Below are 72,089 nucleotides of genomic sequence, written 5' to 3'. Positions count from 1 at the left end.
AAAAATTGGGTTTTATGACAGTATACTGTCACACTCAATATGACAGTATAACTGCCATACTAAATCCATCCATTTTCTTCCGCTTATCCGAGGTCGGGTTGCGGGGGCAGCAGCCTAAGCAGAGAGCCCAGACTTCCCTCTCCCCAGCCACTTCGTCCAGCTCTTCTCGGGGGATCCCGAGGCGTTCCCAGGCCATACTCTTTCCAATGTATCCTAGGTCTTCCCCATGGCCTCCTGCCGTTCGGACCTAGGGAGGCGTTCGGGTGGCATCCTGAGCAGATGCCCGAACCACCTCATCTGGCTCCTCTCAATGTGGAGGAGCAGCGGCTTTACACTGAGTTCCTCCCAGATGACAGAGCTTCTCACCCTATCTCTAAGGGAGAGACCCACCACCCGGCGGAGGAAACTCATTTCGGCCGCTTGTACCCGTGACCTTGTCCTTTCGGTCATAACCCAAAGCTCATGACCATAGGTGAGGATGGGAACGTTGATCGACCGGTAAATTGAAAGCTTTTCCTTCTGGCTCAGCTCCTTCTTCACCACAACGGATCGATATAGCGGCCTCATTACTGAAGACGCCGCACCGATCCGCCTGTAGATCTCACAATCCACTCTATCCTCACTCGTGAACAAGACTCCTAGGTACTTGAACTCCTTCACTTGGGGCAAGATCTCTTTCCCAACCTCGAGATGGCACTCCACCCTTTCCCGGGCGAGAACCATGGACTCGGACTTGGAGGTGCTGATTCTCATCCCAGTCGCTTCACTGCGAACCGATCCAATGAAAGCTGAAGATCTTGGCCAGTTGAAGCCATCAGGACCACATCATCTGCAAAAAGCAGATACCTAATCCTGCAGCCACCAAACCAGGCGCAGTCATGGCGTTGAGGGGATCCTCAAAGCCATGACTGTGCCTAGATATTCTGTCCATTAAAGTTATGAACAGAATCGGTGACAAAGGGCAGCCTTGGCGGAGTCCAACCCTCACTGGAAAGGGGTCCGACATACTGCCGGCAATGCGGACCAAGCTCTGACACTGATCATACAGGGAGACACCCGCCACAATCACACATGCCGATACTGCATACTCTCTGAGCACTCCCCACAGGATTTACCGGGGGCCAAGGTCGAATGTCTTCTCCAAGTCCACAAAACTTATGTAGACTGGTTGGGCAAACTCCCATGCACACTCAAGGACCCTGCCGAGAGTATAGAGCTGGTCTACCGTTCCACGACCAGGACGAAAACCACACTGTTCGTCCTGGATCCGAGGTTCCTCCTCTCCATTACACATGAATAGACCTTACCGGGAAGGCTTAGGAGTGTGATCTACGATAGTTGGAACACACCCTCCGGTTCCCCTTCTTAAAGAAAGGAACCACCACCCCGGTCTGCCAATCCAGAGGTACCGCCCCCGATGTAGACGCAATGTTGCAGAGTCTTGTCAACCAAGACTGCCCCATAGCATCCAGAGCCTTAAGGAACTCCGGACGGAGCTCATACCCCCGGGGCCTTGCCACCGAGGAGCTTTTTAACTACCTTGGCAACCTCAGCCCCAGAAATAGGAGAGCCCACCACAGACTTCCCAGGCACTGTTTCTTCATAGGAAGACGTGTTGGTGGGACTGAGGAGGTCTCGCTTGGCCTGTCGGTATGCCCACTGCCTCTGGAGTCCCATGAGCCAAAAGGACCCGGTGGCTCTTTCTTCAGCTTGACAGCATCCCTCACTGCTGGTGGATTACCACCACGACAGGCACCAAACACCTTGCGGCCACCAGCAGAACAAGGGAATCACCCGAGGGAGCACTCTCCAGTACTCCCTCAAGGGAATCCAAAAAGAGTTGGTACTCTGAGCTGCTGTTTGGTGTGTAAACACAAACATCAGTCAGGACCCGTCACCCAACCCGAAGGCTGAAGGAAGCTACCATCTCGTCTATTGGGTTTAAAGTCCAACGTGCAGGCTTTGAGCCGGGGGGCAACAAGAATTGCCACCCCAGCCTCTCATTAGTTGCAACGCCAGTGTGGAATCTCTTCCACTCTGGCGTTGCAAGTAATGAAAGTTCAGCTCAGTCCAGCCCCTCTAGAGAACAGGTTCCAGAGCCCTTGCTGTGAGTCCAACTATATCTAGCCGGGAACGTCTCCACCTCAAGCACCAGCTCAGGCTCCTTCCCTCCCAGCGAGGTGACGTTCCATGTCCCAAGAGCGAGCTTATGTAGCCGATAATCGGACCACCAAGTGCCCTGCCTTCGGCTGCCGCCCAGCTCACACTGCACCCTCTATGACCCAGCCCATGAGTGGTGAGCCCTGGAGGGGGGATCCACGTTGCCTCTTCGAGCTGAGCACGGCTGGGCCCCATGGGGACAGGCCCGTCAATCGCCATCGTGCCACACCTCTGGGCCTGGCTCCACAGGGGAGCCACGGTGACCTGCGTCCGGGCGAGAAAAAATCTAGGTCCTCAATTGTACTTTTAATAAAGGTCTTTGAGCTGCTCTTTGTCTGATCCCTCACCTAGGACCTGTTTGTCTTGGGAGACCATAGAAGCCCCCGGACAACATAGTTCCTGGATCAGTGGGACACGCAAACCACAAAGGTGGCGGCTCAGAAAGCAGGTTATATAAATATAACTCAAAAACCAAACATGCAATATGTCTAAACATGCCTGTAATATTGTATCAATGTGAGTTTTCCTAGAATCGGTTGTTTTTGTAAGGTTTGCAAATACAAAAATTAGGTTTTACTCAAAATGACAAAATCACACTCAATATGACAGTTATTTAAACATAACTCATAAACCACACAAAAAAATGGCTAATAATGCCTGAAATAATGAATCATTGGGAGTTTTACTGAGTTTTACATTTTGCAAACACAAAAAGTAGTTTTTACTTGACTGTAATGTTCTTAGAACCCTGAGATAATGGGAAAAAAGCAATAAAAATGTATTTAAACCTAACTCCTAAACAACACATGCAAAATGGCTAATAATGCCTAGGGAGACATGTAACGTTGTTAGTTTAAAAAAATGATCTTTTGTAAAGATATCAAAGACACAAGCTAGTTTTTTTTTAATTCAATATGACAGTATAACAGTCATACTAAATATGAAAGTTATATAAACATAACTCCAAAACCAAACATGTGTCATGTCTAAAAATGTATGTAATAATGTATTTATGTGAGTTTGTAAGGGTTGCAAAAACAAAAAGTAGTTTTTTTACTCAATATGAAAGTAATGATCTTAGAATCCTGAGATAATGCGAAAAAAGCAATAAAAATGTATTTAAACATAACTCCTAAACAACCCAGGTAAAATGGGTAATAATGCCTGGAGACATGTATCTTTGTTAGTTTTACTAGGAAATGTATATTTTGTAAAGTTTGCAAAGACACAAGCTAGTTGTTTTTATTCAAAAAGACAGTAAAACAGTCATACTAAATATGAAAGTTATATAAACATAACTCCAGAACCAAACGTGTGTCATGTCTAAAATTGCCTATAGTAATGTATATATGTGAGTTTGTAAGGTTTGCAAAAACAAAAAGTAGTTTTTTCCTCAATATGAAAGTAAGGATTTTAGAATCCTGAGATAATGCGAAAAAAGCAATAAAAATGTATCTAAACATAATTCCTAAACAACCCATGCAAAATGGATAATAATGCCTGGAGACATGTATCTTTGTTAGTTTTACTAGAAAAATGATCTTTTGTAAAGTTTGCAAAGACACAAGCTAGTTTTTTTTAATTCAATATGACAGTATAACAGTCATATTAAATATAAAAGTTATATAAACATAACTCCAAAACCAAACATGTGTCATGTCTAAAAATGTCTGTAATAATGTATTTATGTGAGTTTGTAAGGTTTGCAAAAACAAAAAGTAGTTTTTTACTCAATATGAAAGTAATGATCTTAGACTCCTGAGATAATGCGAAAAAAGCAATAAAAATGTATTTAAACATAACTCCTAAACAACCCAGGCAAAATGGGTAATAATGCCTGGAGACATGTATCTTTGTTAGTTTTACTAGGAAATCTATATTTTGTAAAGTTTGCAAAGACACAAGCTAGTTGTTTTTATTCAATAAGACAGTATAACAGTCATATTAAATATAAAAGTTATATAAACATAACTCCAAAACCAAACATGTGTCATGTCTAAAAATGCCTGTAATAATGTATTTATGTAAGTTTGTAAGGTTTGCAAAAACAAAAAGTAGTTTTTTACTCAATATGAAAGTAATGATCTAAGAATCCTGAGATAATGCGAAAAAAGCAATAAAAATGTCTTTAAACATAATTCCTAAAAAACCCATGGAAAATGGGTAATAATGCCTGGAGACATGTATCTTTGTTAGTTTTACTAGAAAAATGATATTTTGTAAAGTTTGCAAAGACATAAGCTAGTTTTTTTTATTCAATATGACAGTATAACAGTCATACTAAATATAAAAGTTATATAAACATAACTCCAAAACCAAACATGTGTCATGTCTAAAAATGTCTGTAATAATGTATTTAGGTGAGTTTGTAAGGTTTGCAAAAACAAAAAGTAGTTTTATACTTAATATCAAAGTAATGATCTTAGAATCCTGAGATAATGCGAAAAAAGCAATAAAAATGTATTTAAACATAATTCTTAAACAACCCATGCAAAATGGGTAATAATGCCTGGAGACATGTATCTTTGTTAGTTTTACTAGAAAAATGATATTTTGTAAAGTTTGCAAAGACACAAGCTAGTTTTTTTTATTCAATATGACAGTATAACAGTCATACTAAATATAGAAGTTATATAAACATAACTCCAAAACCAAACATGTGTCATGTCTAAAAATGTCTGTAATAATGTATTTATGTGAGTTTGTAAGGTTTGCAAAAACAAAAAGTAGTTTTTTCTTCAATATGAAAGTAATGATCTTAGAATCCTGAGATAATGCGAAAAAAGCAATAAAAATGGATTTAAACATATTTCCTAAACACCCCATGCAAAATGGGTAATAATGCCTGGAGACATGTATCTCTTTTAGTTTTACTAGAAAAATTATCTTTTGTAAAGTTTGCAAAGACACAAGCTAGTTTTTTTTTTTATTCAATATGACAGTATAACAGTCATACTAAATATAAAAGTTATATAAACACAACTCCAAAACCAAACATGTGTCATGTCTAAAAATGTCTGTAATAATGTATTTATGTGAGTTTGTAAGGTTTGCAAAAACAAAAAGTAGTTTTTTCCTCAATATGAAAGTAAGGATTTTAGAATCCTGAGATAATGCGAAAAAAGCAATAAAAACGTATTTAAACATAATTCCTAAACAACCCATGCAAAATGGGTAATAATGCCTGGAGACATGTATCTTTGTTAGTTTTAATAGAAAAATGATCTTTTGTAAAGTTTGCAAAGACACAAGCTAGTTTTTTTTTTATTCAATATGACAGTATAACAGTCATACTAAATATAAAAGTTATATAAACATATCTCCAAAACCAAACATGTGTCATGTCTAAAAATGTCTGTAATAATGTATTTATGTGAGTTTGTAAGGTTTGCAAAAACAAAAAGTAGTTTTTTCCTCAATATGAAAGTAATGATCTTAGAATCCTGAGATAATGCTAAAAAAGCAATAAAAATGTATTTAAACATATTTCCTAAACACTCCATGCAAAATGGGTAATAATGCCTGGAGACATGTATCTTTGTTAGTTTTACTAGAAAAATGATATTTTGTATTGTTTGCAAAGACACAAGCTAGTTTTTTTATTCAATATGACAGTATAACAGTCATACTAAATATAAAAGTTATATAAATATAACTCCAAAACCAAACATGTGTCTTGTCTAAAAATGTCTGTAATAATGTATTTAGGTGAGTTTGTAAGGTTTGCAAAAACAAAAAGTAGTTTTTTACTCAATATGAAAGTAATGATCTTAGATTCCTGAGATAATGCGAAAAAAGCAATAAAAATGTATTTAAACATAACTCCTAAACAACCCAGGCAAAATGGGTAATAATGCCTGGAGACATGTATCTTTGTTAGTTTTACTAGGAAATGTATATTTTGTAAAGTTTGCAAAGACACAAGCTAGTTTTTTTTATTCAATATGACAGTATAACAGTCATACTAAATATGAAAGTTATATAAACATAACTCATAAACCAAACATGTGTCATGTCTAAAAATGTCTGTAATAATGTATTTATGTGAGTTTGTAAGGTTTGCAAAAACAAAAAGTAGTTTTTTACTCAACATGAAAGTAATGATCTTAAAATCCTGAGATAATGCGAAAAAAGCAATAAAAATGTATTTCAACATAATTCCTAAACAACCCATGCAAAATAGCTAATAATGCCTGGAGACATTTATCTTTGTTAGTTTTACTAGAAAAATGATCTTTTTTAAAGTTTGCAAAGACACAAGCTAGTTGTTTTTATTCAATAAGACAGTATAACAGTCATACTAAATATGAAAGTTATTTAAACATAACTCCAGAACCAAACGTGTGTCATGTCTAAAATTGCCTATAATAATGTATTTATGTGAGTTTGTAAGGTTTGCAAAAACAAAAAGTAGTTTTTTCCTCAATATGAAAGTAATGATCTAAGAATCCTAAGATAATGCGAAAAAAGCAATAAAAATGTATTTAAACATAATTCCTAAACAGCCCATGCAAAATGGCTAATAATGCCTGGAGACATGTATCTTTGTTAGTTTTACTAGAAAAATGATATTTTGTAAAGTTTGCAAAGACACAAGCTAGTTTTTTTTTTATTCAATATGACAGTATAACAGTCATACTAAATATAAAAGTTATATAAACATAACTCCAAAACCAAACATGTGGCATGTCTAAAATTGCATATAATAATGTATTCATGTGAGTTGTAAGGTTTGCAAAAACAAAAAGTAGTGTTTTACTCAATATGAAAGTAATGATCTTAGAATATTGAGATAATGCGAAAAAAGCAATACAAATGTATTCAAACAACTTTTAAACAAAAAATGCCTGTAATATTGAATCTATGTAAGTTTTACTAGAATCAATTGTTTTTGTAAGGTTTGCAAATACAAAAATTAAGTTTTACACATAATGACATTATAACTTTAACACTCAATATGAAAGTTATTTAATTATAACTCCTAAATACACATGAAACATGTCTAATAGCGTTAAAAAAATTATCTTTGTGAGTGTTGCTAGAAACATTTTCTTTTGTAAGGTTTGCAAAGACACAAGTTATTTTTTTTTTTAACTCAATATGACAGTATAACGCCACACTCAATATGACAGTTATTTAAACATAACTCCTAAACCACACCTGAACAATGGCTAATAATGCCTGAAATAATGCATCTTTGGGAGTTTTAATGGAAACATATGCTTTTTTTAAGGCTTGCAAACACAAAAATTATTTTTTTACTCAATATGACAGTAATGTTCTAAAAATCCTGAGATAATGTGAAAAAAGCAATACAAATGTATTACAACATAATTCCTAAACCAAACATGCAACATGTCTGAAAATGCCTGTAATATTGAATCAATGTGAGTTTTATTTGAATCAGTTGTATGGTTTGCTAATACAAAAATTGGGTTTTATGACAAACACAAGTTAGTTTTTTTACTCAATATAACAGTTTAGCTGTCTTACTATATATGAAAGTTATATAAACATAACTCCAAAACCAAACATGCATTATGTCCAAAACTGCCTGTAATATTGTATATATGTGAGTTTTACTAGAATCAGGGTTGCAAATACAAAAATTGGGTTTTATGACAGTATACTGTCACACTCAATATGACAGTTATTTAAACATAACTCAAACAACACATGCAAAATGTCTAATAATGCCTGGAGCATGTATCTTAGTTAGTTTTACAAGTTAGTTGTTTTTTTTATTCAATATGACAGTATAACTGTCATACTAAATATGAAAGTTATATAAACATTACTCTAAAACCAAACATGCATTATGTCTAAAAATGTCTGTAATATTGTATCTGTGTGAGTTTAACTAGATTTAGTTGTTTTTGTAAGGTTTGCAAATACAAAATAAGGGTTTTACTCACTATGACAGTTTACTGTCACACTCAATCTGACAGTTATTTATTTAAACATAACTCCTAAACCACACATGCAAAATGGCTAATAATGCCTGGAGATATGTATCTTTGTGAGTTTTACTAGAAACATTATATTGTGTAAGGTTTAGTTAGTTTTTGTACTCAATCTGACAGTATAACTGTCATTCTAAATCCATCCATTTTCTTCCGCTTATCCGAGGTCGGGTTGCGGGGGCAGCAGCCTGAGCAGAAAATCCCAGACTTCCCTCTCCCCAGCCACTTCGTCCAGCTCTTCTCGGGGTATTCCGAGGCGTTCCCAGGCCAGCCGGGGACATAGTCTTTCCAATGTGTCCTAGGTCTTCCCCGTGGCCTCCTGCCACACCTCCCTAGAGGCGTTCGGGTGGCATCCTGAGCAGATGCCCGAACCACCTCATGGCTCCTCTCAATGTGGAGGAGCAACGGCTTTACTTTGAGTTCCTCCCGGATGACAGAGCTTCTCACCCTGTTTCTAAGGGAGAGACCCACCACCCGGCAGAGGAAACGCATTTCGGCCGCTTGTCCTTTCGGTCATAACCCAAAGCTGGTAACGTAGATCGACGGTAAATTGAGAGCTTTTCCTTCTGGCTCAGCTCCTTCTTCACCACAACGGATCGATATAGCGTCCTCAATACTGAAGACGCCGCACCAATCCGCCTGTGGATCTCTCGATCCACTCTATCCTCACTCGTGAACAAGACTCCTAGGTACTTGAACTCCTCCACTTGGGGCAAGATCTCCTCCCCAACCTGGAGATGGCACTCGACCCTTTCCTGCGTGGACTTGGACTTGGAGGTGCTGATTCTCATCCCAGTCGCTTCACACTCAAGGACCCTGCCGAGAGTATAGACCTGGTCTACCATTCCACGACCAGGACGAAAACCACACTGTTCGTCCTGGATCCGAGTTTCCTCCTCTCCAGTACACATGAATAGACCTTACCGGGAAGGCTGAGGAGTGTGTTTCACGATAGTTGGAACACACCCTCCGGTTCCCCTTCTTAAAGAGAAGAACCACCACCCCGGTCTGCCAATCCAGAGGTACCGCCCCCAATGTTCACGCGATGTTGCAGAGTCTTGTCAACCAAGACAGCCCCACAGTATCCAGAGCCTTAAGGAACTCATCCACCACCGGGGCCTTGCCACAGAGGAGCTTTTTAACTACCTAGGCAACCTAAGCCCCAGAAATAGGAGAGTCCACCACAGATTCCCCAGGCACTGCTTGGCCTGTCGGTATGCCCGCTGCCTCTGGAGTCCCATGAGCCAAAAGGACCCGATAGGCTCTTTCTTCAGCTTGACGGCATCCCTCACTGCTGGTGGCCACCAGCGAGTTCTAGGATTACCGCCACGACAGGCACCAAACACCTTGCGGCCACAGCTCCAATCAGCAGGCTCGACAAGAGAGGCACGGAACAAGGTCCACTCAGACTCAATGTCCAGCACCTCCCTCGTGACATGTTCAAAGTTCTTCCTTATGTTTGAACATTGTGTTTGTTATGGACAATCCGTGACGAGCACAAAAGTCCAATAACAAAGCACCACTTGGGTTCAGATCCGGGTGGCCATTTTTCCCAATCACGACTCTCCAGGTTTCACTGTCCTTGCCAACATGAGCATTAAAGTCCCCCAACAGAACAAGGGAATCACCCGAGGGAGCACTCTCCAGTACTCCCTCAAGGGAATCCAAAAAGAGTTGCTGTTTGGTGCGTAAACACAAACAACAGTCAGGACCCGTCACCCAACCCGAAGGCGGAGGGAAGCTACCATCTCGTCTACTGGGTTAAAGTCCAACGTGCAGGCTTTGAGCAACAACAATTGCCACCCCAGCCTCTCATTGCTTGCAACGCCAGAGTGGAAGAGAGTCCAGCCCCTCTTGAGAGAACAGGTTCCAGAGCCCTTGCTGTGCGTCGAAGTGAGTCCAACTATATCTAGCCGGAACTTCTTCACCTGGCGCACCAGCTCAGGCTCTTTCCCTCCCAGCGAGGTGACGTTCCACGTCCCAAGAGCGAGCTTATGTAGCCGATAATCGGACCGCCAAGTGCCCTGCCTTCGGCTGCCGCCCAGTTCACACTGCATCCGACCTCTATGACCTCAATGGGCCCATGAGTGGTGAGCCCATTGGAGGGTTGACCCACGTTGCCTCTTCGAGCTGAGCCCGGCAGGGCCCCATGGAGACAGGCCCGGCCACCAGTCGCTCGCCATCGTGCCCCACCTCTGCGCCTGGCTCCACAGGGGAGCCACGGTGACCTGCGCCTAGGCGAGAAAAAATCTAGGTCCTCGATTTGTACTTTTCATAAAGGTCTTTGAGCTGCTCTTTGTCTGATCCCTCACCTAGGACCTTTTCTCAGGGGATCCCGAGGCGTTCCCAGGCCAGCCGGGAGACATAGTGTTCCCAATGTGTCCTGGGTCTTCCCCGTGGCCTCCAGGATGACAGAGCTTCACCTTCACCAGGGGTGTCAAACTCAAATACAGAGTGGGCCAAAGTTTAAAACTGAACAAAGGTTGAACAAATTAACCTTTTAATAGGGACCCAAACAAGTTTTGCATTGAATATTGAACAAGCAAGGCTTATATAACTTTATAGTGTCATGCAAAATGGAGTTTCAAATAATAATAATAATAATTAAAAAATATCAATTGCATATCAAATATAATTTAAATAAAAATTGAATGCCTCTTTTCTATTTGCAGCCTTCTGAGGTAAATATCAACATTAACTTTTTCCACAGGCCAATAAATTTGAAAATAAAATAACAATGAATAAAACAACCATTCAGGACTTTAAACTGCTCAGTTTGCAATACACTGATCTAATTTGATGTGCCCAAGCCAGATACCTGGCATCTTTTTTTAGATGCTAGTTATTTAATGTCGGGGCTCAGGCTTTGGGCTGAGGCAACTTTCATTATCGGAAAGGTGTTCAACAGTCATATCTCGTACACCCGATTCTAACATCATTCAGACCCAGTCACAAGATATGTGCAGCTTCAGCACGCATACACAAATGAATGCAACGCATACTTCATCAACAGCGATACAGGTTACACTGAGGGTGCCAGTATAAAAAACTTTAACACTGTTAGAAATATACGCCACACTGTGAACCCACACCAAACAAAAATAAAAAACACTTTTCGGGAGAACATCCGCACCGTAACACAACATAAACACAAAAGAACAAATACCCAGAATCTTTTGCAGCACTAACTCTTTCGGGACGCTACAAAATACACCCCCGCTACCACACACACACACACCTTGTAGCGTCTCGGAAGATTTAGTGCTACAAAGGGTTCTGGGTATTTGTTGTGTTGTGTTTATGTTGTGTTACGGTGCGGATGTTCTCCCGAAATGTGTTTGTCATTCTTGTTTGGTGTGGATTCACAGTGTGGCGTATATTTCTAAAAGTGTTAAAGTTTTTTATTTGGCTACCGTCAGTGTAACCTGTATCGCTGTTGATGAAGTATGCGTTGCATTCAATTGTGTGTGGGTGCAGAAGCTGCACTGCACTGACATGAAACTGGGCCGGCACTCGTTTGACTAGCTGAAAAAAAAAAAAAAAAAAAATTCGGGAGGAGTGCTGGAGTCACTCCCGGGAGGGTTGGCAAGTATTAAAAGTAGCGGTGAATGTGATGTTACCGCGGCACTGCCGCAATGTATAATCGACGGTCCAGCTTTAGTGTTAATTTGATATTGCCTCAAGGGCCAAGTCAAATTACACGTTGGGCCAAATTTGGCCCACGGGCCAGAGTTTGACACCCATGACCTTCACTGTAAAAAATTACTGTAAAAATAAAAGATTAAATTACAGTTATATACTCCATCCATCCATCCACTTTCTACCGCTTATTCCCTTCGGGGTCGCTGGAGCCTATCTCAGCTACAATCGGGCGGCCAAGTCGCCACCTCATCGCAGGGCCAACACAGATAGACAGACAACATTCACACTCACATTCACACACTAGGGCCAATTTAGTGTTGCCAATCAACCTATCATGTTCTTCTTAAATGCAGTTAAGTACTGTAAATTTTGTTGCATTTTTCAAAAAATATCGACCAGCAGTAAGTTACTGTAAAACCTACAGTGTAATTCAGTATTTTTCAGACTTGTTTCTTGGGTCCGCCCACAATTCGTCCAACCGAGCTTCATTTCACCTGGCCGACCCTACTAAATCCATCCTACTGCATCGTGTGTTTTTGATAACAAGGTAAGAGTCACTTGTACCTTGATGTGTCATTTTCTGTTTGAATTACTTTATATATATATCTATAAAGTCCGAAATGACATAGCGTCACAGTCAGCATCACAGACACTATCGTTGACCACGCGCATGTACCGCCGCATGCTAGCTAGCTAAGTTTTCTTCTTTTTTGTCATAGTCATCATAAAAGATGATAACTTGCAACATATGTGCTACGACTTGCAGCAATGTATTTGCGTATGTTAGACACATGCGAAGTCATAGTTGTATGCCTAATGCATCGTTTAAGTGTGCTTTCCCTAAATGCACAAGAGTTTTTTCCAACTTCTCAGCCTTCAAAACTCACAGCCGTCGTCATAAATATGGCAAGAGTAGGACTGATATGTATAGCGCAGAAGGTTTACCTTGTAATATTGTCTCATGTAGCGCGAAGTGCGATGATATACGGGCCTTTCTCCTGCATTTGAAAAGTCATATTACCGAAGGTAGGACAGTTACGTGCCCCTCAGTCAATGTGAAAAAATATTTACAGTTAAGTCTACTTTCACATCGCACGTGTCAAGGAAGCACTACGGCTACACTGAACGAAGTTTGACTTGATCAACAGCAAATCCAAGCAGCTCTTGTGTTATTAACACTGATGATGACTATTGTGATATGCAACTTGAGAATTCAGGATATTCCTGTTATGAAGACATGGAGGTCTACTTGCATTAAAAAAAATGTTCATAGCACTGAAAAAAGGTTGAGAACCACTGCCTTAGGACAGTGGTTCTCAACCTTTTTTCAGTGATGTACCCCTGTGAACATTTTTTAAATTCAAGTACCCCCTAATCAGAGCAAAGCATTTTTGGTTGAAAAAAAGAGATAAAGAAGTAAAATACAGCACTATGTCATGAGTTTCTGATTTATTAAATTGTATAACAGTGCAAAATATTGCTCATTTGTTGTGGTCTTTCTTGAACTATTTGGAAAAAAAGATATAAAAATAACTAAAAACTTGTTGAAAAATAACCAAGTGATTCAATTATAAATAAAGATTTTTACACATAGAAGTAATCAACTTAAAGTGCCCTCTTTGGGGATTGCAATAGAGATCCATCTGGATTCATGAACTTCATTCTCAACATTTCTTCACAAAAAAAGAAATCTTTAACATCAATATTTATGGAACATGTCCACTACGCTTTAACCAAGCCTCCATTGTTTTCTACATGGATAGTTGATTGACAGTTGGTGCCGTGTGGCACCGCCAGGTAGGGTCAAACCATCATGGCATGGGGGAAACTCTGGCTTTATGGTAATGAATGGAATAGCCTACTTGATTAGTTGTTCAGTTTATGAACTTACATTCATATTTTGTCGAAGTATTATTCAATAAATATATTTATGAAGGATTTTTGAATTGTTGCTATTTTTAGAATATTTAAAAAAAATCTCACGTACCCCTTGGCATACCTTCAAGTACCCCCAGGAGTACGCGTACCCCCATTTGAGAACCACTGCCTTAGGAGACTAGATGTAAACAGAGTAAAGAGAGAGCGAGTGAGGTGGCCATTCCAAATACTTTTAAAATGCTACCCATATTGGATACTGTTTAGGAACATAAACTGCATTTCTTGACTGTACCAGTTGCTGGTGACAAAGTCACAATAAAACGTTGGATGATCAGCATGGAAGGTGATGTCATCTGCAAAGGTGTCCAACCTAGCTTAATCTCAGGGCTTGCTGCCCTTCTTGCCACCTACTATGTGTTCAACTTGAAATACCAAGAGGAAGGTCCTCGGACATTGGAATTTGTTCAAAGGTAAATCCTCTTGATACTGTTAAAATACTGTTAGGATATTTTATTTTATATTTCTCACCTCTGTTCAGGAATTTGACTTGTCATTTCCCCAATTTTGTGCCTTAAATCAATGACTCTTCTGTTCCTTTGTGGACCTTCTTATTAGGGACTGAAGCACCAGTTTGACTCTAGGATACAGAGAAGGTAGGTATTGTGCAGGTAAAGATATGTTGACTGCGTCAAAGAAGGAAGCACCTGTTTGACCCCAGGATGCAGAAAAAGTAGGTAATTTGCAGGTAAAGATATGTTGAATGGGTAAAGGCAGGAAGCACCAGTGTGACCCCACTATGCAGGGAAGGTAGGTAATGTGCGGGTGAAGGTATGTTGAATGGGTGAAAGAAGGAAGCGCAGGTGTGGTCGAGGCCATGCAGACAAGGTAGGTATGTGCAGGTGAAGATATGTTGTATGGTGAAAGAAAGAAGCACCAGTGTGACCCAAGGATGCAGGGAAGGTAGGTAATGTGCAGGTAAAGATATGTTGAATGGGTAAAGGCAGGAAGCACCAGTGTGACCCCAGGATGCAGAGAAGATAGGTAATGAGCAGGTAACGATATGTTAAATGGGTGAAAGCAGGAAACATCAGCGTAAATACACGGTCCCGTAGATGGAGAGAAAACATAAATAGAGAGAGGGATTGGGGAGGCTTTAGCATTGTCTTCCTCTCTGAATTTGTCTTAATGGGTTTTAGAGCATTCACTCATCTACAGCTGTGGTTATGGTATAGGCTCACATATATCCTAAAATTGATATTAATATTTGTGCAGTGCATATTCCTAAATAACAATGTGAGGGGGGTTCTGTATCGACTGCAAGTAATCTTCAATCACAACAGAATATCTATTATGCTTTCTCTCTTTTTTAGGCGATTCATTGGCGTTAACCCTGAGAGGGGAACAAAGGCTAGCCAGGGAAAGGTGGTGTCCAAGAAGACCGGGAAGCTGGTCCAGAAAAAGGCAGCAACTGTAAATCCTCACGTAGCCACCCTTATAAAACATCTCACAGACTTTGAGTGGGGCTTTATGTAGCCGACAACTAAACACTGGACTCGTGTTCAGTGTTTTGTCTCCAGTTAGAAATTAAGTGGACATGTTATAAATGTTAAAATGCTTTACTGAAAATAAGAAGAATGCACTAAATGTACATTGAATGTATTTGATGCACTTTAAAATAATTGGTTAATAAAAACATAATCTTGCAAGGCCATTTCTCCAGTCATTTTTATGCCAGCAGATTGCAGGGGTTTTGATTTTGAAAAATTAAAAGTTCAACTCATTAACTTCTAGTGGCATTATACTGTAAAGCTCAGTCTATAGTGCTTACAATTATTTTACTGTAATTAACTGTTAATGGATATTACAGTAGATACACTAAAATAACAGTGTAATGCCGCTAAACAGATGACAGTATTATGCTGTGAAGCGTATATTTGATACAGCACAGTACTGTGATACTTTTTAGAGTAATAAACTGTAGTGATAAATCACAGTATGTGTGCTGTAGAAAAACAGTTTTATACTGGAACCATTAGCTGCCAGTAGGTTACTGTAATTAAACGGTGAAAATTCTTACAGTAAGGGAGAGACCCGCCACCCAGCGGAGAAAACTCATTTCGGCCGCCAGCCTGTGCATCTCACGATCCACTCTTCCCTCACTCATGAACAAGACTCCAGGTACTTGAACTCATCCACTTGGGGCAAGATCTCCTGCCCAACCTCGAAATGGCACTCCACCCTTTCCCGGGCGAGAACCTCGGACTTGGAGGTGCTGATTCTCATCCCAGTCGCTTCAAACTCGGCTGCGAACCAATCCGATGAGAGCTGAAGATCCTGGCCAGTTAAAGCCATAAGGACCACATCATCTGCAAAAAGGAGAGACCTAATCCTGCAGCCACCAAACCGGATCCCCTCAACGCCATGACTGCGCCTAGAAATTCTGTCCATAAAATTTATGAACACATTTGGTGACAAAGGGCAGCCAACACGAGGGTTGGACTCCGGTCCAACCCTCACTGGAAAGGGGTCCGACTTACTGCTGGCAATGCGGACCAAGCTCTGACACTGATCATACAGGGAGCGACCCGCCACAATCAGACATGCCGATACCCCATACTCTCTGAGCACTCCCCACAGGACTTCCCGGGGTGGCCACGGTCGAATGTCTTCTCCAAGTCCACAAAGCACATGTAGACTGGTTGGACAAACTCCCATGCACACTCAAGGACCCTGCTGAGTGTATAGAGCTGGTCTACCATTCCACGACCAGGACGAAAACCACACTGTTCGTCCTGGATCCGAGGTTCCTCCTCTCCAGTACACATGAATAGACCTTACCGGGAAGGCTGAGGAGTGTGATCTACGATAGTTGGAACACACCCTCCGGTTCCCCTTCTTAAAGAGAGGAACCACCACCCCGGTCTGCCAATCCAGAGGTACCGCCCCTGATGTCCATGCGATGTTGCAGAGTCTTGTCAACTAAAACAGCCCCACAGCATCCAGAGCCTTAAGGAACTCCAGACGGAGCTCATCCACCCCCGGGGCCTTGCCACCGAGGAGCTTTTTAACTACCTTGGCAACCTCAGCCCCAGAAATAGGAGAGCCCACCACAGATTCCCCAGGCACTGCTTGGCCTGTCGGTATGCCCGCTGCCTCTGGAGTCCCATGAGCCAAAAGGACCAGATAAGCTCTTTCTTCAGCTTGACGGCATCCCGCACTGCTGGTGGCACTGCTGGTGGCCACCAGCGACAGGCACCAAACACCTTGCGGCCACAGCTCCAATCAGCTGGCTTGACAAGAGAGGCACGGAACATGATCCATTCAGACTCAATGTCCAGCACCTCCTTTGGGACATGTTCAAAGTTCCTCCGGAGGTGGAAAAAGAAACTCTCTTTGACAGGAGACTCTGCTAGGCATTCCCAAAAGACTCTCTCACCATCGGAGCCAGCTCACCGGGTGGTGATCGGTAGAAAGCTCGCCCCTCTCTTCACCCGAGTGTCCAAAACATGAGGCCGCAAATCCCATGACACAACTACAAAGTCAATAATGGAACTGCGGCCGAGGGTGTCTTGGTGCCAAGAGCACATATGGACACCCTTATGTTTGAACATTGTGTTTGTTATGGACAATCCTTGACGAGCACAAAAGTCCAATAACAAAGCACCGCTTGGGTTCAGATCCGGGTGGCCATTTTTCCATGGACTCGGACTTGGAGGTGCTGATTCTCATCCCAGTCGCTTCACTGCGAACCGATCCAATGAAAGCTGAAGATCTTGGCCAGTTGAAGCCATCAGGACCACATCATCTGCAAAAAGCATAGACCTAATCCTGCAGCCACCAAACCAGGCGCAGTCATGGCGTTGAGGGGATCCTCAAAGCCATGACTGTGCCTAGATATTCTGTCCATTAAAGTTATGAACAGAATCGGTGTAGAAAGGGCAGCCTTGGCGGAGTCCAACCCTCACTGGAAAGGGGTCCGACTTACTGCCGGCAATGCGGACCAAGCTCTGACACTGATCATACAGGGAGACACCCGCCACAATCAGACATGCCGATACTGCATACTCTCTGAGCACTCCCCACAGGCCAAGGTCGAATGTCTTCTCCAAGTCCACAAAAATTATGTAGACTGGTTGGGCAAAATCCCATGCACACTCAAGGACCCTGCCGAGAGTATAGAGCTGGTCTACCGTTCCACGACCAGGACGAAAACCACACTGTTCGTCCTGGATCCGAGGTTCCTCCTCTCCATTACACATGAATAGACCTTACCGGGAAGGCTGAGGAGTGTGATCTACGATAGTTGGAACCCACCCTCCGGTTCCCCTTCTTAAAGAGAGGAACCACCACCCCGGTCTGCCAATCCAGAGGTACCGCCCCCGATGTAGACGCAATGTTGCAGAGTCTTGTCAACCAAGACTGCCCCACAGCATCCAGAGCCTTAAGGAACTCCGGAAGGAGCTCATACCCCCGGGGCCTTGCCACCGAGGAGCTTTTTAACTACCTTGGCAACCTCAGCCCCAGAAATAGGAGAGCCCACCACAGACTTCCCAGGCACTGCTTCCTCATAGGAAGACGTGTTGGTGGGACTGAGGAGGTCTCGCTTGGCCTGTCGGTATGCCCACTGCCTCTGGAGTCCCATGAGCCAAAAGGACTCGGTGGCTCTTTCTTCAGCTTGACAGCATCCCTCACTGCTGGTGGATTACCGCCACGACAGGCACCAAACACCTTGCGGCCACAGCTTCAATCAGCTGGCTCAACAAGAGAGGAACGAAACATGGTCCACTCAGACTCAATGTCCAGCACCTCCCTCGTGACATGTTCAAAGTTCTTCCGGACATGTTCAAAGTTCTTCAGGAGACTCTGCTAGGTGTTCCCAGCAGACCTTTACAATGCGTTTGGGCCTGCCAGGTCTGACTGGCATCCTCCCCTACCATCGGAGCCAGCTCACCACCAGGTGGTGGTTGGTAGAAAGCTCTGCCCCTCGCTTCACCGAGTGTCCAAAACATGAGGCCGCAAATACCATGACACAACTACAAAGTCAATCATGCGGCCGAGGGTGTCCTTGTGCCAAGTGCACATATGGACACCCTTATGTTTGAACATTGTGTTTGTTATGGACAATCCGTGACAAGCACAAAAGTCCAATAACAAAGCACTACTTGGGTTCAGATCCGGGTGGCCATTTTTCCCAATCACGACTCCAGGTTTCACTGTCGTTGCCAACATAGCGTTGAAGTCCACCAGCAGAACAAGGGAATCACCCGAGGGAGCACTCTCCAGTACTCCCTCAAGGGAATCCAAAAAGAGTTGGTACTCTGAGCTGCTGTTTGGTGTGTAAACACAAACAACAGTCAGGACCCATCCCCCAACCCGAAGGCTGAAGGAAGCTACCATCTCGTCTATTGGGTTTAAAGTCCAACGTGCAGGCTTTGAGCCGGGGGTTAACAAGAATTGCCACCCCAGCCTCTCATTAGTTGCAACGCCAGTGTGGAATCTCTTCCACTCTGGCGTTGCAAGTAATGAAAGTTCAGCTCAGTCCAGCCCCTCTGAGAGAACAGGTTCCAGAGCCCTTGCTGTGAGTCCAACTATATCTAGCCGGGAACGTCTCCACCTCAAGCACCAGCTCAGGCTCCTTCCCTCCCAGCGAGGTGACGTTCCAAGTCCCAAGAGCGAGCTTATGTAGCCGATAATCGGACCACCAAGTGCCCTGCCTTCGGCTGCCGCCCAGCTCACACTGCACCCTCTATGACCCAGTCCATGAGTGGTGAGCCCTGGAGGGGGGATCCACGTTGCCTCTTCGAGCTGAGCACGGCTGGGCCCCATGGGGACAGGCCCGTCAATCGCCATCGTGCCACACCTCTGGGCCTGGCTCCATAGGGGAGCCACGGTGACCTGCGTCCGGGCGAGAAAAAATCTAGGTCCTCAATTGTACTTTTAATAAAGGTCTTTGAGCTGCTCTTTGTCTGACCACTCACCTAGGACCTGTTTGTCTTGGGAGACCATAGAAGCCCCCCCGGACAACATAGTTCCTGGATCAGTGGGACACGCAAACCACAAAGGTGGCGGCTCAGAAAGCAGGTTATATAAATATAACTCCAAAACCAAACATGCAATATGTCTAAACATGCCTGTAATATTGTATCAATGTGAGTTTTCCTAGAATCGGTTGTTTTTGTAAGGTTTGCAAATACAAAAATTAGGTTTTACTCACAATGACAAAATCACACTCAATATGACAGTTATTTAAACATAACTCATAAACCACACAAAAAAATGGCTAATAATGCCTGAAATAATGAATCATTGGGAGTTTTACTGAGTTTTACATTTTGCAAACACAAAAAGTAGTTTTTTACTTGACTGTAATGTTCTTAGAACCCTGAGATAATGGGAAAAAAGCAATACAAATGTATTTAAACCTAACTCCTAAACAACACATGCAAAATGGCTAATAATGCCTAGGGAGACATGTAACGTTGTTAGTTTAAAAAAATGATCATTTGTAAAAATATCAAAGACACAAGCTAGTTTTTTTTTATTCAATATGACAGTATAACAGTCATACTAAAAATGAAAGTTATATAAGCATAACTCCAAAATCAAACATGTGTCATGTCTAAAAATGTCTGTAATAATGTATTTATGTGAGTTTGTAAGGTTTGCAAAAACAAAAAGTAGTTTTTTTACTCAATATGAAAGTAATGATCTTAGAATCCTGAGATAATGCGAAAAAAGCAATAAAAATGTATTTAAACATAACTCCTAAACAACCCAAGCAAAATGGGTAATAATGCCTGGACACATGTATCTTTGTCAGTTTTACTAGGAAATGTATATTTTGTAAGGTTTGCAAAGACACAAGCTAGTTGTTTTTATTCAATAAGACAGTATAACAGTCATACTAAATATGAAAGTTATATAAACATAACTCCAGAACCAAACGTGTGTCATGTCTAAAATTGCCTATAATAATATATTTATGTGAGTTTGTAAGGTTTGCAAAAACAAAAAATAGTTTTTTCCTCAATATGAAAGTAAGGATTTTAGAATCCTGAGATAATGCGAAAAAAGCAATGAAAATGTATTTAAACATAATTCCTAAACAACCCATGCAAAATGGCTAATAATGCCTGGAGACATGTATCTTTGTTAGTTTTACTAGAAAAATGATATTTTGTAAAGTTTGCAAAGACACAAGCTAGTTTTTTTTAATTCAATATGACAGTATAACAGTCATATTAAATATAAAAGTTATATAAACATAACTCCAAAACCAAACATGTGTCATGTCTAAAAATGCCTGTAATAATGTATTTATGTGAGTTTGTAAGGTTTGCAAAAACAAAAAGTAGTTTTTTCCTCAATATGAAAGTAATGATCTTAGAATCCTGAGATAATGCGAAAAAAGCAATAAAAATGTATTTAAACATATTTCCTAAACACCCCATGCAAAATGGGTAATAATGCCTGGAGACATGTATCTTTGTTAGTTTTACTAGAAAAATGATCTTTTGTAAAGTTTGCAAAGACACAAGCTAGTTTTTTTTATTCAATATGACAGTATAACAGTCATACTAAATATAAAAGTTATATAAACATAACTCCAAAACCAAACATGTGTCATGTCTAAAAATGTCTGTAATAATGTATTTATGTGAGTTTGTAAGGTTTGCAAAAACAAAAAGTAGTTTTTTTCTCAATATGAAAGTAATGATCTTAGAATCCTGAGATAATGCGAAAAAAGCAATAAAAATGTATTTAAACATATTTCCTAAACAACCCTTGCAAAATGGGTAATAATGCCTGGAGACATGTATCTTTGTTAGTTTTACTAGAAAAATGATCTTTTGTAAAGTTTGCAAAGACACAAGCTAGTTTTTTTTATTCAATATGACAGTATAACAGTCATACTAAATATAAAAGTTATATAAACATAACTCCAAAACCAAACATGTGTCATGTCTAAAAATGTCTGTAATAATGTATTTATGTGAGTTTGTAAGGTTTGCAAAAACAAAAAGTAGTTTTTTACTCAATATGAAAGTAATGATCTTAGAATCCTGAGATAATGCGAAAAAAGCAATAAAAATGTATTTAAACACATTTCCTAAACTACCCTTGCAAAATGGGTAATAATGCCTGGAGACATGTATCTTTGTTAGTTTTAATAGAAAAATGATATTTTGAAAAGTTTGCAAAGACACAAGCTAGTTTTTTTTATTCAATATGACAGTATAACAGTCATACTAAATATGAAAGTTATATAAACATAACTCATAAACCAAACATGTGTCATGTCTAAAAATGCCTGTAATCATGTATTAATGTGAGTTTGTAAGGTTTGCAAAAACAAAAAGTAGTTTTTTACTCAATATGAAAGTAATGATCTTAGAATCCTGAGATAATGCGAAAAAAGCAATAAAAATGTATTTAAACATAATTCCTAAACAACCCATGCAAAATGGGTAATAATGCCTGGAGACATGTATCTTTGTTAGTTTTACTAGAAAAATTATCTTTTGTAAAGTTTGCAAAGACACAAGCTAGTTTTTTTTATTCAATATGACAGTATAACAGTCATACTAAATATAAAAGTTATATAAACATAACTCCAAAACCAAACATGTGTCATGTCTAAAAATGTCTGTAATAATGTATTTATGTGAGTTTGTAAGGTTTGCAAAAACAAAAAGTAGTTTTTTCCTCAATATGAAAGTAATGATCTTAGAATCCTGAGATAATGCGAAAAAAGCAATAAAAATGTATTTAAACATATTTCCTAAACAACCCATGCAAAATGGGTAATAATGCCTGGAGACATGTATCTTTGTTAGTTTTACTAGAAAAATGATATTTTGTAAAGTTTGCAAAGACACAAGCTAGTTTTTTTTTATTCAATAAGACAGGATAACAGTCATACTAAATATGAAAGTTATATAAACATAACACCAGAAGCAAACATGTGTCATGTCTAAAATTGCCTATAATAATGTATTTATGTGAGTTTGTAAGGTTTGCAAAAACAAAAAGTAGTTTTTTACTTAATATGAAAGTAATGATCTAAAAATCCTGAGATAATGCGAAAAAAGCAATAAAAATGTCTTTAAACATAATTCCTAAACAACCCATGCAAAATGGGTAATAATGCCTGGAGACATGTATCTTTGTTAGTTTTAATAGAAAAATGATATTTTGTAAAGTTTGCAAAGACACAAGCTAGTTTTTTTTTATTCAATATGACAGTATAACAGTCATACTAAATATGAAAGTTATATGAACAAAACTCATAAACCAAACATGTGTCAAGTCTAAAAATGCCTGTAATAATGTATTAATGTGAGTTTGTAAGGTTTGCAAAAACAAAAAGTAGTTTTTTACTCAATATGAAAGTAATGATCTTAAAATCCTGAGATAATGCGAAAAAAGCAATAAAAATGTATTTAAACATAATTCCTAAACAACCCATGCAAAATGGCTAATAATGCCTGGAGACATGTATCTTTGTTAGTTTTACTAGAAAAATGATCTTTTTTAAAGTTTGCAAAGACACAAGCTAGTTGTTTTTATTCAATAAGACAGTATAACAGTCATACTAAATATGAAAGTTATTTAAACATAACTCCAGAACCAAACATGTGTCATGTCTAAAATTGCCTATAATAATGTATTTATGTGAGTTTGTAAGGTTTGCAAAAACAAAAAGTAGTTTTTTCCTCAATATGAAAGTAATGATCTAAGAATCCTGAGATAATGCAAAAAAAGCAATAAAAATGTATTTAAACATATTTCCTAAACAACCCATGCAAAATGGCTAATAATGCCTGGAGACATGTATCTTTGTTAGTTTTACTAGAAAAATGATATTTTGTAAAGTTTGCAGAGACACAAGCTAGTTTTTTTAAATTAAATATGACAGTATAACAGTCATATTAAATATAAAATGTATATAAACATAACTCCAAAACCAAACATGTGTCATGTCTAAAATGTCTGTAATAATGTATTTATGTGAGTTTGCAAGGTTTGCTAAAACAAAAAGTAGTTTTTTACTCAATATGAAAGTAATGATCTAAGAATCCTGAGATAATGCGAAAATAGCAATGAAAATGAATTTAAACATAATTCCTAAACAACCCATGCAAAATGGGTAATAATGCCTGGAGACATTTATCTTTGTTAATTTTACTAGAAAAATGATATTTTGTAAAGTTTGCAAAGACACAAGTTAGTTGTTTTTTTTATTCAATATGACAGTATAACAGTCATACTAAATATAAAAGTTATATAAACATAACTCCAAAACCAAACATGTGTCTTGTCTAAAATTGCTTATAATAATGTATTCATGTGAGTTTGTAAGGTTTGCAAAAACAAAAAGTAGTGTTTTACTCAATATGAAAGTAATGATCTTAGAATCCTGAAATAATGCGAAAAAAGCAATACAAATGTATTCAAACACAACTTTTAAACCAAACATGTAAATTGTCTAAAAATGCCTGTAATATTGAATCTATGTAAGTTTTACTAGAATCAATTGTTTTTGTAAGGTTTGCAAATACAAAAATTAGGTTTTACACATAATGACATTATAACTTTAACACTCAATATGAAAGTTATTTAATTTTAACTCCTAAATACACATGAAACATGTCTAATAGCCTGAAAAAAATTATCTTTGTGAGTGTTGCTAGAAACATTTTCTTTTGTAAGGTTTGCAAAGACACAAGTTAGTTTTTTTTAACTCACTATGACAGTATAACGCCACACTCAATATGACAGTTATTAAAACATAACTCCTAAAGTACACCTGAAAAATGGCTAATAATGCCTGAAATAATGCATCTTTGGGAGTTTTACTGGAAACATATGCTTTTTTTAAGGCTTGCAAACAAAAAAAATATTTTTTTACTCAATATGACAGTAATGTTCTAAAAATCCTGAGATAATGTGAAAAAAGCAATACAAATGTATTACAACATAATTCCTAAACCAAACATGCAAAATGTCTGAAAATGCCTGTAATATTGAATCCATGTGAGTTTTATTTGAATCAGTTGTATGGTTTGCTAATACAAAAATTGGGTTTTATGACAAACACAAGTTAGTTTTTTTACACAATATAACAATTTAGCTGTCTTACTATATATGAAAGTTATATAAACATAACTCCAAAACCAAACATGCATTATGTCCAAAACTGCCTGTAATATTGTATATATGTGAGTTTTACTAGAATCAGGGTTGCAAATACAAAAATTGGGTTTTATGACAGTATACTGTCACACTCAATATGACAGTTATTTAAACAAAACTCAAACAACACATGCAAAATGGCTAATAATGCCTGGAGCATGTATCTAGTTAGTTTTACTAGAAAAATGGTATTTTGTAAGGTTTGCAAAGACACAAGTTAGTTGTTTTTTTTATTCAATATGACAGTACAGCTGTCATACTAAATATGAAAGTTATATAAACATTACTCTAAAACCAAACATGCATTATGTCTAAAAATGTCTGTAATATTGTATCTGTGTGTGTTTAACTAGATTTAGTTGTTTTTGTAAGGTTTGCAAATACAAAATAAGGGTTTTACTCACTATGACAGTTTACTGTCACACTCAATCTGACAGTTATTTATTTAAACATAACTCCTAAACCACACATGCAAAATGGCTAATAATGCCTGGAGATATGTATCTTTGTGAGTTTTACTAGAAACATTATATTGTGTAAGGTTTAGTTCGTTTTTGTACTCAATCTGACAGTATAACTGTCATTCTAAATCCATCCATTTTCTTCCGCTTATCCGAGTCGGGTTGCGGGGGCAGCAGCCTGAGCAGAAAATCCCAGACTTCCCTCTCCCCAGCCACTTCGTCCAGCTCTTCTCGGGGTATTCCGAGGCGTTCCCAGGCCAGCCGGGGACATAGTCTTTCCAATGTGTCCTAGGTCTTCCCCGTGGCCTCCTGCCACACCTCCCTAGAGGCGTTCGGGTGGCATCCTGAGCAGATGCCCGAACCACCTCATGCCTCCTCTCAATGTGGAGGAGCAGCGGCTTTACTTTGAGTTCCTCCCGGATGACAGAGCTTCTCACCCTGTCTCTAAGGGAGAGACCCACCACACGGCAGAGGAAACGCATTGCGGCCGCTTGTCCTTTCGGTCATAACCCAAAGCTGGGAACGTAGATCGACGGTAAATTGAGAGCTTTTCCTTCTGGCTCAGCTCCTTCTTCACCACAACGGATCGATATAGCGTCCTCAATACTGAAGACGCCGCACCAATCCGCCTGTGGATCTCTCGATCCACTCTATCCTCACTCGTGAACAAGACTCCTAGGTACTTGAACTCCTCCACTTGGGGCAAGATCTCCTCCCCAACCTGGAGATGGCACTCGACCCTTTCCTGCGCGAGAACCATGGACTTGGACTTGGAGGTGCTGATTCTCATCCCAGTCGCTTCACACTCAAGGACCCTGCCGAGAGTATAGACCTGGTCTACCGTTCCACGACCAGGACGAAAACCACACTGTTCGTCCTGGATCCGAGTTTCCTCCTCTCCAGTACACATGAATAGACCTTACCGGGAAGGCTGAGGAGTGTGTTTCACGATAGTTGGAACACACCCTCCGGTTCCCCTTCTTAAACAGAGGAACCACCACCCCGGTCTGCCAATCCAGAGGTACCGCCCCCAATGTTCACGCGATGTTGCAGAGTCTTGTCAACCAAGACAGCCCCACAGTATCCAGAGCCTTAAGGAACTCATCCACCACCGGGGCCTTGCCACAGAGGAACTTTTTAACTACCTAGGCAACCTAAGCCCCAGAAATAGGAGAGTCCACCACAGATTCCCCAGGCACTGCTTGGCCTGTCGGTATGCCCGCTGCCTCTGGAGTCCCATGAGCCAAAAAGACCCGATATGCTCTTTCTTCAGCTTGACGGCATCCCTCACTGCTGGTGGCCACCAGCGAGTTCTAGGATTACCGCCACGACAGGCACCAACACCTTGCGGCCACAGCTCCAATCAGCAGACTCGACAAGAGAGGCACGGAACATGGTCCACTCAGACTCAATGTCCAGCACCTCCCTCGTGACATGTTCAAAGTTCTTCCTTATGTTTGAACATTGTGTTTGTTATGGACAATCCGTGACGAGCACAAAAGTCCAATAACAAAGCACCACTTGGGTTCAGATCCGGGTGGCCATTTTTCCCAATCACGACTCTCCAGGTTTCACTGTCCTTGCCAACATGAGCATTGAAGTCCCCCAACAGAACAAGGGAATCACCCGAGGGAGCACTCTGCAGTACTCCCTCAAGGGAATCCAAAAAGAGTGGGTACTCTGAGCTGCTGTTTGGTGCGTAAACACAAACAACAGTCAGGACCCGTCACCCAACCCGAAGGCGGAGGGAAGCTACCATCTCGTCTACTGGGTTAAAATCCAACGTGCAGGCTTTGAGCAACAACAATTGCCACCCCAGCCTCTCATTGCTTGCAACGCCAGAGTGGAAGAGAGTCCAGCCCCTCTTGAGAAAACAGGTTCCAGAGCCCTTGCTGTGCGTCGAAGTGAGTCCAACTATATCTAGCCGGAACTTCTTCACCTGGCACACCAGCTCAGGCTCTTTCCCTCCCAGCGAGGTGACGTTCCACGTCCCAAGAGCGAGCTTATGTAGCCGATAATCGGACCGCCAAGTGCCCTGCCTTCGGCTGCCGCCCAGTTCACACTGCATCCGACCTCTATGACCTCAATGGGCCCATGAGTGGTGAGCCCATTGGAGGGTTGACCTACGTTGCCTCTTCGAGCTGAGCCCGGCAGGGCCCCATGGAGACAGGCCCGGCCACCAGTCGCTCGCCATCGTGCCCCACCTCTGCGCCTGGCTCCACAGGGGAGCCACGGTGACCTGCGCCTGGGCGAGAAAAAATCTAGGTCCTCGATTTGTGCTTTTCATAAAGGTCTTTGAGCTGCTCTTTGTCTGATCCCTCACCTAGGACCTTTTCTCAGGGATCCCGAGGCGTTCCCAGGCCAGCCGGGAGACATAGTGTTCCCAATGTGTCCTGGGTCTTCCCCGTGGCCTCCAGGATGACAGAGCTTCACCTTCACCAGGGGTGTCAAACTCAAATACAGAGTGGGCCAAAGTTTAAAACTGAACAAAGCCGCGGGCCAAGGTTGAACAAATTAACCTTTTAATAGGGACCCAAACAAGTTTTGCATTGAATATTGAACAAGCAAGGCTTATATAACTTTATAGTGTCATGCAAAATGGAGTTTCAAATAATAATAATAATAATTAAAAAATATCAATTTCATATCAAATATAATTTAAATAAAAATTGAATGCCTCTTTTCTATTTGCAGCCTTCTGAGGTAAATATCAACATTAACTTTTTCCACAGGCTAATAAATTTGAAAATAAAATAACAATGAATAAAACAACCATTCAGGACTTTAAACTGCTCAGTTTGCAACACACTGATCTAATTTGATGTGCCCAAGCCAGATACCTGGCATCTTTTTTTAGATGCTAGTTATTTAATGTCGGGGCTCAGGCTTTGAGCTGAGGCAACTTTCATTATCGGACAAGGTGTTCAACAGTCATATCTCGTACACCCGATTCTAACATCATTCAGACCCAGTCACAAGATACGTGCAGCTTCAGCACGCATACACAAATGAATGCAACGCATACTTCATCAACAGCGATACAGGTTACACTGAGGGTGCCAGTATAAAAAACTTTAACACTGTTAGAAATATACGCCACACTGTGAACCCACACCAAACAAAAATAAAAAACACTTTTCGGGAGAACATCCGCACCGTAACACAACATAAACACAAAAGAACAAATACCCAGAATCTTTTGCAGCACTAACTCTTTCGGGACGCTACAAAATACACCCCCGCTACCACACACACACACACCTTGTAGCGTCTCGGAAGATTTAGTGCTACAAAGGGTTCTGGGTATTTGTTGTGTTGTGTTTATGTTGTGTTACGGTGCGGATGTTCTCCCGAAATGTGTTTGTCATTCTTGTTTGGTGTGGATTCACAGTGTGGCGTTATTTCTAAAAGTGTTAAAGTTTTTTATTTGGCTACCGTCAGTGTAACCTGTATCGCTGTTGATGAAGTATGCGTTGCATTCAATTGTGTGTGGGTGCAGAAGCTGCACTGACATGAAACTGGGCCGGCACTCGTTTGACTAGCTGAAAAAAAAGAAAAAAATTCAGGAGGAGTGCTGGAGTCACTCCCGGGAGGGTTGGCAAGTATTAAAAGTAGCGGTGAATGTGGTGTTACCGCGGCACTGCCGCAATGTATAATCGACGGTCCAGCTTTAGTGTTAATTTGATATTGCCTCAAGGGCCAAGTCAAATTACACGTTGGGCCAAATTTGGCCCACGGGCCAGAGTTTGACACCCATGACCTTCACTGTAAAAAATTACTGTAAAAATAAAAAATTAAATTATAGTTATATACTCCATCCATCCATCCACTTTCTACCGCTTATTCCCTTCGGGGTCGCTGGAGCCTATCTCAGCTACAATCGGGCGGAAGGCGGGGTACACCCTGGACAAGTCGCCACCTCATCGCAGGGCCAACACAGATAGACAGACAACATTCACACTCACATTCACACATTAGTGTTGCCAATCAACCTATCATGTTCTTCTTAAATGCAGTTAAGTACTGTAAATTTTTTTGCATTTTTCAAAAAATATCGACCAGCAGTAAGTTACTGTAAAACCTACAGTGTAATTCAGTATTTTTCAGACTTGTTTCTTGGGTCCGCCCACAATTCGTCCAACCGAGCTTCATTTCACCTGGCCGACCCTGCTAAATCCATCCTACTGCATCGTGTGTTTTTGATAACAAGGTAAGAGTCACTTGTACCTTGATGTGTCATTTTCTGTTTGAATTACTTTATATATATATTTATAAAGTCCGAAATGACATAGCGTCACAGTCAGCATCACAGACACTATCGTTGACCACGCCGATGTACCGCCGCATGCTAGCTAGCTAAGTTTTCTTCTTTTTTGTCATAGTCATCATAAAAGATGATAACTTGCAACATATGTGCTACGACTTGCAGCAATGTATTTGCGTATGTTAGACACATGCGAAGTCATAGTTGTGTGCCTAATGCATCGTTTAAGTGTGCTTTCCCTAAATGCACAAGAGTTTTTTCCAACTTCTCAGCCTTCAAAACTCATAGCCGTCGTCATAAATATGGCAAGAGTAGGACTGATATGTATAGCGCAGAAGGTTTACCTTGTAATATTGTCTCATGTAGCGCGAAGTGCGATGATATACGGGCCTTTCTCCTGCATTTGAAAAGTCATATTACCGAAGGTAGGACAGTTACGTGCCCCTTCAGTCAATGTGAAACAAGATTTACAGTTAAGTCTACTTTCACATCGCACGTGTCAAGGAAGCACTACGGCTACACTGAACGAAGTTTGACTTGATCAACAGCAAATCCAAGCAGCTCTTGTGTTATTAACACTGATGATGACTATTGTGATATGCAACTTGAGAATTCAGGATATTCCTGTTATGAAGACATGGAGGTCTACTTGCATTAAAAAAATGTTCATAGCACTGAAAAAAGGTTGAGAACCACTGCCTTAGGACAGTGGTTCTCAACCTTTTTTCAGTGATGTACCCCTGTGAACATTTTTTAACTTCAAGTACCCCCTAATCAGAGCAAAGCATTTTTGGTTGAAAAAAAGAGATAAAGAAGTAAAATACAGCACTATGTCATCAGTTTCTGATTCATTAAATTGTATAACAGTGCATTGTTGTGGTCTTTCTTGAACTATTTGGAAAAAAAGATATAAAAATAACTAAAAACTTGTTGAAAAATAACCAAGTGATTCAATTATAAATAAACATTTTTACACATAGAAGTAATCAACTTAAAGTGCCCTCTTTGGGGATTGCAATAGAGATCCATCTGGATTCATGAACTTCATTCTCAACATTTCTTCACAAAAAAAGAAATTTTTAACATCAATATTTATGGAACATGTCCACTACGCTTTAACCAAGCCTCCATTGTTTTCTACATGGATAGTTGATTGACAGTTGGTGCCGTGTGGCACCGCCAGGTAGGGTCAAACCATCATGGCATGGGGGAAACTCTGGCTTTATGGTAATGAATGGAATAGCCTACTTGATTAGTTGTTCAGTTTATGAACTTACATTCATATTTTGTCGAAGTATGATTCAATAAATATATTTATAAAGGATTTTTGAATTGTTGCTATTTTTAGAATATTAAAAAAAAATCTCACGTACCCCTTGGCATACCTTCAAGTACCCCCAGGAGTACGCGTACCCCCATTTGAGAACCACTGCCTTAGGAGACTAGATGTAAACAGAGGAAAGAGAGAGCGAGTGAGGTGGCCATTCCAAATACGTTTAAAATGCTACCCATATTGGATACTGTTTAGGAACATAAACTGCATTTCTTGACTGTACCAGTTGCTGGTGACAAAGTCACAATAAAACGTTGGATGATCAGCATGGAAGGTGATGTCATCTGCAAAGGCGTCCAACCTAGCTTAATCTCAGGGCTTGCTGCCCTTCTTGCCACCTACTATGTGTTTAACTTGGAATACCAAGAGGAAGGTCCTCGGACATTGGAATTTGTTCAAAGGTAAATCTTCTTGATACTGTTAAAATACTGTTAGGATATTTTATTTTATATTTCTCACCTCTGTTCAGGAATTTGACTTGTCATTTCCCCAATTTGGTGCCTTAAATCAATGACTCTTATGTTCCTTTGTGGACCTTCTTATTAGGGACCGAAGCACCAGTTTGACTCTAGGATACAGAGAAGGTAGGTAATGTGCAGGTAAAGATATGTTGACTGGGTCAAAGAAGGAAGCACCTGTTTGACCCCAGGATGCAGAAAAAGTAGGTAATGTGCGGGTGAAGATATGTTGAATGGGTAAAGGCAGGAAGCACCAGTGTGACCCCACCATGCAGGGAAGGTAGGTAATGTGCGGGTGAAGGTATGTTGATTGGGTGAAAGAAGGAAGCGCAGGTGTGGTCGAGGCCATGCAGACAAGGTAGGTATGTGCAGGTGAAGATATGTTGTATGGTGAAAGAAAGAAGCACCAGTGTGACCCAAGGATTCAGGGAAGGTAGGTAATGTGCAGGTAAAGATATGTTGAATGGGTGAAGGCAGGAAACACCAGCTAGACGCCAGGATACAGAGAAGGTAGGTAATGTGCAGGTAAAGATATGTTGAATGAGTAAAGGCAGGAAACACCAGCTTGACTCCAGGATACAGAGAAGGTAGGTAATGTGCAGGTAAAGATATGTTGAATGGGTAAAGGTAGAAAGCACCAGCGTGACCACACTATGCAGAGAATGTAGGTAATGTACAGGTAAAGATATGTTGAATGGGTAAAGGCAAGAAGCACCAGTGTGACCCCAGGATGCAGAGAAGATAGGTAATGAGCAGGTAACGATATGTTAAATGGGTGAAAGCAGGAAACATCAGCGTAAATACACGGTCCCGTAGATGGAGAGAAAACATAAATAGAGAGAGGGATTGGGGAGGCTTTAGCATTGTCTTCCTCTCTGAATTTGTCTTAATGGGTTTTAGAGCATTCACTCATCTACAGCTGTGGTTATGGTATAGGCTCACATATATCCTAAAATTGATATTAATATTTGTGCAGTGCATATTCCTAAATAACAATGTGAGGGGGGTTCTGTATCGACTGCAAGTAATCTTCAATCACAACAGAATATCTAATATGCTTTCTCTCTTTTTTAGGCGATTCATTGGCGTTAACCCTGAGAGGGGAACAAAGGCTAGCCAGGGAAAGGTGGTGTCCAAGAAGACCGGGAAGCTGGTCCAGAAAAAGGCAGCAACTGTAAATCCTCACGTAGCCACCCTTATAAAACATCTCACAGACTTTGAGTGGGGCTTTATGTAGCCGACAACTAAACACTGGACTCGTGTTCAGTGTTTTGTCTCCAGTTAGAAATTAAGTGGACATGTTATAAATGTTAAAATGCTTTACTGAAAATAAGAAGAATGCACTAAATGTACATTGAATGTATTTGATGCACTTTAAAATAATTGGTTAATAAAAACATAATCTTGCAAGGCCATTTCTCCAGTCATTTTTATGCCAGCAGATTGCAGGGGTTTTGATTTTGAAAAATTAAAAGTTCAACTCATTAACTTCTAGTGGCATTATACTGTAAAGCTCAGTCTATAGTGCTTACAATTATTTTACTGTAAGTAACTGTTAATGGATATTACAGTAGATACACTAAAATAACAGTGTAATGCCGCTAAACAGATGACAGTATTATGCTGTGAAGCGTATATTTGATACAGCACAGTACTGTGATACTTTTTAAAGTAATAAACTGTAGTGATAAATCACAGTATGTGTGCTGTAGAAAAACAGTTTTATACTGGAACCATTAGCTGCCAGTAGGTTACTGTAATTAAACGGTGAAAATTCTTACAGTAAGGGAGAGACCCACCACCCAGCGGAGAAAACTCATTTCGGCCGCTTGTACCCGTGATCTTGTCCTTCCGGTCATAACCCAAAGCTCATGACCATAGGTGAGGATGGGAACGTAGATTGACCGGTAAATTGAGAGCTTTTCCTTCCGGCGCAGCTCCTTCTTACCACAACGAATCGATATAGCGTCCTCATTACTGAAGACGCCGCACCGATCAGCCTGTGCATCTCACGATCCACTCTTCCCTCACTCATGAACAAGACTCCAGGTACTTGAACTCATCCACTTGGGGCAAGATCTCCTGCCCAACCTCGAGATGGCACTCCAACCTTTCCCGGGGGAGAACCTTGGACTTGGAGGTGCTGATTCTCATCCCAGTCACTTCACACTCGGCTGCGAACCAATCCAATGAGAGCTGAAGATCCTGGCCAGTTAAAGCCATAAGGACCACATCATCTGCAAAAAGGAGAGACCTAATCCTGCAGCCACCAAACCGGATCCCCTCAACGCCATGACTGCGCCTAGGAATTCTGTCCATAAAATGTATGAACACATTTGGTGACAAAGGGCAGCCAACACGAGGGTTGGACTCCGGTCCAACCCTCACTGGAAAGGGGTCCGACTTACTGCTGGCAATGCGGACCAAGCTCTGACACTGATCATACAGGGAGCGACCCGCCACAATCAGACATGCCGATACCCCATACTCTCTGAGCACTCCCCACAGGACTGTGGGGAGTGGGTGGCCACGGTCGAATGTCTTCTCCAAGTCCACAAAGCACATGTAGACTGGTTGGACAAACTCCCATGCACACTGAAGGACCCTGCCGAGAGTATAGAGCTGGTCTACCGTTCCACGACCAGGACGAAAACCACACTGTTCGTCCTGGATCCGAGGTTCCTCCTCTCCAGTACACATGAATAGACCTTACCGGGAAGGCTGAGGAGTGTGATCTACCATAGTTGGAACACACCCTCCGGTTCCCCTTCTTAAAGAGAGGAACCACCACCCCGGTCTGCCAATCCAGAGGTACCGCCCCTGATGTCCACGCAATGTTGCAGAGTCTTGTCAACTAAAACAGCCCCACAGCATCCAGAGCCTTAAGGAACTCCGGACGGAGCTCATCCACCCCCGGGGCCTTGCCACCGAGGAGCTTTTTAACTACCTTGGCAACCTCAGCCCCAGAAATAGGAGAGCCAACCACAGATTCCCCAAGCACTGCTTGGCCTGTCGGTATGCCCGCTGCCTCTGGAGTCCCATGAGCCAAAAGGACCAGATAAGCTCTTTCTTCAGCTTGACGGCATCCCGCACTGCTGGTGGCCACCAGCGGGTTCTAGGATTACCGCCACGACAGGCACCAAACACCTTGCGGCCACAGCTCCAATCAGCTGGCTTGACAAGAGAGGCACGGATCATGATCCATTCAGACTCAATGTCCAGCACCTCCTTTGTGACATGTTCAAAGTTCCTCCGGAGGTGGAAAAAGAAACTCTCTTTGACAGGAGACTCTGCTAGGCATTCCCAAAAGACTCTCCCACCATCGGAGCCAGCTCACCAGGTGGTGATCGGTAGAAAGCTCGCCCCTCTCTTCACCCGAGTGTCCAAAACATGAGGCCGCAAATCCCATGACACAACTACAAAGTCAATAATGGAACTGCGGCCGAGGGTGTCTTGGTGCCAAGAGCAAATATGGACACCCTTATGTTTGAACATTGTGTTTGTTATGGACAACCCGTGACGAGCAAAAAAGTCCAATAACAAAGCACCGCTTGGGTTCAGATCCGGGTGGCCATTTTTCCCAATCACGACTCTCCAGGTTTCAAAGTCGTTGCCAACATGAGCGTTGAAGACCCCCAGCAGAACAAGGGAATCACCCGAGGGAGCACTCTCAAGGGAATCCAAAAAGAGTGGGTACTCTGAGCTGCTGTTTGGTGCGTAAACACCAACAACAGTCAGGACCCGTTACCCAACCCGAAAGCGGAGGAAAGCTACCATCTCGTCTTCTGGGTTAAGTCCAACGTGCAGGCTTTGAGCCGGGGGGCAACAAGAATTGCCAACCCAGCCTCTCATTACTTGCAACGCCGGAGTGGAAGAGAGTCCAACCCCTCTTGAGAGAACAGGTTCCAGAGCCCTTGCTGTGCGTCGAAGTGAGTCCAGCTTTATCTAGCCGGGAACTTCTCCACCTCGCGAGGTGACGTTCCACGTCCAAAGAGCGAGCTTATGTAGCCGATAATCGGACCGCCAAGTGCCCTGCCTTCGGCTTCCGCCCAGCTAACACTGCACCCAACCTCTATGACCCAGCCCATGAGGGGTGAGCCTATTGCAGGGGGGACCCACGTTGCCTCTTCGAGCTGGGCCCCATGGGCACCAGTCGCTCGCCATCGTGCCCCACCTCTGGGCCTGGCTCCACAGGGGAGCCACGGTGACCCGCGTCCGGGCGAGAAAATATCTGGGTCCTCGATTTGTACTTTTCATAAAGGTCTTTGAGCTGCTTTTTGTCTGATTCCTCACCTAGGACCTGTTTGTCTTGGGGGACCCTACCAGGGGGCATAGAAGCCCCCGGACAACATAGCTCCTAGGATCAGTGGGACACGCAAACCACAAAGGTGGCGGCTCAGAAAGCAGGTTATATAAACATAACTCCAAAACCAAACATGCAAGATGTCTAAACATGCCTGTAATATTGTATCAATGTGAGTTTTACTAGAATCGGTTGTTTTTTTAAGGCTTGCAAACACAAAAAGTTTTTTTTACTCAGTATGACAGTAAGTTCTTAAAATGCTGAGATAATGTGAAAAAAACAATACAAATGTATTCCAACATGATTCCTAAACCAAACATGCAAAATGTCTAAAAATGCCTGTAATATTGAATCCATGTGAGTTTTACTAGAATCATTTGTTTTTGTAAGGTTTGCAAATACAAAAATTGAGTTTTATGACGGACACAAGTTAGTTTTTTTACTCATTATAACAGTATAGATGTCATACTATATATTAAAGTTATATGAACATGACTCCAAAACCAAACGTGAATTATGTCCAAAATTGCCTGTAATATTGTATAGATGTGAGTTTTACTAGAATCAGGTTTGCAAATACAAAAATTGGGTTTTATGACAGTATACTGTCACACTCAATATGACAGTATAACTGCCATACTAAATCCATCCATTTTCTTCCGCTTATCCGAGGTCGGGTTGCGGGGGCAGCAGCCTAAGCAGAGAGCCCAGACTTCCCTCTCCCCAGCCACTTCGTCCAGCTCTTCTCGGGGGATCCCGAGGCGTTCCCAGGCCATACTCTTTCCAATGTATCCTAGGTCTTCCCCATGGCCTCCTGCCGTTCGGACCTAGGGAGGCGTTCGGGTGGCATCCTGAGCAGATGCCCGAACAACCTCATCTGGCTCCTCTCAATGTGGAGGAGCAGCGGCTTTACACTGAGTTCCTCCCAGATGACAGAGCTTCTCACCCTATCTCTAAGGGAGAGACCCACCACCCGGCGGAGGAAACTCATTTCGGCCGCTTGTACCCGTGACCTTGTCCTTTCGGTCATAACCCAAAGCTCATGACCATAGGTGAGGATGGGAACGTTGATCGACCGGTAAATTGAAAGCTTTTCCTTCTGGCTCAGCTCCTTCTTCACCACAACGGATCGATATAGCGGCCTCATTACTGAAGACGCCGCACCGATCCGCCTGTAGATCTCACAATCCACTCTATCCTCACTCGTGAACAAGACTCCTAGGTACTTGAACTCCTTCACTTGGGGCAAGATCTCTTTCCCAACCTCGAGATGGCACTCCACCCTTTCCCGGGCGAGAACCATGGACTCGGACTTGGAGGTGCTGATTCTCATCCCAGTCGCTTCACTGCGAACCGATCCAATGAAAGCTGAAGATCTTGGCCAGTTGAAGCCATCAGGACCACATCATCTGCAAAAAGCAGATACCTAATCCTGCAGCCACCAAACCAGGCGCAGTCATGGCGTTGAGGGGATCCTCAAAGCCATGACTGTGCCTAGATATTCTGTCCATTAAAGTTATGAACAGAATCGGTGACAAAGGGCAGCCTCGGCGGAGTCCAACCCTCACTGGAAAGGGGTCCGACATACTGCCGGCAATGCGGACCAAGCTCTGACACTGATCATACAGGGAGACACCCGCCACAATCACACATGCCGATACTGCATACTCTCTGAGCACTCCCCACAGGATTTACCGGGGGCCAAGGTCGAATGTCTTCTCCAAGTCCACAAAACTTATGTAGACTGGTTGGGCAAACTCCCATGCACACTCAAGGACCCTGCCGAGAGTATAGAGCTGGTCTACCGTTCCACGACCAGGACGAAAACCACACTGTTCGTCCTGGATCCGAGGTTCCTCCTCTCCATTACACATGAATAGACCTTACCGGGAAGGCTTAGGAGTGTGATCTACGATAGTTGGAACACACCCTCCGGTTCCCCTTCTTAAAGAAAGGAACCACCACCCCGGTCTGCCAATCCAGAGGTACCGCCCCCGATGTAGACGCAATGTTGCAGAGTCTTGTCAACCAAGACTGCCCCATAGCATCCAGAGCCTTAAGGAACTCCGGACGGAGCTCATACCCCCGGGGCCTTGCCACCGAGGAGCTTTTTAACTACCTTGGCAACCTCAGCCCCAGAAATAGGAGAGCCCACCACAGACTTCCCAGGCACTGTTTCTTCATAGGAAGACGTGTTGGTGGGACTGAGGAGGTCTCGCTTGGCCTGTCGGTATGCCCACTGCCTCTGGAGTCCCATGAGCCAAAAGGACCCGGTGGCTCTTTCTTCAGCTTGACAGCATCCCTCACTGCTGGTGGATTACCACCACGACAGGCACCAAACACCTTGCGGCCACCAGCAGAACAAGGGAATCACCCGAGGGAGCACTCTCCAGTACTCCCTCAAGGGAATCCAAAAAGAGTTGGTACTCTGAGCTGCTGTTTGGTGTGTAAACACAAACATCAGTCAGGACCCGTCACCCAACCCGAAGGCTGAAGGAAGCTACCATCTCGTCTATTGGGTTTAAAGTCCAACGTGCAGGCTTTGAGCCGGGGGGCAACAAGAATTGCCACCCCAGCCTCTCATTAGTTGCAACGCCAGTGTGGAATCTCTTCCACTCTGGCGTTGCAAGTAATGAAAGTTCAGCTCAGTCCAGCCCCTCTAGAGAACAGGTTCCAGAGCCCTTGCTGTGAGTCCAACTATATCTAGCCGGGAACGTCTCCACCTCAAGCACCAGCTCAGGCTCCTTCCCTCCCAGCGAGGTGACGTTCCATGTCCCAAGAGCGAGCTTATGTAGCCGATAATCGGACCACCAAGTGCCCTGCCTTCGGCTGCCGCCCAGCTCACACTGCACCCTCTATGACCCAGCCCATGAGTGGTGAGCCCTGGAGGGGGGATCCACGTTGCCTCTTCGAGCTGAGCACGGCTGGGCCCCATGGGGACAGGCCCGTCAATCGCCATCGTGCCACACCTCTGGGCCTGGCTCCACAGGGGAGCCACGGTGACCTGCGTCCGGGCGAGAAAAAATCTAGGTCCTCAATTGTACTTTTAATAAAGGTCTTTGAGCTGCTCTTTGTCTGATCCCTCACCTAGGACCTGTTTGTCTTGGGAGACCATAGAAGCCCCCGGACAACATAGTTCCTGGATCAGTGGGACACGCAAACCACAAAGGTGGCGGCTCAGAAAGCAGGTTATATAAATATAACTCAAAAACCAAACATGCAATATGTCTAAACATGCCTGTAATATTGTATCAATGTGAGTTTTCCTAGAATCGGTTGTTTTTGTAAGGTTTGCAAATACAAAAATTAGGTTTTACTCACAATGACAAAATCACACTCAATATGACAGTTATTTAAACATAACTCATAAACCACACAAAAAAATGGCTAATAATGCCTGAAATAATGAATCATTGGGAGTTTTACTGAGTTTTACATTTTGCAAACACAAAAAGTAGTTTTTACTTGACTGTAATGTTCTTAGAACCCTGAGATAATGGGAAAAAAGCAATAAAAATGTATTTAAACCTAACTCCTAAACAACACATGCAAAATGGCTAATAATGCCTAGGGAGACATGTAACGTTGTTAGTTTAAAAAAATGATCTTTTGTAAAGATATCAAAGACACAAGCTAGTTTTTTTTAATTCAATATGACAGTATAACAGTCATACTAAATATGAAAGTTATATAAACATAACTCCAAAACCAAACATGTGTCATGTCTAAAAATGTCTGTAATAATGTATTTATGTGAGTTTGTAAGGGTTGCAAAAACAAAAAGTAGTTTTTTTACTCAATATGAAAGTAATGATCTTAGAATCCTGAGATAATGCGAAAAAAGCAATAAAAATGTATTTAAACATAACTCCTAAACAACCCAGGTAAAATGGGTAATAATGCCTGGAGACATGTATCTTTGTTAGTTTTACTAGGAAATGTATATTTTGTAAAGTTTGCAAAGACACAAGCTAGTTGTTTTTATTCAAAAAGACAGTAAAACAGTCATACTAAATATGAAAGTTATATAAACATAACTCCAGAACCAAACGTGTGTCATGTCTAAAATTGCCTATAGTAATGTATATATGTGAGTTTGTAAGGTTTGCAAAAACAAAAAGTAGTTTTTTCCTCAATATGAAAGTAAGGATTTTAGAATCCTGAGATAATGCGAAAAAAGCAATAAAAATGTATCTAAACATAATTCCTAAACAACCCATGCAAAATGGATAATAATGCCTGGAGACATGTATCTTTGTTAGTTTTACTAGAAAAATGATCTTTTGTAAAGTTTGCAAAGACACAAGCTAGTTTTTTTTAATTCAATATGACAGTATAACAGTCATATTAAATATAAAAGTTATATAAACATAACTCCAAAACCAAACATGTGTCATGTCTAAAAATGTCTGTAATAATGTATTTATGTGAGTTTGTAAGGTTTGCAAAAACAAAAAGTAGTTTTTTACTCAATATGAAAGTAATGATCTTAGACTCCTGAGATAATGCGAAAAAAGCAATAAAAATGTATTTAAACATAACTCCTAAACAACCCAGGCAAAATGGGTAATAATGCCTGGAGACATGTATCTTTGTTAGTTTTACTAGGAAATCTATATTTTGTAAAGTTTGCAAAGACACAAGCTAGTTGTTTTTATTCAATAAGACAGTATAACAGTCATATTAAATATAAAAGTTATATAAACATAACTCCAAAACCAAACATGTGTCATGTCTAAAAATGCCTGTAATAATGTATTTATGTAAGTTTGTAAGGTTTGCAAAAACAAAAAGTAGTTTTTTACTCAATATGAAAGTAATGATCTAAGAATCCTGAGATAATGCGAAAAAAGCAATAAAAATGTCTTTAAACATAATTCCTAAAAAACCCATGGAAAATGGGTAATAATGCCTGGAGACATGTATCTTTGTTAGTTTTACTAGAAAAATGATCTTTTGTAAAGTTTGCAAAGACACAAGCTAGTTTTTTTTATTCAATATGACAGTATAACAGTCATACTAAATATAAAAGTTATATAAACATAACTCCAAAACCAAACATGTGTCATGTCTAAAAATGTCTGTAATAATGTATTTAGGTGAGTTTGTAAGGTTTGCAAAAACAAAAAGTAGTTTTATACTTAATATCAAAGTAATGATCTTAGAATCCTGAGATAATGCGAAAAAAGCAATAAAAATGTATTTAAACATAATTCCTAAACAACCCATGCAAAATGGGTAATAATGCCTGGAGACATGTATCTTTGTTAGTTTTACTAGAAAAATGATATTTTGTAAAGTTTGCAAAGACACAAGCTAGTTTTTTTTATTCAATATGACAGTATAACAGTCATACTAAATATAGAAGTTATATAAACATAACTCCAAAACCAAACATGTGTCATGTCTAAAAATGTCTGTAATAATGTATTTATGTGAGTTTGTAAGGTTTGCAAAAACAAAAAGTAGTTTTTTCTTCAATATGAAAGTAATGATCTTAGAATCCTGAGATAATGCGAAAAAAGCAATAAAAATGGATTTAAACATATTTCCTGAACACCCCATGCAAAATGGGTAATAATGCCTGGAGACATGTATCTCTTTTAGTTTTACTAGAAAAATTATCTTTTGTAAAGTTTGCAAAGACACAAGCTAGTTTTTTTTTTTATTCAATATGACAGTATAACAGTCATACTAAATATAAAAGTTATATAAACACAACTCCAAAACCAAACATGTGTCATGTCTAAAAATGTCTGTAATAATGTATTTATGTGAGTTTGTAAGGTTTGCAAAAACAAAAAGTAGTTTTTTCCTCAATATGAAAGTAAGGATTTTAGAATCCTGAGATAATGCGAAAAAAGCAATAAAAACGTATTTAAACATAATTCCTAAACAACCCATGCAAAATGGGTAATAACGCCTGGAGACATGTATCTTTGTTAGTTTTAATAGAAAAATGATCTTTTGTAAAGTTTGCAAAGACACAAGCTAGTTTTTTTTTTATTCAATATGACAGTATAACAGTCATACTAAATATAAAAGTTATATAAACATAACTCCAAAACCAAACATGTGTCATGTCTAAAAATGTCTGTAATAATGTATTTATGTGAGTTTGTAAGGTTTGCAAAAACAAAAAGTAGTTTTTTCCTCAATATGAAAGTAATGATCTTAGAATCCTGAGATAATGCTAAAAAAGCAATAAAAATGTATTTAAACATATTTCCTAAACACTCCATGCAAAATGGGTAATAATGCCTGGAGACATGTATCTTTGTTAGTTTTACTAGAAAAATGATATTTTGTATTGTTTGCAAAGACACAAGCTAGTTTTTTTATTCAATATGACAGTATAACAGTCATACTAAATATAAAAGTTATATAAATATAACTCCAAAACCAAACATGTGTCTTGTCTAAAAATGTCTGTAATAATGTATTTAGGTGAGTTTGTAAGGTTTGCAAAAACAAAAAGTAGTTTTTTACTCAATATGAAAGTAATGATCTTAGATTCCTGAGATAATGCGAAAAAAGCAATAAAAATGTATTTAAACATAACTCCTAAACAACCCAGGCAAAATGGGTAATAATGCCTGGAGACATGTATCTTTGTTAGTTTTACTAGGAAATGTATATTTTGTAAAGTTTGCAAAGACACAAGCTAGTTTTTTTTATTCAATATGACAGTATAACAGTCATACTAAATATGAAAGTTATATAAACATAACTCATAAACCAAACATGTGTCATGTCTAAAAATGCCTGTAATAATGTATTAATGTGAGTTTGTAAGGTTTGCAAAAACAAAAAGTAGTTTTTTACTCAACATGAAAGTAATGATCTTAAAATCCTGAGATAATGCGAAAAAAGCAATAAAAATGTATTTAAACATAATTCCTAAACAACCCATGCAAAATAGCTAATAATGCCTGGAGACATTTATCTTTGTTAGTTTTACTAGAAAAATGATCTTTTTTAAAGTTTGCAAAGACACAAGCTAGTTGTTTTTATTCAATAAGACAGTATAACAGTCATACTAAATATGAAAGTTATTTAAACATAACTCCAGAACCAAACGTGTGTCATGTCTAAAATTGCCTATAATAATGTATTTATGTGAGTTTGTAAGGTTTGCAAAAACAAAAAGTAGTTTTTTCCTCAATATGAAAGTAATGATCTAAGAATCCTAAGATAATGCGAAAAAAGCAATAAAAATGTATTTAAACATAATTCCTAAACAGCCCATGCAAAATGGCTAATAATGCCTGGAGACATGTATCTTTGTTAGTTTTACTAGAAAAATGATATTTTGTAAAGTTTGCAAAGACACAAGCTAGTTTTTTTTTTATTCAATATGACAGTATAACAGTCATACTAAATATAAAAGTTATATAAACATAACTCCAAAACCAAACATGTGGCATGTCTAAAATTGCTTATAATAATGTATTCATGTGAGTTTGTAAGGTTTGCAAAAACAAAAAGTAGTGTTTTACTCAATATGAAAGTAATGATCTTAGAATATTGAGATAATGCGAAAAAAGCAATACAAATGTATTCAAACAACTTTTAAACAAAAAATGCCTGTAATATTGAATCTATGTAAGTTTTACTAGAATCAATTGTTTTTGTAAGGTTTGCAAATACAAAAATTAAGTTTTACACATAATGACATTATAACTTTAACACTCAATATGAAAGTTATTTAATTATAACTCCTAAATACACATGAAACATGTCTAATAGCGTTAAAAAAATTATCTTTGTGAGTGTTGCTAGAAACATTTTCTTTTGTTAGGTTTGCAAAGACACAAGTTATTATTTTTTTTAACTCAATATGACAGTATAACGCCACACTCAATATGACAGTTATTTAAACATAACTCCTAAACCACACCTGAACAATGGCTAATAATGCCTGAAATAATGCATCTTTGGGAGTTTTAATGGAAACATATGCTTTTTTTAAGGCTTGCAAACACAAAAATTATTTTTTTACTCAATATGACAGTAATGTTCTAAAAATCCTGAGATAATGTGAAAAAAGCAATACAAATGTATTACAACATAATTCCTAAACCAAACATGCAACATGTCTGAAAATGCCTGTAATATTGAATCAATGTGAGTTTTATTTGAATCAGTTGTATGGTTTGCTAATACAAAAATTGGGTTTTATGACAAACACAAGTTAGTTTTTTTACTCAATATAACAGTTTAGCTGTCTTACTATATATGAAAGTTATATAAACATAACTCCAAAACCAAACATGCATTATGTCCAAAACTGCCTGTAATATTGTATATATGTGAGTTTTACTAGAATCAGGGTTGCAAATACAAAAATTGGGTTTTATGACAGTATACTGTCACACTCAATATGACAGTTATTTAAACATAACTCAAACAACACATGCAAAATGTCTAATAATGCCTGGAGCATGTATCTTAGTTAGTTTTACTAGAAAATGGTATTTTGTAAGGTTTGCAAAGACACAAGTTAGTTGTTTTTTTTATTCAATATGACAGTATAACTGTCATACTAAATATGAAAGTTATATAAACATTACTCTAAAACCAAACATGCATTATGTCTAAAAATGTCTGTAATATTGTATCTGTGTGAGTTTAACTAGATTTAGTTGTTTTTGTAAGGTTTGCAAATACAAAATAAGGGTTTTACTCACTATGACAGTTTACTGTCACACTCAATCTGACAGTTATTTATTTAAACATAACTCCTAAACCACACATGCAAAATGGCTAATAATGCCTGGAGATATGTATCTTTGTGAGTTTTACTAGAAACATTATATTGTGTAAGGTTTAGTTAGTTTTTGTACTCAATCTGACAGTATAACTGTCATTCTAAATCCATCCATTTTCTTCCGCTTATCCGAGGTCGGGTTGCGGGGGCAGCAGCCTGAGCAGAAAATCCCAGACTTCCCTCTCCCCAGCCACTTCGTCCAGCTCTTCTCGGGGTATTCCGAGGCGTTCCCAGGCCAGCCGGGGACATAGTCTTTCCAATGTGTCCTAGGTTTTCCCCGTGGCCTCCTGCCACACCTCCCTAGAGGCGTTCGGGTGGCATCCTGAGCAGATGCCCGAACCACCTCATGGCTCCTCTCAATGTGGAGGAGCAACGGCTTTACTTTGAGTTCCTCCCGGATGACAGAGCTTCTCACCCTGTTTCTAAGGGAGAGACCCACCACCCGGCAGAGGAAACGCATTTCGGCCGCTTGTCCTTTCGGTCATAACCCAAAGCTGGTAACGTAGATCGACGGTAAATTGAGAGCTTTTCCTTCTGGCTCAGCTCCTTCTTCACCACAACGGATCGATATAGCGTCCTCAATACTGAAGACGCCGCACCAATCCGCCTGTGGATCTCTCGATCCACTCTATCCTCACTCGTGAACAAGACTCCTAGGTACTTGAACTCCTCCACTTGGGGCAAGATCTCCTCCCCAACCTGGAGATGGCACTCGACCCTTTCCTGCGTGGACTTGGACTTGGAGGTGCTGATTCTCATCCCAGTCGCTTCACACTCAAGGACCCTGCCGAGAGTATAGACCTGGTCTACCATTCCACGACCAGGACGAAAACCACACTGTTCGTCCTGGATCCGAGTTTCCTCCTCTCCAGTACACATGAATAGACCTTACCGGGAAGGCTGAGGAGTGTGTTTCACGATAGTTGGAACACACCCTCCGGTTCCCCTTCTTAAAGAGAAGAACCACCACCCCGGTCTGCCAATCCAGAGGTACCGCCCCCAATGTTCACGCGATGTTGCAGAGTCTTGTCAACCAAGACAGCCCCACAGTATCCAGAGCCTTAAGGAACTCATCCACCACCGGGGCCTTGCCACAGAGGAGCTTTTTAACTACCTAGGCAACCTAAGCCCCAGAAATAGGAGAGTCCACCACAGATTCCCCAGGCACTGCTTGGCCTGTCGGTATGCCCGCTGCCTCTGGAGTCCCATGAGCCAAAAGGACCCGATATGCTCTTTCTTCAGCTTGACGGCATCCCTCACTGCTGGTGGCCACCAGCGAGTTCTAGGATTACCGCCACGACAGGCACCAAACACCTTGCGGCCACAGCTCCAATCAGCAGGCTCGACAAGAGAGGCACGGAACAAGGTCCACTCAGACTCAATGTCCAGCACCTCCCTCGTGACATGTTCAAAGTTCTTCCTTATGTTTGAACATTGTGTTTGTTATGGACAATCCGTGACGAGCACAAAAGTCCAATAACAAAGCACCACTTGGGTTCAGATCCGGGTGGCCATTTTTCCCAATCACGACTCTCCAGGTTTCACTGTCCTTGCCAACATGAGCATTAAAGTCCCCCAACAGAACAAGGGAATCACCCGAGGGAGCACTCTCCAGTACTCCCTCAAGGGAATCCAAAAAGAGTGGGTACTCTGAGCTGCTGTTTGGTGCGTAAACACAAACAACAGTCAGGACCCGTCACCCAACCCGAAGGCGGAGGGAAGCTACCATCTCGTCTACTGGGTTAAAGTCCAACGTGCAGGCTTTGAGCAACAACAATTGCCACCCCAGCCTCTCATTGCTTGCAACGCCAGAGTGGAAGAGAGTCCAGCCCCTCTTGAGAGAACAGGTTCCAGAGCCCTTGCTGTGCGTCGAAGTGAGTCCAACTATATCTAGCCGGAACTTCTTCACCTGGCGCACCAGCTCAGGCTCTTTCCCTCCCAGCGAGGTGACGTTCCACGTCCCAAGAGCGAGCTTATGTAGCCGATAATCGGACCGCCAAGTGCCCTGCCTTCGGCTGCCGCCCAGTTCACACTGCATCCGACCTCTATGACCTCAATGGGCCCATGAGTGGTGAGCCCATTGGAGGGTTGACCCACGTTGCCTCTTCGAGCTGAGCCCGGCAGGGCCCCATGGAGACAGGCCCGGCCACCAGTCGCTCGCCATCGTGCCCCACCTCTGCGCCTGGCTCCACAGGGGAGCCACGGTGACCTGCGCCTAGGCGAGAAAAAATCTAGGTCCTCGATTTGTACTTTTCATAAAGGTCTTTGAGCTGCTCTTTGTCTGATCCCTCACCTAGGACCTTTTCTCAGGGGATCCCGAGGCGTTCCCAGGCCAGCCGGGAGACATAGTGTTCCCAATGTGTCCTGGGTCTTCCCCGTGGCCTCCAGGATGACAGAGCTTCACCTTCACCAGGGGTGTCAAACTCAAATACAGAGTGGGCCAAAGTTTAAAACTGAACAAAGGTTGAACAAATTAACCTTTTAATAGGGACCCAAACAAGTTTTGCATTGAATATTGAACAAGCAAGGCTTATATAACTTTATAGTGTCATGCAAAATGGAGTTTCAAATAATAATAATAATAATTAAAAAATATCAATTGCATATCAAATATAATTTAAATAAAAATTGAATGCCTCTTTTCTATTTGCAGCCTTCTGAGGTAAATATCAACATTAACTTTTTCCACAGGCCAATAAATTTGAAAATAAAATAACAATGAATAAAACAACCATTCAGGACTTTAAACTGCTCAGTTTGCAATACACTGATCTAATTTGATGTGCCCAAGCCAGATACCTGGCATCTTTTTTTAGATGCTAGTTATTTAATGTCGGGGCTCAGGCTTTGGGCTGAGGCAACTTTCATTATCGGAAAGGTGTTCAACAGTCATATCTCGTACACCCGATTCTAACATCATTCAGACCCAGTCACAAGATATGTGCAGCTTCAGCACGCATACACAAATGAATGCAACGCATACTTCATCAACAGCGATACAGGTTACACTGAGGGTGCCAGTATAAAAAACTTTAACACTGTTAGAAATATACGCCACACTGTGAACCCACACCAAACAAAAATAAAAAACACTTTTCGGGAGAACATCCGCACCGTAACACAACATAAACACAAAAGAACAAATACCCAGAATCTTTTGCAGCACTAACTCTTTCGGGACGCTACAAAATACACCCCCGCTACCACACACACACACACCTTGTAGCGTCTCGGAAGATTTAGTGCTACAAAGGGTTCTGGGTATTTGTTGTGTTGTGTTTATGTTGTGTTACGGTGCGGATGTTCTCCCGAAATGTGTTTGTCATTCTTGTTTGGTGTGGATTCACAGTGTGGCGTATATTTCTAAAAGTGTTAAAGTTTTTTATTTGGCTACCGTCAGTGTAACCTGTATCGCTGTTGATGAAGTATGCGTTGCATTCAATTGTGTGTGGGTGCAGAAGCTGCACTGCACTGACATGAAACTGGGCCGGCACTCGTTTGACTAGCTGAAAAAAAAAAAAAAAAAAATTCGGGAGGAGTGCTGGAGTCACTCCCGGGAGGGTTGGCAAGTATTAAAAGTAGCGGTGAATGTGGTGTTACCGCGGCACTGCCGCAATGTATAATCGACGGTCCAGCTTTAGTGTTAATTTGATATTGCCTCAAGGGCCAAGTCAAATTACACGTTGGGCCAAATTTGGCCCACGGGCCAGAGTTTGACACCCATGACCTTCACTGTAAAAAATTACTGTAAAAATAAAAAATTAAATTACAGTTATATACTCCATCCATCCATCCACTTTCTACCGCTTATTCCCTTCGGGGTCGCTGGAGCCTATCTCAGCTACAATCGGGCGGACAAGTCGCCACCTCATCGCAGGGCCAACACAGATAGACAGACAACATTCACACTCACATTCACACACTAGGGCCAATTTAGTGTTGCCAATCAACCTATCATGTTCTTCTTAAATGCAGTTAAGTACTGTAAATTTTGTTGCATTTTTCAAAAAATATCGACCAGCAGTAAGTTACTGTAAAACCTACAGTGTAATTCAGTATTTTTCAGACTTGTTTCTTGGGTCCGCCCACAATTCGTCCAACCGAGCTTCATTTCACCTGGCCGACCCTACTAAATCCATCCTACTGCATCGTGTGTTTTTGATAACAAGGTCACTTGTACCTTGATGTGTCATTTTCTGTTTGAATTACTTTATATATATATCTATAAAGTCCGAAATGACATAGCGTCACAGTCAGCATCACAGACACTATCGTTGACCACGCGCATGTACCGCCGCATGCTAGCTAGCTAAGTTTTCTTCTTTTTTGTCATAGTCATCATAAAAGATGATAACTTGCAACATATGTGCTACGACTTGCAGCAATGTATTTGCGTATGTTAGACACATGCGAAGTCATAGTTGTATGCCTAATGCATCGTTTAAGTGTGCTTTCCCTAAATGCACAAGAGTTTTTTCCAACTTCTCAGCCTTCAAAACTCACAGCCGTCGTCATAAATATGGCAAGAGTAGGACTGATATGTATAGCGCAGAAGGTTTACCTTGTAATATTGTCTCATGTAGCGCGAAGTGCGATGATATACGGGCCTTTCTCCTGCATTTGAAAAGTCATATTACCGAAGGTAGGACAGTTACGTGCCCCTCAGTCAATGTGAAAAAATATTTACAGTTAAGTCTACTTTCACATCGCACGTGTCAAGGAAGCACTACGGCTACACTGAACGAAGTTTGACTTGATCAACAGCAAATCCAAGCAGCTCTTGTGTTATTAACACTGATGATGACTATTGTGATATGCAACTTGAGAATTCAGGATATTCCTGTTATGAAGACATGGAGGTCTACTTGCATTAAAAAAAATGTTCATAGCACTGAAAAAAGGTTGAGAACCACTGCCTTAGGACAGTGGTTCTCAACCTTTTTTCAGTGATGTACCCCTGTGAACATTTTTTAAATTCAAGTACCCCCTAATCAGAGCAAAGCATTTTTGGTTGAAAAAAAGAGATAAAGAAGTAAAATACAGCACTATGTCATGAGTTTCTGATTTATTAAATTGTATAACAGTGCAAAATATTGCTCATTTGTTGTGGTCTTTCTTGAACTATTTGGAAAAAAAGATATAAAAATAACTAAAAACTTGTTGAAAAATAACCAAGTGATTCAATTATAAATAAAGATTTTTACACATAGAAGTAATCAACTTAAAGTGCCCTCTTTGGGGATTGCAATAGAGATCCATCTGGATTCATGAACTTCATTCTCAACATTTCTTCACAAAAAAAGAAATCTTTAACATCAATATTTATGGAACATGTCCACTACGCTTTCACCAAGCCTCCATTGTTTTCTACATGGATAGTTGATTGACAGTTGGTGCCGTGTGGCACCGCCAGGTAGGGTCAAACCATCATGGCATGGGGGAAACTCTGGCTTTATGGTAATGAATGGAATAGCCTACTTGATTAGTTGTTCAGTTTATGAACTTACATTCATATTTTGTCGAAGTATTATTCAATAAATATATTTATGAAGGATTTTTGAATTGTTGCTATTTTTAGAATATTTAAAAAAAATCTCACGTACCCCTTGGCATACCTTCAAGTACCCCCAGGAGTACGCGTACCCCCATTTGAGAACCACTGCCTTAGGAGACTAGATGTAAACAGAGTAAAGAGAGAGCGAGTGAGGTGGCCATTCCAAATACTTTTAAAATGCTACCCATATTGGATACTGTTTAGGAACATAAACTGCATTTCTTGACTGTACCAGTTGCTGGTGACAAAGTCACAATAAAACGTTGGATGATCAGCATGGAAGGTGATGTCATCTGCAAAGGCGTCCAACCTAGCTTAATCTCAGGGCTTGCTGCCCTTCTTGCCACCTACTATGTGTTCAACTTGAAATACCAAGAGGAAGGTCCTCGGACATTGGAATTTGTTCAAAGGTAAATCCTCTTGATACTGTTAAAATACTGTTAGGATATTTTATTTTATATTTCTCACCTCTGTTCAGGAATTTGACTTGTCATTTCCCCAATTTTGTGCCTTAAATCAATGACTCTTCTGTTCCTTTGTGGACCTTCTTATTAGGGACTGAAGCACCAGTTTGACTCTAGGATACAGAGAAGGTAGGTATTGTGCAGGTAAAGATATGTTGACTGCGTCAAAGAAGGAAGCACCTGTTTGACCCCAGGATGCAGAAAAAGTAGGTAATTTGCAGGTAAAGATATGTTGAATGGGTAAAGGCAGGAAGCACCAGTGTGACCCCACTATGCAGGGAAGGTAGGTAATGTGCGGGTGAAGGTATGTTGAATGGGTGAAAGAAGGAAGCGCAGGTGTGGTCGAGGCCATGCAGACAAGGTAGGTATGTGCAGGTGAAGATATGTTGTATGGTGAAAGAAAGAAGCACCAGTGTGACCCAAGGATGCAGGGAAGGTAGGTAATGTGCAGGTAAAGATATGTTGAATGGGTAAAGGCAGGAAGCACCAGTGTGACCCCAGGATGCAGAGAAGATAGGTAATGAGCAGGTAACGATATGTTAAATGGGTGAAAGCAGGAAACATCAGCGTAAATACACGGTCCCGTAGATGGAGAGAAAACATAAATAGAGAGAGGGATTGGGGAGGCTTTAGCATTGTCTTCCTCTCTGAATTTGTCTTAATGGGTTTTAGAGCATTCACTCATCTACAGCTGTGGTTATGGTATAGGCTCACATATATCCTAAAATTGATATTAATATTTGTGCAGTGCATATTCCTAAATAACAATGTGAGGGGGGTTCTGTATCGACTGCAAGTAATCTTCAATCACAACAGAATATCTATTATGCTTTCTCTCTTTTTTAGGCGATTCATTGGCGTTAACCCTGAGAGGGGAACAAAGGCTAGCCAGGGAAAGGTGGTGTCCAAGAAGACCGGGAAGCTGGTCCAGAAAAAGGCAGCAACTGTAAATCCTCACGTAGCCACCCTTATAAAACATCTCACAGACTTTGAGTGGGGCTTTATGTAGCCGACAACTAAACACTGGACTCGTGTTCAGTGTTTTGTCTCCAGTTAGAAATTAAGTGGACATGTTATAAATGTTAAAATGCTTTACTGAAAATAAGAAGAATGCACTAAATGTACATTGAATGTATTTGATGCACTTTAAAATAATTGGTTAATAAAAACATAATCTTGCAAGGCCATTTCTCCAGTCATTTTTATGCCAGCAGATTGCAGGGGTTTTGATTTTGAAAAATTAAAAGTTCAACTCATTAACTTCTAGTGGCATTATACTGTAAAGCTCAGTCTATAGTGCTTACAATTATTTTACTGTAATTAACTGTTAATGGATATTACAGTAGATACACTAAAATAACAGTGTAATGCCGCTAAACAGATGACAGTATTATGCTGTGAAGCGTATATTTGATACAGCACAGTACTGTGATACTTTTTAGAGTAATAAACTGTAGTGATAAATCACAGTATGTGTGCTGTAGAAAAACAGTTTTATACTGGAACCATTAGCTGCCAGTAGGTTACTGTAATTAAACGGTGAAAATTCTTACAGTAAGGGAGAGACCCGCCACCCAGCGGAGAAAACTCATTTCGGCCGCCAGCCTGTGCATCTCACGATCCACTCTTCCCTCACTCATGAACAAGACTCCAGGTACTTGAACTCATCCACTTGGGGCAAGATCTCCTGCCCAACCTCGAAATGGCACTCCACCCTTTCCCGGGCGAGAACCTCGGACTTGGAGGTGCTGATTCTCATCCCAGTCGCTTCAAACTCGGCTGCGAACCAATCCGATGAGAGCTGAAGATCCTGGCCAGTTAAAGCCATAAGGACCACATCATCTGCAAAAAGGAGAGACCTAATCCTGCAGCCACCAAACCGGATCCCCTCAACGCCATGACTGCGCCTAGAAATTCTGTCCATAAAATTTATGAACACATTTGGTGACAAAGGGCAGCCAACACGAGGGTTGGACTCCGGTCCAACCCTCACTGGAAAGGGGTCCGACTTACTGCTGGCAATGCGGACCAAGCTCTGACACTGATCATACAGGGAGCGACCCGCCACAATCAGACATGCCGATACCCCATACTCTCTGAGCACTCCCCACAGGACTTCCCGGGGTGGCCACGGTCGAATGTCTTCTCCAAGTCCACAAAGCACATGTAGACTGGTTGGACAAACTCCCATGCACACTCAAGGACCCTGCTGAGTGTATAGAGCTGGTCTACCGTTCCACGACCAGGACGAAAACCACACTGTTCGTCCTGGATCCGAGGTTCCTCCTCTCCAGTACACATGAATAGACCTTACCGGGAAGGCTGAGGAGTGTGATCTACGATAGTTGGAACACACCCTCCGGTTCCCCTTCTTAAAGAGAGGAACCACCACCCCGGTCTGCCAATCCAGAGGTACCGCCCCTGATGTCCATGCGATGTTGCAGAGTCTTGTCAACTAAAACAGTCCCACAGCATCCAGAGCCTTAAGGAACTCCAGACGGAGCTCATCCACCCCCGGGGCCTTGCCACCGAGGAGCTTTTTAACTACCTTGGCAACCTCAGCCCCAGAAATAGGAGAGCCCACCACAGATTACCCAGGCACTGCTTGGCCTGTCGGTATGCCCGCTGCCTCTGGAGTCCCATGAGCCAAAAGGACCAGATAAGCTCTTTCTTCAGCTTGACGGCATCCCGCACTGCTGGTGGCACTGCTGGTGGCCACCAGCGACAGGCACCAAACACCTTGCGGCCACAGCTCCAATCAGCTGGCTTGACAAGAGAGGCACGGAACATGATCCATTCAGACTCAATGTCCAGCACCTCCTTTGGGACATGTTCAAAGTTCCTCCGGAGGTGGAAAAAGAAACTCTCTTTGACAGGAGACTCTGCTAGGCATTCCCAAAAGACTCTCTCACCATCGGAGCCAGCTCACCGGGTGGTGATCGGTAGAAAGCTCGCCCCTCTCTTCACCCGAGTGTCCAAAACATGAGGCCGCAAATCCCATGACACAACTACAAAGTCAATAATGGAACTGCGGCCGAGGGTGTCTTGGTGCCAAGAGCACATATGGACACCCTTATGTTTGAACATTGTGTTTGTTATGGACAATCCGTGACGAGCACAAAAGTCCAATAACAAAGCACCGCTTGGGTTCAGATCCGGGTGGCCATTTTTCCATGGACTCGGACTTGGAGGTGCTGATTCTCATCCCAGTCGCTTCACTGCGAACCGATCCAATGAAAGCTGAAGATCTTGGCCAGTTGAAGCCATCAGGACCACATCATCTGCAAAAAGCATAGACCTAATCCTGCAGCCACCAAACCAGGCGCAGTCATGGCGTTGAGGGGATCCTCAAAGCCATGACTGTGCCTAGATATTCTGTCCATTAAAGTTATGAACAGAATCGGTGTAGAAAGGGCAGCCTTGGCGGAGTCCAACCCTCACTGGAAAGGGGTCCGACATACTGCCGGCAATGCGGACCAAGCTCTGACACTGATCATACAGGGAGACACCCGCCACAATCAGACATGCCGATACTGCATACTCTCTGAGCACTCCCCACAGGCCAAGGTCGAATGTCTTCTCCAAGTCCACAAAAATTATGTAGACTGGTTGGGCAAAATCCCATGCACACTCAAGGACCCTGCCGAGAGTATAGAGCTGGTCTACCGTTCCACGACCAGGACGAAAACCACACTGTTCGTCCTGGATCCGAGGTTCCTCCTCTCCATTACACATGAATAGACCTTACCGGGAAGGCTGAGGAGTGTGATCTACGATAGTTGGAACACACCCTCCGGTTCCCCTTCTTAAAGAGAGGAACCACCACCCCGGTCTGCCAATCCAGAGGTACCGCCCCCGATGTAGACGCAATGTTGCAGAGTCTTGTCAACCAAGACTGCTCCACAGCATCCAGAGCCTTAAGGAACTCCGGACGGAGCTCATACCCCCGGGGCCTTGCCACCGAGGAGCTTTTTAACTACCTTGGCAACCTCAGCCCCAGAAATAGGAGAGCCCACCACAGACTTCCCAGGCACTGCTTCCTCATAGGAAGACGTGTTGGTGGGACTGAGGAGGTCTCGCTTGGCCTGTCGGTATGCCCACTGCCTCTGGAGTCCCATGAGCCAAAAGGACTCGGTGGCTCTTTCTTCAGCTTGACAGCATCCCTCACTGCTGGTGGATTACCGCCACGACAGGCACCAAACACCTTGCGGCCACAGCTTCAATCAGCTGGCTCAACAAGAGAGGAACGAAACATGGTCCACTCAGACTCAATGTCCAGCACCTCCCTCGTGACATGTTCAAAGTTCTTCCGGACATGTTCAAAGTTCTTCAGGAGACTCTGCTAGGTGTTCCCAGCAGACCTTTACAATGCGTTTGGGCCTGCCAGGTCTGACTGGCATCCTCCCCTACCATCGGAGCCAGCTCACCACCAGGTGGTGGTTGGTAGAAAGCTCTGCCCCTCGCTTCACCGAGTGTCCAAAACATGAGGCCGCAAATCCCATGACACAACTACAAAGTCAATCATGCGGCCGAGGGTGTCCTTGTGCCAAGTGCACATATGGACACCCTTATGTTTGAACATTGTGTTTGTTATGGACAATCCGTGACAAGCACAAAAGTCCAATAACAAAGCACTACTTGGGTTCAGATCCGGGTGGCCATTTTTCCCAATCACGACTCCAGGTTTCACTGTCGTTGCCAACATAGCGTTGAAGTCCACCAGCAGAACAAGGGAATCACCCGAGGGAGCACTCTCCAGTACTCCCTCAAGGGAATCCAAAAAGAGTTGGTACTCTGAGCTGCTGTTTGGTGTGTAAACACAAACAACAGTCAGGACCCATCACCCAACCCGAAGGCTGAAGGAAGCTACCATCTCGTCTATTGGGTTTAAAGTCCAACGTGCAGGCTTTGAGCCGGGGGTTAACAAGAATTGCCACCCCAGCCTCTCATTAGTTGCAACGCCAGTGTGGAATCTCTTCCACTCTGGCGTTGCAAGTAATGAAAGTTCAGCTCAGTCCAGCCCCTCTGAGAGAACAGGTTCCAGAGCCCTTGCTGTGAGTCCAACTATATCTAGCCGGGAACGTCTCCACCTCAAGCACCAGCTCAGGCTCCTTCCCTCCCAGCGAGGTGACGTTCCAAGTCCCAAGAGCGAGCTTATGTAGCCGATAATCGGACCACCAAGTGCCCTGCCTTCGGCTGCCGCCCAGCTCACACTGCACCCTCTATGACCCAGTCCATGAGTGGTGAGCCCTGGAGGGGGGATCCACGTTGCCTCTTCGAGCTGAGCACGGCTGGGCCCCATGGGGACAGGCCCGTCAATCGCCATCGTGCCACACCTCTGGGCCTGGCTCCATAGGGGAGCCACGGTGACCTGCGTCCGGGCGAGAAAAAATCTAGGTCCTCAATTGTACTTTTAATAAAGGTCTTTGAGCTGCTCTTTGTCTGATCCCTCACCTAGGACCTGTTTGTCTTGGGAGACCATAGAAGCCCCCCCGGACAACATAGTTCCTGGATCAGTGGGACACGCAAACCACAAAGGTGGCGGCTCAGAAAGCAGGTTATATAAATATAACTCAAAAACCAAACATGCAATATGTCTAAACATGCCTGTAATATTGTATCAATGTGAGTTTTCCTAGAATCGGTTGTTTTTGTAAGGTTTGCAAATACAAAAATTAGGTTTTACTCACAATGACAAAATCACACTCAATATGACAGTTATTTAAACATAACTCATAAACCACACAAAAAAATGGCTAATAATGCCTGAAATAATGAATCATTGGGAGTTTTACTGAGTTTTACATTTTGCAAACACAAAAAGTAGTTTTTTACTTGACTGTAATGTTCTTAGAACCCTGAGATAATGGGAAAAAAGCAATAAAAATGTATTTAAACCTAACTCCTAAACAACACATGCAAAATGGCTAATAATGCCTAGGGAGACATGTAACGTTGTTAGTTTAAAAAAATGATCTTTTGTAAAAATATCAAAGACACAAGCTAGTTTTTTTTTATTCAATATGACAGTATAACAGTCATACTAAAAATGAAAGTTATATAAACATAACTCCAAAACCAAACATGTGTCATGTCTAAAAATGTCTGTAATAATGTATTTATGTGAGTTTGTAAGGTTTGCAAAAACAAAAAGTAGTTTTTTTACTCAATATGAAAGTAATGATCTTAGAATCCTGAGATAATGCGAAAAAAGCAATAAAAATGTATTTAAACATAACTCCTAAACAACCCAAGCAAAATGGGTAATAATGCCTGGACACATGTATCTTTGTCAGTTTTACTAGGAAATGTATATTTTGTAAAGTTTGCAAAGACACAAGCTAGTTGTTTTTATTCAATAAGACAGTATAACAGTCATACTAAATATGAAAGTTATATAAACATAACTCCAGAACCAAACGTGTGTCATGTCTAAAATTGCCTATAATAATGTATTTATGTGAGTTTGTAAGGTTTGCAAAAACAAAAAGTAGTTTTTTCCTCAATATGAAAGTAAGGATTTTAGAATCCTGAGATAATGCGAAAAAAGCAATAAAAATGTATTTAAACATAATTCCTAAACAACCCATGCAAAATGGCTAATAATGCCTGGAGACATGTATCTTTGTTAGTTTTACTAGAAAAATGATATTTTGTAAAGTTTGCAAAGACACAAGCTAGTTTTTTTTAATTCAATATGACAGTATAACAGTCATATTAAATATAAAAGTTATATAAACATAACTCCAAAACCAAACATGTGTCATGTCTAAAAATGCCTGTAATAATGTATTTATGTGAGTTTGTAAGGTTTGCAAAAACAAAAAGTAGTTTTTTCCTCAATATGAAAGTAATGATCTTAGAATCCTGAGATAATGCGAAAAAAGCAATAAAAATGTATTTAAACATATTTCCTAAACACCCCATGCAAAATGGGTAATAATGCCTGGAGACATGTATCTTTGTTAGTTTTACTAGAAAAATGATCTTTTGTAAAGTTTGCAAAGACACAAGCTAGTTTTTTTTATTCAATATGACAGTATAACAGTCATACTAAATATAAAAGTTATATAAACATAACTCCAAAACCAAACATGTGTCATGTCTAAAAATGTCTGTAATAATGTATTTATGTGAGTTTGTAAGGTTTGCAAAAACAAAAAGTAGTTTTTTTCTCAATATGAAAGTAATGATCTTAGAATCCTGAGATAATGCGAAAAAAGCAATAAAAATGTATTTAAACATATTTCCTAAACAACCCTTGCAAAATGGGTAATAATGCCTGGAGACATGTATCTTTGTTAGTTTTACTAGAAAAATGATCTTTTGTAAAGTTTGCAAAGACACAAGCTAGTTTTTTTTTATTCAATATGACAGTATAACAGTCATACTAAATATAAAAGTTATATAAACATAACTCCAAAACCAAACATGTGTCATGTCTAAAAATGTCTGTAATAATGTATTTATGTGAGTTTGTAAGGTTTGCAAAAACAAAAAGTAGTTTTTTACTCAATATGAAAGTAATGATCTTAGAATCCTGAGATAATGCGAAAAAAGCAATAAAAATGTATTTAAACACATTTCCTAAACTACCCTTGCAAAATGGGTAATAATGCCTGGAGACATGTATCTTTATTAGTTTTAATAGAAAAATGATATTTTGTAAAGTTTGCAAAGACACAAGCTAGTTTTTTTTATTCAATATGACAGTATAACAGTCATACTAAATATGAAAGTTATATAAACATAACTCATAAACCAAACATGTGTCATGTCTAAAAATGCCTGTAATCATGTATTAATGTGAGTTTGTAAGGTTTGCAAAAACAAAAAGTAGTTTTTTACTCAATATGAAAGTAATGATCTTAGAATCCTGAGATAATGCGAAAAAAGCAATAAAAATGTATTTAAACATAATTCCTAAACAACCCATGCAAAATGGGTAATAATGCCTGGAGACATGTATCTTTGTTAGTTTTACTAGAAAAATTATCTTTTGTAAAGTTTGCAAAGACACAAGCTAGTTTTTTTTATTCAATATGACAGTATAACAGTCATACTAAATATAAAAGTTATATAAACATAACTCCAAAACCAAACATGTGTCATGTCTAAAAATGTCTGTAATAATGTATTTATGTGAGTTTGTAAGGTTTGCAAAAACAAAAAGTAGTTTTTTCCTCAATATGAAAGTAATGATCTTAGAATCCTGAGATAATGCTAAAAAAGCAATAAAAATGTATTTAAACATATTTCCTAAACGCCCCATGCAAAATGGGTAATAATGCCTGGAGATATGTATCTTTGTTAGTTAAATGATCTTTTGTAAAGTTTGCAAAGACACAAGCTAGTTTTTTTTATTCAATATGACAGTATAACAGTCATACTAAATATAAAAGTTATATAAACATAACTCCAAAACCAAACATGAGTCATGTCTAAAAATGTCTGTAATAGTGTATTTATGTGAGTTTGTAAGGTTTGCAAAAACAAAAAGTAGTTTTTTACTCAATATGAAAGTAATGATCTTAGAATCCTGAGATAATGCGAAAAAAGCAATAAAAATGTATTTAAACATATTTCCTAAACAACCCATGCAAAATGGGTAATAATGCCTGGAGACATGTATCTTTGTTAGTTTTACTAGAAAAATGATATTTTGTAAAGTTTGCAAAGACACAAGCTAGTTTTTTTTTATTCAATAAGACAGTATAACAGTCATACTAAATATGAAAGTAATATAAACATAACACCAGAAGCAAACATGTGTCATGTCGAAAATTGCCTATAATAATGTATTTATGTGAGTTTGTAAGGTTTGCAAAAACAAAAAGTAGTTTTTTACTTAATATGAAAGTAATGATCTAAGAATCCTGAGATAATGCGAAAAAAGCAATAAAAATGTCTTTAAACATAATTCCTAAACAACCCATGCAAAATGGGTAATAATGCCTGGAGACATGTATCTTTGTTAGTTTTAATAGAAAAATGATATTTTGTAAAGTTTGCAAAGACACAAGCTAGTTTTTTTTTTATTCAATATGACAGTATAACAGTCATACTAAATATGAAAGTTATATGAACAAAACTCATAAACCAAACATGTGTCATGTCTAAAAATGCCTGTAATAATGTATTAATGTGAGTTTGTAAGGTTTGCAAAAACAAAAAGTAGTTTTTTACTCAATATGAAAGTAATGATCTTAAAATCCTGAGATAATGCGAAACAAGCAATAAAAATGTATTTAAACATAATTCCTAAACAACCCATGCAAAATGGCTAATAATGCCTGGAGACATGTATCTTTGTTAGTTTTACTAGAAAAATGATCTTTTTTAAAGTTTGCAAAGACACAAGCTAGTTGTTTTCATTCAATAAGACAGTATAACAGTCATACTAAATATGAAAGTTATTTAAACATAACTCCAGAACCAAACATGTGTCATGTCTAAAATTGCCTATAATAATGTATTTATGTGAGTTTGTAAGGTTTGCAAAAACAAAAAGTAGTTTTTTCCTCAATATGAAAGTAATGATCTAAGAATCCTGAGATAATGCGAAAAAAGCAATAAAAATGTATTTAAACATATTTCCTAAACAACCCATGCAAAATGGCTAATAATGCCTGGAGACATGTATCTTTGTTAGTTTTACTAGAAAAATGATATTTTGTAAAGTTTGCAGAGACACAAGCTAGTTTTTTTTAATTAAATATGACAGTCTAACAGTCATATTAAATATAAAATGTATATAAACATAACTCCAAAACCAAACATGTGTCATGTCTAAAAATGTCTGTACTAATGTATTTATGTGAGTTTGCAAGGTTTGCTAAAACAAAAAGTAGTTTTTTACTCAATATGAAAGTAATGATCTAAGAATCCTGAGATAATGCGAAAATAGCAATGAAAATGAATTTAAACATAATTCCTAAACAACCCATGCAAAATGGGTAATAATGCCTGGAGACATTTATCTTTGTTAATTTTACTAGAAAAATGATATTTTGTAAAGTTTGCAAAGACACAAGTTAGTTGTTTTTTTTATTCAATATGACAGTATAACAGTCATACTAAATATAAAAGTTATATAAACATAACTCCAAAACCAAACATGTGTCTTGTCTAAAATTGCTTATAATAATGTATTCATGTGAGTTTGTAAGGTTTGCAAAAACAAAAAGTAGTGTTTTACTCAATATGAAAGTAATGATCTTAGAATCCTGAAATAATGCGAAAAAAGCAATACAAATGTATTCAAACACAACTTTTAAACCAAACATGTAAATTGTCTAAAAATGCCTGTAATATTGAATCTATGTAAGTTTTACTAGAATCAATTGTTTTTGTAAGGTTTGCAAATACAAAAATTAGGTTTTACACATAATGACATTATAACTTTAACACTCAATATGAAAGTTATTTAATTTTAACTCCTAAATACACATGAAACATGTCTAATAGCCTGAAAAAAATTATCTTTGTGAGTGTTGCTAGAAACATTTTCTTTTGTAAGGTTTGCAAAGACACAAGTTAGTTTTTTTTAACTCACTATGACAGTATAACGCCACACTCAATATGACAGTTATTAAAACATAACTCCTAAAGTACACCTGAAAAATGGCTAATAATGCCTGAAATAATGCATCTTTGGGAGTTTTACTGGAAACATATGCTTTTTTTAAGGCTTGCAAACAAAAAAAATATTTTTTTACTCAATATGACAGTAATGTTCTAAAAATCCTGAGATAATGTGAAAAAAGCAATACAAATGTATTACAACATAATTCCTAAACCAAACATGCAAAATGTCTGAAAATGCCTGTAATATTGAATCCATGTGAGTTTTATTTGAATCAGTTGTATGGTTTGCTAATACAAAAATTGGGTTTTATGACAAACACAAGTTAGTTTTTTTACACAATATAACAATTTAGCTGTCTTACTATATATGAAAGTTATATAAACATAACTCCAAAACCAAACATGCATTATGTCCAAAACTGCCTGTAATATTGTATATATGTGAGTTTTACTAGAATCAGGGTTGCAAATACAAAAATTGGGTTTTATGACAGTATACTGTCACACTCAATATGACAGTTATTTAAACAAAACTCAAACAACACATGCAAAATGGCTAATAATGCCTGGAGCATGTATCTAGTTAGTTTTACTAGAAAAATGGTATTTTGTAAGGTTTGCAAAGACACAAGTTAGTTGTTTTTTTTATTCAATATGACAGTACAGCTGTCATACTAAATATGAAAGTTATATAAACATTACTCTAAAACCAAACATGCATTATGTCTAAAAATGTCTGTAATATTGTATCTGTGTGTGTTTAACTAGATTTAGTTGTTTTTGTAAGGTTTGCAAATACAAAATAAGGGTTTTACTCACTATGACAGTTTACTGTCACACTCAATCTGACAGTTATTTATTTAAACATAACTCCTAAACCACACATGCAAAATGGCTAATAATGCCTGGAGATATGTATCTTTGTGAGTTTTACTAGAAACATTATATTGTGTAAGGTTTAGTTCGTTTTTGTACTCAATCTGACAGTATAACTGTCATTCTAAATCCATCCATTTTCTTCCGCTTATCCGAGTCGGGTTGCGGGGGCAGCAGCCTGAGCAGAAAATCCCAGACTTCCCTCTCCCCAGCCACTTCGTCCAGCTCTTCTCGGGGTATTCCGAGGCGTTCCCAGGCCAGCCGGGGACATAGTCTTTCCAATGTGTCCTAGGTCTTCCCCGTGGCCTCCTGCCACACCTCCCTAGAGGCGTTCGGGTGGCATCCTGAGCAGATGCTCGAACCACCTCATGGCTCCTCTCAATGTGGAGGAGCAGCGGCTTTACTTTGAGTTCCTCCCGGATGACAGAGCTTCTCACTCTGTCTCTAAGGGAGAGACCCACCACCCGGCAGAGGAAACACATTTCGGCCGCTTGTCCTTTCGGTCATAACCCAAAGCTGGGAACGTAGATCGACGGTAGATTGAGAGCTTTTCCTTCTGGCTCAGCTCCTTCTTCACCACAACGGATCGATATAGCGTCCTCAATACTGAAGACGCCGCACCAATCCGCCTGTGGATCTCTCGATCCACTCTATCCTCACTCGTGAACAAGACTCCTAGGTACTTGAACTCCTCCACTTGGGGCAAGATCTCCTCCCCAACCTGGAGATGGCACTCGACCCTTTCCTGCGCGAGAACCATGGACTTGGACTTGGAGGTGCTGATTCTCATCCCAGTCGCTTCACACTCAAGGACCCTGCCGAGAGTATAGACCTGGTCTACCGTTCCACGACCAGGACGAAAACCACACTGTTCGTCCTGGATCCGAGTTTCCTCCTCTCCAGTACACATGAATAGACCTTACCGGGAAGGCTGAGGAGTGTGTTTCACGATAGTTGGAACACACCCTCCGGTTCCCCTTCTTAAACAGAGGAACCACCACCCCGGTCTGCCAATCCAGAGGTACCGCCCCCAATGTTCACGCGATGTTGCAGAGTCTTGTCAACCAAGACAGCCCCACAGTATCCAGAGCCTTAAGGAACTCATCCACCACCGGGGCCTTGCCACAGAGGAGCTTTTTAACTACCTAGGCAACCTAAGCCCCAGAAATAGGAGAGTCCACCACAGATTCCCCAGGCACTGCTTGGCCTGTCGGTATGCCCGCTGCCTCTGGAGTCCCATGAGCCAAAAGGACCCGATAGGCTCTTTCTTCAGCTTGACGGCATCCCTCACTGCTGGTGGCCACCAGCGAGTTCTAGGATTACCGCCACGACAGGCACCAAACACCTTGCGGCCACAGCTCCAATCAGCAGGCTCGACAAAAGAGGCACGGAACATGGTCCACTCAGACTCAATGTCCAGCACCTCCCTCGTGACATGTTCAAAGTTCTTCCTTATGTTTGAACATTGTGTTTGTTATGGACAATCCGTGACGAGCACAAAAGTCCAATAACAAAGCACCACTTGGGTTCAGTTCCGGGTGGCCATTTTTCCCAATCACGACTCTCCAGGTTTCACTGTCCTTGCCAACATGAGCATTGAAGTCCCCCAACAGAACAAGGGAATCACCCGAGGGAGCACTCTGCAGTACTCCCTCAAGGGAATCCAAAAAGAGTGTGTACTCTGAATTGCTGTTTGGTGCGTAAACACAAACAACAGTCAGGACCCGTCACCCAACCCGAAGGCGGAGGGAAGCTACCATCTCGTCTACTGGGTTAAAGTCCAACGTGCAGGCTTTGAGCAACAACAATTGCCACCCCAGCCTCTCATTGCTTGCAACGCCAGAGTGGAAGAGAGTCCAGCCCCTCTTGAGAGAACAGGTTCCAGAGCCCTTGCTGTGCGTCGAAGTGAGTCCAACTATATCTAGCCGGAACTTCTTCACCTGGCGCACCAGCTCAGGCTCTTTCCCTCCCAGCGAGGTGACGTTCCACGTCCCAAGAGCGAGCTTATGTAGCCGATAATCGGACCGCCAAGTGCCCTGCCTTCGGCTGCCGCCCAGTTCACACTGCATCCGACCTCTATGACCTCAATGGGCCCATGAGTGGTGAGCCCATTGGAGGGTTGACCCACGTTGCCTCTTCGAGCTGAGCCCGGCAGGGCCCCATGGAGACAGGCCCGGCCACCAGTCGCTCGCCATCGTGCCCCACCTCTGCGCCTGGCTCCACAGGGGAGCCACGGTGACCTGCGCCTGGGCGAGAAAAAATCTAGGTCCTCGATTTGTACTTTTCATAAAGGTCTTTGAGCTGCTCTTTGTCTGATCCCTCACCTAGGACCTTTTCTCAGGGGATCCCGAGGCGTTCCCAGGCCAGCCGGGAGACATAGTGTTCCCAATGTGTCCTGGGTCTTCCCCGTGGCCTCCAGGATGACAGAGCTTCACCTTCACCAGGGGTGTCAAACTCAAATACAGAGTGGGCCAAAGTTTAAAACTGAACAAATTAACCTTTTAATAGGGACCCAAACAAGTTTTGCATTGAATATTGAACAAGCAAGGCTTATATAACTTTATAGTGACATGCAAAATGGAGTTTCAAATAATAATAATAATAATTAAAAAATATCAATTGCATATCAAATACAATTTAAATAAAAATTGAATGCCTCTTTTCCATTTGCCCGTGTCTGGTCTGGACGCCTGTGTCTGGTCTGGACGCCCGTGTCTGGTCTGGATACTGTGTCTCGGTTGTTTGGGCGGTGGTGTGTTTGTGCGGGTTTGGGTTGGGGTGGTGGGGTCTTTTGGCGGGGGGGGGGGGGGGGGGGGATGTTGGTGTCTCTTGTTTGCGTGTTGGCGTTTGGGCTTGCTGGTGGGCTGGCGCTGGCTGGTATCTGTGATCCTGTTGGCGTGTGGTTGCCGGTCGCGGTTTATTTTTTGATCGATTTGATTGGGTGGTGCTGGCTGTCTGTGGGTGTTGTGGCTGCTGTTTCTGCTGCCGTTTGTTTGTGGTGTGGGCGCCCGTGGCTGCTGGGTCTGGTGCAGGGGGGTGGCTGATGTTGTGACTGGTGGCAGCGCGCGCGCGTGGTGGTTGTCGGGGCTGACAAACTGTGTATATGTATATGTATGTGTGTGTGTATATGTATGTATGTATGTATACATATGTGTATGTGTATGCATGTGTATGTGTGTGTATGTGTACATGTGTATGTTTATGTGTATGTATATATATATATGTATGGATATTTCTGGGGGTACGTTCTGGGCCTGCCTGTCGGGTGGGGGTCGGCGCCTCAGGCTACTGCATCTGGACTGCGTGTCTGGAGCTCCTGGGTCCCGCCGTCCATCCCTTCCGGGTGGCTGTCTTGGTTGGGGCCTGCTGGGTCTGGTCCCTGCGTCTACTGTGGTGGCTTGGTGCTGCAGGGTATCCCGAGGTGCTGCGAGTCGGCCAGTTGTTGGGGTAGCGACCTTGTGTGTCAGCATGTCTGTGATCTTCTTTTAATTCTTTTTTTATTTATTTATTTATTTTTTTATCTTTTTATAAATAGATTTAATTATTATTTATTTATTTATTTTTTTCCCCTTTTTAAAAAAAATATTTTATTAATATTATTATTATTATTATTATGTATTTATTTATTTTATTTATTTATTCCCCTACCTCGGGGGTGGGACTCGGCGGGGCGGTTGCTGGTTGTTCCATCTCCATCGTTGGGGTCCCTGCGGGTGGGGTGGGTGGTTCCTGTGGCCCCGTGCTGGGTGGTCCTGTGGCGGCCGGCTTGGGTTGGGTGGCCGTGGGCTGGCCTCGCCGCGCTCTCCGGGGGTGGGGGGGGCTCGTGGGGGCCCTGTTGCCGGTGGGGCGGGGGCGGTCTTCCCGTCCGGTTGCGGGGGGTCTCCGGGCCCCTCGGGCGGGGCGTCCCGCCTTTCTGTCCGTGTGGGGTGTGGTCTCTCGCTGGCTTGGGGTCTGGCTTCCCCCTGTTTTTCTCGTGCCTTGTCCTCTGCCGGGTGCGTCTGTCTGCGGCCTGCTGCTGGCCCTTGTGGGCGGCACGGTGGGCCGGGCTCTGGGGTTCCTGTCGCTGTCCGGCTTGGCTGCGTGGGGGCGGTGGCCCCTGGTTCCCTGGGCACCACACCTACTGTTTGTGGGATGGGTTCTCGGGGAGGCTGGGGCCGTACTCTGGCTACCGCACACACTGGGAGTCAAATGTATTGTACATGCAAATTCACATATACTCACACACATACATACAGACATACATAGGTACCTACGCTCCCACATACATATACAAATAAATACAGTACATATTTACACACTCAAAGTTCGTACATCCACACGCACATTCATTATACAAACATACTGTATACACATACTGTACATATACATTCACTGTAAAAACATACATATACACATACTGTACATATACATTCACTGTACAAACACACACATACACATACTACACATACATTCACTGTACAAACACACACATACATATACTGTACATATACATTCACTGTACAAACACACATTTACACATACTGTACATATACATTCGCTGTACACACATATACACATACTGTACATATACATTCACTGTACAAGCACACATACACATACTGTACATATACAAGTACATATGCACACATACACTCATGCACATAATCACGTTTCATCAAACATATATTAACGTTGTTGCCCTAGGGTAAACTGGGTATAACACATGGCACACTGACAAAGCTTAACCTATTGTTACTATAACAATCTACAAGGTTAAGGTTGCTTCTCTTTCTTCCCCTCCATTTTTCTGCATTCTTTCGTATCTCAAGTTATCATTACGTATATGTACTGTTGCATTTGAACAATTGTATTGTTGATAATAAAGGTAAAGTACTGGTATTGTTTATTATCAATAGCACTATTTCTATTGGTATTCATATTGCTCCATTTTTAGTGTAATAATGCTCATTGTCATTTCTGTATTTTTTTTTTTTTTTTAAATTTTCGCTAACTGCTTATTTGCTATTACTTTTACCATCATATTTGTACATGTCGTATTTGCTGATGTTGCTCTGTTGTTGTTGTTGTTGTGTTTGCTGTTGTTGTTTTTGTCTCTCTGTCTAATCCCCCTCTTGTCCCCACAATTCCCCCCTCTGTCTTCCTTTTTCTCTCTTTCTATCCCCTCCTGCTCCGGCCCGGCTGCACCAAATGATAATATAAATACATTTAATAAAGTCAAAATACAAGTAAGGCAACAAGAGAAGTATCCTACACTTCTCTTTTGTAAAGTAAATCTGAACAGCCGATATGGGCATCTACATCTGCTATATGATTTGCCCGAGAAGCTGGACAGGACATTCTAAAAAAAAATAAAAAATAAAAATAAAAAAAAATAAAATAAAATAAAATAAAACTGAACAAAGGCCAAGGTTGAACAAATTAACCTTTTAATAGGGACCCAAACAAGTTTTGCATTGAATACTGAACAAGCAAGGCTTATATAACTTTATAGTGACATGCAAAATGGAGTTTCAAATAATAATAATAATAATTAAAAAATATCAATTGCATATCAAATACAATTTAAATAAAAATGTAATGCCTCTTTTCTATTTGCAGCCTTCTGAGGTAAATATCAACATTAACTTTTTCCACAGGCTAATAAATTTGAAAATAAAATAACAATGAATAAAACAACCATTCAGGACTTTAAACTGCTCAGTTTGCAACACACTGATCTAATTTGATGTGCCCAAGCCAGATACCTGGCATCTTTTTTTAGATGCTAGTTCTTTAACGTCGGGGCTCAGGCTTTGAGCTGAGGCAACTTTCATTATCGAACGAAGGTGTTCAACAGTCATATCTCGTACACCCAATTCTAACATCATTCACACCCAGTCACAAGAAATGTGCAGCTTCAGCACGCATACACAAATGAATGCAACGCATACTTCATCAACAGCGATACAGGTTACACTGAGAGTGCCAGTATAAAAAACTTTAACACTGTTAGAAATATACGCCACACTGTGAACCCACACCAAACAAAAATAAAAAACACTTTTCAGGAGAACATCCGCACCGTAACATACCGTCAGTGTAAACTGTATCGCTGTTGATGAAGTATGCGTTGCATTCAATTGTGTGTGGGTGCAGAAGCTGCACTGACATGAAACTGGGCCGGCACTAGTTTGACTAGCTGAAAAAAAGAAAAAAAAATTCGGGAGGAGTGGCAAGTATTAGAAGTTGTGGTGAATGCAGTGTTACAGCGGCACTGCCGCAATGTATAATCGACGGTCCAGCTTTAGTGTTAATTTGATATCGCCTCAAGGGCCAAGTCAAATTACACGTTGGGCCAAATTTGGCCCACGGGCCAGAGTTTGACACCCATGACCTTCACTGTAAAAAATTACTGTAAAAATAAATAATTCAATTACAGTTATATACTCCATCCATCCATCCATTTTCAACCGCTTATTCCCTTCGGGGTCGCGGGGGGCGCTGGAGCCTATCTCAGCTACAATCAGGCGGAAGGCGGGGTACACCCTGGACAAGTCGCCACCTCATCGCAGGGCCAACACAGATAGACAGACAACATCCACACTCACATTCACACACTGGGGCCAATTTAGTGTTGCCAATCAACCTATCATGTTCTTCTTAAATGCAGTTAAGTACTGTAAATTTTGTTGCATTTTTCAAAAAATATCGACCAGCAGTAAGTTACTGTAAAACCTACAGTGTAATTCAGTATTTTTCAGACTTGTTTCTTGGGTCCGCCCACAATTCGTCCAACCGAGCTTCATTTCACCTGGCCGACCCTGCTAAATCCATCCTACTGCATCGTGTGTTTTTGATAACAAGGTAAGAGTCACTTGTACCTTGATGTGTCATTTTCTGTTTGAATTACTTTATATATATATTTATTAAGTCCGAAATGACATAGCGTCACAGTCAGCATCACAGACACTATCGTTGACCACGCGCATGTACCGCCGCATGCTAGCTAGCTAAGTTTTCTTCTTTTTTGTCATAGTCATCATAGAAGATGATAACTTGCAACATATGTGCTACGACTTGCAGCAATGTATTTGCGTATGTTAGACACATGCGAAGTCATAGTTGTATGCCTAATGCATCGTTTAAGTGTGCTTTCCCTAAATGCACAAGAGTTTTTTCCAACTTCTCAGCCTTCAAAACTCACAGCCGTCGTCATAAATATGGCAAGAGTAGGACTGATATGTATAGCGCAGAAGGTTTACCTTGTAATATTGTCTCATGTAGCGCGAAGTGCGATGATATACGGGCCTTTCTCCTGCATTTGAAAAGTCATATTACCGAAGGTAGGGCAGTTACGTGCCCCTTCAGTCCATGTGAAAAAAGATTTACAGTTAAGTCTACTTTCACATCGCACGTGTCAAGGAAGCACTACGGCTACACTGAACGAAGTTTGACTTGATCAACAGCAAATCCAAGCAGCTCTTGTGTTATTAACACTGATGATGACTATTGTGATATGCAACTTGAGAATTCAGGATATTCCTGTTATGAAGACATGGAGGTCTACTTGCATTAAAAAAATGTTCACAGCACTGAAAAAAGGTTGAGAACCACTGCCTTAGGACAGTGGTTCTCAACCTTTTTTCAGTGATGTACCCCTGTGAAAATTTTTTAACTTCAAGTACCCCCTAATCAGAGCAAAGCATTTTTGGTTGAAAAAAAGAGATAAAGAAGTAAAATACAGCACTATGTCATCAGTTTCTGATTTATTAAATTGTATAACAGTGCAAAATATTGCTCATTTGTTGTGGTCTTTCTTGAACTATTTGGAAAAAAAGATATAAAAATAACTAAAAACTTGTTGAAAAATAACCAAGTGATTCAATTATAAATAAAGATTTTTACACATAGAAGTAATCAACTTAAAGTGCCCTCTTTGGGGATTGTAATAGAGATCCATCTGGATTCATGAACTTCATTCTCAACATTTCTTCACAAAAAAAGAAATCTTTAACATCAATATTTATGGAACATGTCCACTACGCTTTAACCAAGCCTCCATTGTTTTCTACATGGATAGTTGATTGACAGTTGGTGCCGTGTGGCACCGCCAGGTAGGGTCAAACCATCATGGCATGGGGGAAACTCTGGCTTTATGGTAATGAATGGAATAGCCTACTTGATTAGTTGTTCAGTTTATGAACTTACATTCATATTTTGTCGAAGTATTATTCAATAAATATATTTATAAAGGATTTTTGAATTGTTGCTATTTTTAGAATATTAAAAAAAAATCTCACATACCCCTTGGCATATCTTCAAGTACCCCCAGGAGTACGCGTACCCCCATTTGAGAACCACTGCCTTAGGAGACTAGATGTAAACAGAGGAAAGAAAGAGCGAGTGAGGTGGCCATTCCAAATACTTTTAAAATGCTACCCATATTGGATACTGTTTAGGAACATAAACTGCATTTCTTGACTGTACCAGTTGCTGGTGACAAAGTCACAATAAAACGTTGGATGATCAGCATGGAAGGATGATGTCATCTGCAAAGGCGTCCAACCTAGCTTAATCTCAGGGCTTGCTGCCCTTCTTGCCACCTACTATGTGTTCAACTTGGAATACCAAGAGGAAGGTCCTCGGACATTGGAATTTGTTCAAAGGTAAATCCTCTTGATACTGTTAAAATACTGTTAGGATATTTTATTTTATATTTCTCACCTCTGTTCAGGAATTTGACTTGTCATTTCCCCAATTTGGTGCCTTAAATCAATGACTCTTCTGTTCCTTTGTGGAACTTCTTATTAGGGACCGACGCACCAGTTTGACTCCAGGATACAGAGAAGGTAGGTAATGTGCAGGTAAAGATATGTTGACTGGGTCAAAGAAGGAAGCACCTGTTTGACCCCAGGATGCAGAAAAAGTAGGTAATTTGCAGGTAAAGATATGTTGACTGGATGATGGCAGGAAGCACCAGCTTGACCCGAGAATGCAGAGCAAGTAGGTAATGTGCGGGTGAAGATATGTTGAATGGGTAAAGGCAGGAAGCACCAGTGTGACCCCACTATGCAGGGAAGGTAGGTAATGTGCGGGTGAAAGTATGTTGAATGGGTGAAAGAAGGAAGCGCAGGTGTGGTCGAGGTCATGCAGACAAGGTAGGTATGTGCAGGTGAAGATATGTTGTATGGTGAAAGAAAGAAGCACCAGTGTGACCCAAGGATGCAGGGAAGGTAGGTAATGTGCAGGTAAAGATATGTTGAATGGGTGAAGGCAGGAAACACCAGCTAGACGCCAGGATACAGAGAAGGTAGGTAATGTGCAGGTAAAGATATGTTGAATGAGTAAAGGCAGGAAACACCAGCTTGACTCCAGGATACAGAGAAGGTAGGTAATGTGCAGGTAAAGATATGTTGAATGGGTAAAGGTAGAAAGCACCAGCGTGACCACACTATGCAGAGAAGGTAGGTAATGTGCAGGTAAAGATATGTTGAATGGGTAAAGGAAAGAAGCACCAGTGTGACCCCAGGATGCAGAGAAGATAGGTAATGAGCAGGTAACGATATGTTAAATGGGTGAAAGCAGGAAACATCAGCGTAAATACACGGTCCCGTAGATGGAGAGAAAACATAAATAGAGAGAGGGATTGGGGAGGCTTTAGCATTGTCTTCCTCTCTGAATTTGTCTTAATGGGTTTTAGAGCATTCACTCATCTACAGCTGTGGTTATGGTATAGGCTCACATATATCCTGAAATTGATATTAATATTTGTGCAGTGCATATTCCTAAATAACAATGTGAGGGGGGTTCTGTATCGACTGCAAGTAATCTTCAATCACAACAGAATATCTAATATGCTTTCTCTCTTTTTTAGGCGATTCATTGGCGTTAACCCTGAAAGGGGAACAAAGGCTAGCCAGGGAAAGGTGGTGTCCAAGAAGACCGGGAAGCTGGTCCAGAAAAAGGCAGCAACTGTAAATCCTCACGTAGCCACCCTTATAAAACATCTCACAGACTTTGAGTGGGGCGTTATGTAGCCGACAACTAAACACTGGACTCGTGTTCAGTGTTTTGTCTCCAGTTAGAAATTAAGTGGACATGTTATAAATGTTAAAATGCTTTACTGAAAATAAGAAGAATGCACTAAATGTACATTGAATGTATTTGATGCACTTTAAAATAATTGGTTAATAAAAACATA

Source organism: Entelurus aequoreus, linkage group LG18 (assembly GCF_033978785.1).
Source record: "Entelurus aequoreus isolate RoL-2023_Sb linkage group LG18, RoL_Eaeq_v1.1, whole genome shotgun sequence".
NCBI classification, from domain to species: Eukaryota; Metazoa; Chordata; class Actinopteri; order Syngnathiformes; family Syngnathidae; genus Entelurus; species Entelurus aequoreus.
This window is presented reverse-complemented; position numbering follows the sequence as displayed.